The sequence below is a fragment of the Necator americanus genome, chromosome IV, assembly GCF_031761385.1.
Source record: "Necator americanus strain Aroian chromosome IV, whole genome shotgun sequence".
Classification (NCBI taxonomy): Eukaryota; Metazoa; Nematoda; class Chromadorea; order Rhabditida; family Ancylostomatidae; genus Necator; species Necator americanus.
The window spans coordinates 5126898-5187845 of NC_087374.1; the positions used below are offsets into that span (position 1 = coordinate 5126898).

General features: G+C 36.0%; 1 protein-coding gene across 2 annotated transcripts; it reads left to right on the forward strand.

The window, feature by feature from the left end:
- Positions 1-5099: 5099 nt before the first annotated feature.
- RB195_000418 (uncharacterized protein) lies at positions 5100-60083 on the forward strand (the record flags this gene model as incomplete). Of its 2 annotated transcripts, none has more annotated exons than XM_064196753.1 (49): positions 5100-5151; positions 5821-5909; positions 19205-19293; positions 19411-19485; positions 22610-22715; positions 24210-24349; positions 24429-24535; positions 25127-25262; positions 25354-25496; positions 25861-25961; positions 27464-27656; positions 28348-28425; positions 29869-29950; positions 30848-31002; positions 31312-31435; positions 32569-32670; positions 32783-32900; positions 33232-33324; positions 33430-33544; positions 33734-33832; positions 34988-35048; positions 35459-35602; positions 36446-36569; positions 36631-36690; positions 36771-36910; positions 37618-37744; positions 38341-38429; positions 38501-38647; positions 39184-39287; positions 39367-39464; positions 40101-40180; positions 40249-40424; positions 40633-40737; positions 41435-41553; positions 41789-41854; positions 42006-42097; positions 42155-42323; positions 44232-44361; positions 44463-44557; positions 46571-46670; positions 47809-47913; positions 48016-48152; positions 55996-56100; positions 56185-56260; positions 56370-56487; positions 57596-57712; positions 57840-57967; positions 58034-58166; positions 59840-60083. In XM_064196753.1, the coding sequence occupies 49 exons, from the start codon at positions 5100-5102 to the stop codon at positions 60081-60083; spliced, it is 5586 nt and encodes a 1861-aa protein (XP_064052634.1). The 2 variants fall into 2 exon arrangements, with proteins under 2 accessions (XP_064052634.1, XP_064052635.1); XM_064196754.1 differs by lacking the exon at positions 5100-5151 and adding an exon at positions 5313-5319.
- Positions 60084-60948: the final 865 nt, after the last annotated feature.

Here is a 60948-nt window from a genome sequence, read left to right on the forward strand (position 1 = left end):
GGGTGATTATGCAAATAAATGGACCTAAAGAAGTCATTGCGTCCTCACGCTCGTCCAGTTTTCCATCCACATTGAAGCAGCTGCGAGCGCTATCGCTCTGGGAGAAATATAAACATAATCTCGGGATCTGTTCGAGATAAATCTAAATCCAGTTCATGGTTCCGATCAAACTTATAACATTTTTGGTTTTCTATAAGTGGAAAGTAAAAATTACAAGTATACCTAGTACTGGTATGAGTGATGCCATTTTTAACGTTATTTGACTCTTGCTATTTGAAATCTTGTAACGATAATTTCTTGTCAGCTCCATTGTAGACAGTGGTAGCCTCAAATCCAGGTTCCTACCTGTTGATCTATCGTTCAGTGCAGCGTCCCAGGAAATTCCCAATTTTGGATTCCCGTCAGCAGTAGGTAACGCTCGAATGTACTTCTCAAAAAGACGAAAAAGGGAATTTGCGTAAATCCAAGATTCCGCAGAAATATACGTAAATTTACGAGAACAAAAAAATTCTGAGGGATCATTTAATCCGACGAAGCAACTCTATCTCATGTTACGTAGGATAATAGAAGGAAAGCATCGTAAGCGGTTTTGCAGCAAATCAGTTGTCAATTTTTTTTGATTGTGTGCTGTCGCCCTACTATTTCATCTCATTATAACACCAGTGAAATGAGCTGTTTTATCAGATAAATTCATGCCTCCGAGCACTTTTTGTGTTTTAAATTTCTGGATCTAAATACACAGGGCTCTTTTTCCTTTTCCCTGTTCTCTTCGTAGGATAGGTTCCAGAGTTTATCCACAATCGGAAGGATCCGAGTTTTCTTGAGATTTTCCCAAACGCTGACTTTAACAGTGCGGGTGACAGTGATTATTCCAAGCGTTTGCGTTCGAAAGTCAAATTTTCGGCAATTCTGAATTGATCTATCTAAAATCAATAACCGATCTCCTTCGCAAAACAAGAAGAAGAACTGCAAGAACTCGTAGTTTCCTCAGTGAACGTAGTCAACAATAAACAGAACAATAATTAAGGATACTCTCGATTGGCGCAAAATGGCTGCATTCCATCAATCCATTCTTTTTTTTTTGTAAGAGTTAAAAAAAGGAGGAAAAGAAGAAAGGAACCAGAAGTTTTTTTTTAGCTGAACAAGGAAAATCACAGATTGCTTCAGAATGTGCGAGCTATATATTGCAGTTAATAATTTGCTTTTGCAGCTGTTCTAAGCATCTGAGCATCGGGCTCGACATAGCGCTGGCATCAATCAGTGCTATGTAAACATAACGTACATACAATAACATTGAGGTGCACCTGTAGTGGAGTGGTGGTCGTAGTCGTAATTTTTAATTGATTTTCTTGAGCTGTAGCCAAAATTGGTATTGATCGTAGTCGTAATTGTTCTCTCGACGATTACGATTCACATCGTGAAATGCTCATCGTGGCTTGTCGAAAATGGTTTATAATGTGAAAATTCCCTGGAAAAGACTACAGACTGACGCAATTGAAAAAAAGGAGAACAGAGAACAGTGGACCAAAAAATTGAACAAATAAAATTTTTTAAATGACTATTCGAGATTTGTTTGAAATTATTTTTCACAGAAGGAGGAGGAAACTGAGACAGTTCTCTGTTTTTCTCCTTCGGACCACCGCGGTTACGCGGATGAACAGTGCGTATACTCAAATATATTCCATAATATACTAATATAATAATATCAATACTCAATTGATCTGATGTAATATATGAATGATGACTTGATCTATTTAAAATCAATAGCTGATCACTTTTGGGAACCATTGAAAAAATCGTAGTTTCCTTAATGTATCCTGTAATATAAATATGGTAATAATCCTTGAACTGCTAGAAAATACCACTAGAATGGCGAAAAAAGATGGTATTTTAGGAAGACGTTGGGAATAAGGAATAAAACAATTTTTTAAAAGAAAATATGGGAAAAGTTTCAAGAAACGATAGTAAAATTTTATACGCATTTAATGCTCCATCCTGTTCTAATCTGTTTACCGCTGAGCCCCAATCTTCTAGCTATGTATGACGGCAATAAATATCTTACATATGACCTCAATTTTAAAAATGAGGTTTTTTTCATGAAAGAGATTATTTTTTCTCTACAGTCACATCCAATTGCACAAGAATAAGCACTTTACTACAAGCGAAGTTGTTTATTTTCTCATACAAAACGATTAAAATCAAGAGAGGCCTCAGAACTACAACCTCAGAACCTAGGAACACTAATAAATAATGGAATATTATTACATCTCAATTTGAAAAGTACAAATTTCATTCCACGATTATTCTTAAAAAAAGATAGTATGAATAAAAAAAGAACCACTCATATTTTGATATCTTCGACTAAAATCTGTTCCTGGTCAAAAAAACAAATAAAAATCTGCTGCCCAATCACTTATTTTACTTGTATTTACATAGTGTTTTTTTTTAAATTTAAATCCATTGATAATTCATCTTCAAAGGATTCTTGGTGACTTTTCTTGGTTATTAAATACTTATAGTCCTCTACATAGTCTAGAATAGTTAAAAATAGCTAAGAGGAGCTCACAGCCTCTAGGACACCAGTAATGACGTTCAAATTCTTCCTAATTCCTAACTTCTTCAAAAGAATCCCACTTTACTCTAAACCTCCTCATTATCTTAGCGACCTATCTACCTAACATCTGAGGTAGCGGTCCCAAACGGACTCATTAACGCCAGATACTTTATCCCTCATCCTTTATGCACTGAACACCTATCATTATCACCTATTGACGTAGCACAAGGCTGGCGCGCTCCAATCGAACTCGTTTTAGAAAATAGTGCGCCGGAACGCTCGAAGCCGTGTCTTACGGGCAGTTTCTTGCGGCAGTTAGGAAGAAATGGACGGAATCAACCCCCTCTCCATAATCTACTATCCCGTATACGAATACTCAACCTGAAATCCGTACCATCTCAGGTTCGTGGGGTGATGCCTTTAAGACAGAATTATATAGTGCGAATGTCCGGCTAACGCCTTGACTAGCCTTCATTGATAAAAGAAAGGAAATAAAAGTAGTGGCATTTTTCTGTGATATTAAATTCTAATTTTTTTATCTAGCAATGCTTTCTTCGTTCAGAAGCATTCAGAGGTTCTGACGAAAGCGACAACGCCAGAATGTTAGCCGTAATAAAGACTGTTAACAATCTTGGCTATTGCTTGACATTCTCAGTCGATCGTTTCTTCGTTATTTTTTTTCTAGAAATTTAACCATTGATGAAATATTTCAAAGTTTTCTACATAAATGAGTCAGTGCCGCCTCTGGAGAGTGTTCAAACTTGATTTTACACCTCTACTCCTTCGATACGACAACAATTTGTAAACATTATTCGTAATATGTGTTTATCTCCTGTTTTTTTCTGCAAGAATTAGCAAAGGATGATGTGTTAGTATGAAATGACGTGAACGTCATCATCTGATAGTGATAAGGATAAGGTTCTACGTCAGACCCTTTGATCCTATGAACTTTTAGCTACCATTTAATGGCATCACCTCACGAATCTGACGTCCTTTTGACGCCGTGACACATGGAGAAATGAGCGGAACCACCCTCGTATTCATAATCTACGACCTCATATATACGACTTACATATCTACAACGGAAATTCATACCATATGTCAGATTCGTGGAGTGATTCCTCTTTAAGTAGCCGTGTTCCCAATTTCTGAAGAAAGAATATCCTGATGAGGGGCAAATATGCGAGGGAATAGACAAGCGAAAGAAAATATGGGGAGGAGAGAGGGTGGAATGCAAAATATGAGGTTGTCGCGACCAAGAAACGTAGCGGAACCTCCCAATTACTTTTTGATAAATCCACTTGCAGCCGTTGCGCGGTCCTACAGTATCAATAACAACGCTGATTCTGATTCTTGCGCAATCGCTGCAAATCCACAAAATTATACGGAACCCTGCTCACTAGCTTTCTAGGGTTAGCTCATCAATTCGACGCTTTGGGACCCATCTCAACTCATTTTGACGCCTTCGGCTTCGGTACAACAATTCGACGCTGAAGGACCCATGAAGCCCCATTTTGGCGGTTTCTGGCACCGACGCCACTATCTGTAGTCGTTGGTCCAGCCTCAATGCCTTCTGAAAATCTGATGTACATATATTTATTTACTTGATGTTTGATTTAATTTATTATTTGTTTATTCAATTTTTTTTGTTATTTGTTGTTGTTTGTTTTAAGAAGGAAGTAATGATAATTGAATTTCGTTGTCGTGAAGAATTGCTATTTTTTTTTTAAATAAAAAAGGCAATGATGTAGTACTGAAGTTTCCTGCTAATTTATTTTTTCCTTTTTTATCTTTTTTTCATGTATTTTTTCCCTCTATTTCAAGAAATCACTAGTCCATATTTCACTCATCCTTGTCCCCTAAACAGAAAAAAAGAAAAGAAGTTGGAAAAGCTATTCTTTTCAAAATTGAGAATGTTGCATGCTTTCTTTTTAGCGCTGGAGAAGATGGATGCACTTGTTGTGGATAGAATTAAAGGCACTACGCTTCTTAGAGCTCTAGCTTCGTAGAACGATAAGACTATGAGTGCAATTAGCTCTTAAACGTAACGTCTGCTTAATTTTTTTTTTTGGGAGAAAAATGTGCCGACTACGTGCGATCCTGATCTGGTTTGTGACATTTTAAAGATAGTGAAATTCTCTAAAAACTAACCTTAATTTATCTCTTATCGTTCTGAGCCGTAGCTCATTCAAGAAAAAATGTAGCTCACTTTTTGTTGGGGTAGGTTTAGTTTTGTCTCTTGTGGGTGTTCAAAGGTATTAATGGTAATTTAATAGTGCAAAGATAGCAGCTCATTTATGCTCAGATTTATTAATTTTATTTATTTATCGCTCAGACTCATTTATTTTATTTATTTATTACTCAGATTCATTTATTTTATTTTTTTTAGTAGTTTTAGTTTTAGTAGTACCATAAAAAGTGATCTTCTTATTTCTTATTTCAGTGTTCTCAGTGAACTCCCGTGATTTGCCGGTGTTCTTCTCAAGTCCAAAATCCAGTCATATTCCCCCGGGGGTTACGGGGAAGGTGTGTTACGCCGTGTCGGATGACCGAGCAAGGGGACAAGCGCCGTCGTGGATCGTCATCGTCGCCTTCGTGTGAGTACGAGGGCGGAGTCTCTTGCTTGGCTAGCTTAGCTAGCTCGGCACTTATCGATCTGGGGGACGAGAGAGCGCGCTTTCTCCCTCTCTCTCACTCTCTTTCCCTCCCAATTCCCCTCTGTTTCCTAACCCCTTGATCCTCAAATGCTGCCCTCAAGATGACAAGTAAGTTGTTACAGTTTATTCATCGATTCAGATCTAGTTTGTGTCTTTGTAGTAAAAAAATTATCGCTGACACATGGTAAGACAAAAAGGTTTCCTAAATTGTCTGGTCTATCCTTCGCGAGGTTAAAATTAAAGACCTTGACTGGAACGCTTCCACGAAGACAGAAATATCCGAAATATAGCGAAGATCTGAGGAGCTGTATATAACGTTTTCAAGCGACATATATCTGCTAGAAATCCACCTTTATCCTGAATGAAAGACCTGACCGATGAACCAATTCACTTGCCGCTCTCGCTTTTGTTACTCAAAATATTTGCACAATTCTGTGGGCCGAGTGCGCGCAGAAAGAGGAGTGGGATGGATTCTTGATGATGATGATGGTGGTGGTTGTGATGGTGATGGTGTGGATGGCTAGAGCAGACAAAGTTTACTTCAGCTATCATAAATTGAATCAACGTTTACTACATAATATATTATTATTGTTGTTGTTGTTGTTTCAGCTTTGCAAAGTATGTTGTCGTCCGCGGACGAGGAGGAAGCACCGCCAGCCGATCATGAACGTGTAGACCTCTGGCAACAAACTTTGCAGGTAGAATTTCGATCGGGAACATTTACGTTGATATGGGCAAGGTTTAATACCTAGCCAATATCGTTCCTTTTCTTGATTTTTCTTCTCTTTTTTTTTGTGGAAAAGAAAATTCTTCTTCATTCCTTCCTTCCTGCTATCATTTTGTTTGGATCCTCCTCTCTCTTCTGGCTGCTTCAACAGCAATTTTTCTTCTCGAAGTAACAGTAACAGCTGCGTTTCTGCTGCATTGCGAACATCATTGTAATGGACTGGAATTCCATTTGTTGGCGAGACGATGGAAAAAAAAAAACTTCGGATGATGAGTTCATAATATTGGTGTACTCAGGTGTACTTCGGATATAATATGTGGAGGAAAATGAATTCATTCCATTGTAATCTAAATTTTTAAATTTATTTCACATATTTCTTTTCTTTGTTACTCTTTCTTCTTTTTTTCTTTCTGATCATCCTCTTGGTATCTGAGAACTCAATGTGAATAATATTTTTGCCCAGTAAAACAGCCATTAACTACTCTGTTTTCCTTCAATTTTCCCTTACTTTCGGTAGATCATTCATAAGATCAATAATTCTACGAGGGGATCAAACAAATTGAACTGCGTGAGGTGTTTCTGGTTGAAAAACAGCTAGTCATTTACCGTAAAATTGCTAATTTGTGGATCCACTGGATATTTTTCCCTTCCTTCCTTCACAATTCACCTCATTTTGATCTCTATCATAATATTTGAGGATTAATCGATTCGTGAACGCGAGACCTATCGACTCGATGTTACTAGAATTTTTCGTAGCTGACCACTAAAAGAGTTTTTGAAAGAAAATTACCTCCGGCTACAGATTTGGAAGGGTGAGTCCGAGATAATTCTTCCCGAAAAAAGTGTATTTACCACCTGTTCTCTGGTATTTCCTTTAGTTTCAAAATTTTTCTGGAATCCATTTGCGTTGCAGTTCTTCTTTAGGTGAAAACTGTATGCGCAAGAATTTCGCTGCTCATTTTTTTCAATTTTTAATTTTGATAATTCTTTAGTGTTAGCGTTGTAATCTTTAAAGATAAAACAATACCGTATTTGTGCGGGATTAGCTCTGCATATCTATCGACCTCGCTAATTCGAAGATTTGTGTCATTTTCTATAGAATTTTCTAATAATGCGGAAGTATCCAGATCAGAATTGTGATCTAGTGATCTACCTTTGTTTTTGCTTCAAATGAGTAACTATGTACATCCTCAGGATAGGTTACAGTATACTAGAATGGACGTGATTTGTGCTTTTGTGTATAAAAATTTCTTTTTCTTTCCATTTCATTACTTCAACAAGAAGTTTTTGAAAAATTTCCATTATCTTTCTATTGGAAATGGATTTTCTAAATTCTAAGAAATACGATATAAATATAATATAAATATAATACAAATAGATTCCGTAAAATTCTATTATCTTTTCTTTTTCCCTTTATTTTAATCGTTTTCATATGTATTATCCATTATTTTTCATCGATAAGACATACATAGCTCGGATTTTTTTTAACACCTATACAGCAGCCAAGCCCCACCGCCGTCAAAGACATTTCCCAGCATCGGTAGCGTATTTTTCTGGACATCGTTACGTCGGCACACATTTTGATATGCATTTCAAATAGTATTTTTCGCCATTCATTTTAACATATCCGTTGATCAATAGCGCTTTGAATTGATTGTTGCCGCTTGTCGAAATTCGACTGATTGTTTTTGAATAGTAATGTGTTTTTTTATGAGTACCCACGTGAGTACCAGAAACAACATCGTCGTCCTTTCCCCCCACACCGCACCCCAGGCGAACTTCTTTTGTTGTTTAGAGTTCGATTGCACAGCACAGCCAGCACAGCAGCAGCAGCAGCAGCAGCAGTAGTAGTCCCAGTTTGAGAGGTTGCGCATTCGATCAATCCGAGACCGACTGAGTGAAGAGTCAGTGTGTCAGTGTAAAGACTGTTTTGCTGCTTCCACATCCTACATCAACAGCTGCCGTGATAAGGCCTAAGACTCGGTACGAGGAACCACAGGATGGGATTGTGGAAAGGTCCAGAAAATACGGAAAATACAGATAAAGATTTGCGAGTAGTGGGAAAAAAACTATGCTGAAGTCTCAGTGGTTTGTTTTACTTTATAGATCTGCATATCTGCATAGAAGCGAATGGATCTCGTTAATAACCACCTGGAAATAAACATCTACATCTTTTCGAGGATATTTGCTAGCTTAATTCATCGCGAAAATATAGGAATCTTCGAATAATTGGATTGAAATTCATTGATTAATTGAACAAAACTGTGGTGAATTTTTTTTAGCACTAAGAAGAGGGGGAAACGTCAAATCACTCGTCATTCGTCCAAAAATCCCGCTCTTTTCTCTGAAAGGCTTAACATTTTTAGCATATTTGCTAGTTTAATTCATCGCGAAAATATAGGAATCTTCGGATAATTTGATAATTAAACAAAACTGTGATGAATTTTGTTGCACTAAGAAGAGCGGAAATCTCAAAACACTCGTCATCCGTTCAAGAATTCTATTCCTGTCCCTGGAGAGCTTAACATTTTTAGCATATTAAAAAAAATAAAATTTTATTATTATTATTATCGCAAAAATAAAAATAAAAAATTAATTCCTTCATTATTATGATCGCAAAAATAAAGGAATCTTCGGAATCTTAAACAAAACTGTGGTGAATTTTTTTAGCAGTAAGAAGAGAGGGAGGGGGAACCTCAAATCACTCGTCATTCCTTCAAGAATCTCACTCTTGACTCTGAAGAGCTTAACATTTTTATGTCTCTTTGTTGCACTTTAAGTTGAGTGAGTGAGGCACTCTTATTCGCATTTTGATGCGCATGCATGATGTGAACAAAGGCTTAACGATTATATGTGGAACGAACGAAAATTTTTTCTCGCTACATTTTTGCATTTCTAAGCAATTTTCTTTCTATTACTGATTTTTTTTTGAAACAAAACATTCAATTCTTTCTGGAATTAATGAAGAGGATCTTGACTGTTACAATTTTTTCCCGATTTTCGTAGGTCCCATTAAATGACGTGCTTTTTTTCTCAGCAGACAGGCACTTTATACGGAAGCGAAAATTTTCGTGAAGACTTTTTCAACGCCGTTTTGCAAGGGGTTGAGAAAGCAAGTGGTAGAGAGATTGTGGACGTATCCAGGTGGATGGAGACGAAATTGGCTGGCGTCCAATAAGTGCTGAAATTTTCTTGCGAATTTTAGTCGAAATGTTTTCCAAGATTAGCGTCACAAAGTTATTTACACATGAACTGATACCGTTACTGTAATCGGCCAGCTGAAAATCAAAAACATTCGTCTATGAGTGGTGGTCCGAATGATCTTCAGAAAACCCTTAAATGTGAATATTCGATTTAAAAAAAAAAAAACTAGTACCGTAATCAACTATCCAGATAATTTTTCTGCGCATCAAAAGATTGGAAGGTAATCAATAAATCGATAGAATCAGTATATACGTATTATTTTGTTTGCATATTTTTATGCCAAAGGATCATAGTTTTCATAATTAGCATGCGCGCGGGTATGTCTGCATCCAAAGTATAATTGCTCCCAGGAAAAATCCCAAAAACCTCAGTTTTCAATTGTTTTTTTTTTGTTTAGAAATCCGTTCTGTCAAATGTAAAAAAAATGTCGAAAGTAAAAAAAATAAAATAAAATAAATGAATTAGTGTATCAATTATGTGCCAACACAATGTTCTGAACTCTCTTTCATAGTGTGGCGAATCCCTGATTAATGGGAGTAACTAATATATGTAGTGAATAACCCTTCAGGGTTGAAAAATTCAGGAAAATAAAATTTGAAGAATTCAGAGAATGTGATCAGATGTACCTGAACCACAAAGAAACAAGTCTTTCTCAACTAACAACGCCATGTCTATCCGAGCGTTACAATTTCTTTTAATTTTTCTGGTCGCTTCCAATGCTTTTATCCTACGATCAATCTCAGGACGAAAAAAAGATGTGTTCAGAATGTTCTCGCTTCTCAACTTGACGCCACATATGTTTCAATCTCTGTATAAATTTTTTATAATTTAATATGAAAATTCGAAAAAAAAACACTTAATAGAACAAGATTCTGAGCTGCAGGCGACAATATGAACGAAAAATATTATTTTGTTCTGAAAAAAATAATCTATTGTTGTTGTCACCATTTTATTTTCTGCTCCAAAAATAAAAAAGAAAAAAGTGAACGTACCAGAATAAAATGGCCAAGGAAATCATCCAAAACAGCGTAGTTGAAGGGATGTAGAAATTTTATTCTCGCATTTTAGTTGGAATGTCAACGAAGTCAATGAAGTTGTGGATCTTTTTTTGTTTTTGGGAGACAAAATCTAAAAGTTCAGGAGAATTTTGAGCCGAATTTTTATTCATTGAAGTTGCCCTTTCTTTGACGAAGGCGAAGAAAAGCCTGCTGTACAGCGGGTAACGGATTAAAATATGTGTAAAATTGTTTTTGTTCTTAACGTAAGTGATTTGTTTTAAGATGAGCCGACTGCGGCGTTTGAAAGACAAATCGTAATTTTTTAGTTCCTTTATTTATTGATCAAGCGGTACAAGATATAAAAATTCCCTTTTCTGAGCATTAATTATCGAGGAAAGTGATTTTTCATCCACCAAATCTGTTATGTACCTAAAAGAGAAGATGAGGAGGGAAATAGTAAAAAAATTGAGGTAAAAAACAAATATGGAAAATTAAATTAAATTAAAAATTGCAGTACATGAGTACCTAAATAAAAGTACAAATTTAATATTTTTAAAGTAGATGCAAATTGAAGCACTTTGTCTAATAGTTCTGGGGATTAGCAGCGCACTTGGAAAATTTTTGTATCCAATTTTTTCTTGTTTAAGAATCGACTTGTTTTATGTTTTTAGAGTTTGTTTGACACTTTAATAAAAGGAAATAAATCCTTAGAATATTATTTCTCGGATTTAGAACATCCGACTCTATGGTAGTCAACGAAAAAATCAACGTTGTCCGTTTTTTGGTGTCATGTTCTAATGTGTGTTGCGCACTTGCAAAGCTGTTTTCCTTAGGAAAAATTTTTTTTTGCAAAGTAATTCCCATTAATCAATAATCAATTAAAAAACAATTAATTAACATATACAGGTAACATAATCTCTTAAACCCTGTAGTTGTGGTTGATGAAACATAGGAAGAATTTAAACAAAAATCATTAAAAATTGAAATTCGAAATCTGCTCTAGTGAACCTAAATATTTTATTTGCAATCAACGTTCGCGATATCGCATGTGATGAGGGTAATATTGCTGGTGCGGGAAAATTTTTTGGGGAAAAAAATCGTAAAACGATATCATCTGCCCAACGGATGGAAATTGCGAATGGTGTGAAAATTTCTGTTGGCGCAAATCTTTTTTGTTTCGTTTATAGAGAGAAATGTGCAAAAAACCAACTATGCCATATTTTCGCTTTAAAAGTTTCTCATATCAGTGCGCAGGGTATCCAGAAGCCTCAAAAAGTAGGGTTTTATTGAACTCAGCACCGTTAAGAGGACGAAATTAGTAATTTAATAAATTTGCTGGTTTTTTGTTGTATTATAGTCGTGATCAGTGTATGCAGGAATCGGAGTAAGTAAATCTTTACTGGATTTGGCTATGAATATACAGTATACCGGTCTGAGCATCCGGTTAAAACCGAACGTTCAGACTTTCTGTCGTGTTCGCTTCGCTCGCCTTCACTTATCAATGAAAATTGATAGAAGTGGCATTTTTTGTAAAATTAGAATTGTTTTTCTCCAATAATGCCTTCTTTTAAAAAAAAAAATGAAATTAGGCGAAAGATTCCATACTTTTCGTTCTGGATGCGTCAGTTCTAATACATTTAGAGAACATCCAGACTTCAGCTTCAGAGACAAATGTGCAGATGAAAAAGTGGTGTGACCCTGTTGAGGAAATATTATAGTAGTAAAACAATAAGTAATTAGTATAATTCGATTAAAAATGCGTTGTTGTTCTGAGAGCGTGCCGAGGTAGAAAAAGGTCGGATAGAGGGTAATTGAGTGATTCCATGGTCGTGATGGTTCCAAAATTTCCTATTTGGGTTAAGTATCCACACCATGGCTTAATCATTAGTTCACATTAATTACCCTGAGGAAACACAGTGTAGCGCATACGGGAAGAGATTCCGTTGCGGCTACTGGATCGATTGGTCGATCGATCGATGGTTCGAAACCGCTCTAGTGTCAACCGAGCCCGTCATCCGTTGACGAATTGGTATCGGACTTGTCTTGAAGCAGAAAAACACCGACTTGACATATCGGCGAACCCCCGCAAGTTATTGTAAGGCTGCTCACACACGTTACTGAACCTCAATCGATTCTGAATTGAAGTGATGCTAAGTTGAAGCGAAGATGCTGGATTTTTTTCCTCCTATTATTTAAATTCAATTATCAAATTAATTAATTAATTATGATATTAAATTTTTGAGCCTCAAAAATCGCGAGTATAACTAGTAAGTTAAAATTTAAATTATAGTAATTGAGAAAAATCAAAATAGACTTGTGGAGCAACAAAAACTCTTTCGAGTAATTTATACATCTCGACCAATAATGCAGGAATAATTATAAAATAAAGAGATATAAAACAAAATAAAAAACTCCAGAACTTATTGACCCTACCTTATATAATGTAGTGAAAGATTTAGGACACTTTTTCATGAATTTGTATGAAAACGTTATACTTAAGCTAATAGCCGATATTGAGGCCACTTATTTATATTTATTAGATAGATATTTTAATTGATAGCTGATAGCTGAGCATTTTCTGGAAAATTTAGAGACGAACCCCCAAAAAATGTTTGCGAGTATGAATTGCCTCATCCCGTTGTCCTGTGATCCTCTTATTGTGTTGCACTCTAAGCGCAGATGCGCACTGCAGCTGCTTGCAGCAGCAGCAGCAGCGATTCCGTTGAAGTGGCACTTCACGATCCGAATTCCTAGAGAGAGTCACTGACGCGAATCCGTCACAAAGAAGCAGGCAGCTATCACAGCGTCGATAACACCTCTTTCAAAAAATAGTCACCGATTTTGAATTGAAGACGAACGCGTGGGCGTATATCCCTGACGAATGATTTTATTTTGTATAATATTTATTTATTCCTTTATTTTGGCTAACGTTTCGGCTTCGTCGCCTCCTTCAGCTTCGTAAATCCCTTAGGAATATCCTCAATATTTTTGAAAGCGGATTTTTTAAGAATGAAATCTAGGATGTGTTGTCTTTGAAGCTTCGATGTACATCGTGCGCTAAATTTTCCTTTCAGCGAAACCATGATTGTTATTATTTATTATTTATTTTGTATAGTATTTGTTTATTCCTTTATTTTGGCTAAGTTTTCGGCTTCGTCGCCTCCGTCAACTTCGTAAACAGCTGTGTATACCACACGGAAAAATTATTCTTCAGAATTTTTCTGCGCTCGCTTTTACAACTTCCATTTTGCTGAATGATATCTATGAAACTCCTTAAAATCCACAAAAAACTACCTCACAGTAGTTTTGGAGGGCTATGACTAGGAAATGGTGGCAATTCTCGAGTAGGAGCCGAGAGGACACTTTTTTCCCGTTCTGAATATCACTTGCAAGGGAAACAATGTGTGTAGGAGAGAAGTGACGTCACCTAAATCAACCTTGAAAATACTAATATAAAAATATCCGAAATAGATGTAATTAAAATCATGGAATTGTTTCTAATCGCAACAATTACGTAGCGTTTCTCATTCATTCGTAAATCACACTGAATATTGAAGTTACCGTTTTTTTTTGGGAAAGTTTAATGAAAGGTTTTGATTAAAAGATCCTTACTTTTATCTTATTATCTTCGTATATACAAAGTTAAGAAGAATGGTTAAATGCGGTTGAAAATATGATATTAATAAGTAAATAACAATAAATAAATAAATAATAAACTTAAAAAGTACTAAGTAGGAAAGAAAAAAAAAGAAATGAAAGATGTATTGATAAAAAATAAGGGCAAAGGTTTGGCTCTTGTGCCTGAAAAGAAACAACAAAGAATTAACGGAAAAAAAAATCTCTGTGTGAAATTATTTCAGCAGGATGAAGATGCTTCTCAATATGGACATACATCCTTGTTTTCGTTTTGTCATCGAAGACAAATTCAAAATCAAATAATAATAATAATAATGTAATAGAGTTCTTTTGATCAAAATCTTTCGTTAAAATTTCCCGAAAAAGAGTACTGTTACTTCAAAATAATATAAATAATCTTATTAAGAAATTATTGCTTCTAGAACACCTTTACAGCAATGCATATTGGATTTGAAATCACCCTGGCCGTGTCGTCTCGCCGTCAACTCTGTCGCAATGACTTTTTCGCAAGCTTACTTTTATTTCCTGTATGGCTGGTGCTTCTGCCAGTGCTGCCGCCGCGGCCATCGCCACCCTCGCACTCCCTCCTCCGCCCTCCCACATCACACAGCAGCACATTTGCAAGCGAGAACGAGACAACGCAATTGAATAGTGTTGAAAAGCATTGCTATATAGATCAATGCTTGCTTTGCAAGCACTTCTCCCGCTGACGCTGACGCTGCCGCTGACGCTGCTCCTCGCTAAGAACAGCAACGAAAAAAAGAAACAACAACAACAACAAACACATCAGCAGCAGCAAAAGTTGTATCATCTCTGCTGTACATAGCACTAGCGACAAGAACTCCGGCGCTAAAACCTCCGGGATTTGTACTCTCAGACGGATGTGGTTGTGGACAGGTGTTTAGGTCATCCGAATATATATATCATAAAAACTGGATAGAGGCTAAAGTTAGAGTAAAACGTTAGATCGTTTTACCTTTTCCAAAAACAAATATATGCAAGATCTATTGTAAATTTTGTATACTATAAATAGATAATAATTAATACTAATAATAATATCAACATTAAGATTAATTATATAATTAATAATAACTACAAATAGATAATAATTAGATAATAGATAATTCTGGTATACATACAGGTAATAATGGTAGGTAGAAAATTAGCAAGAAAGGAAGTTTTTCAGTTTTCTTCGCTATCACCCTATAATTCCTTTACATGAGGAGGAAGCTCATGCAAAAAAACACCGAAATAACCCCCAAGAAATTTCACATTTTACTTCCACAGCGCATTTTTTAAAACTCGATTTCACATACGAGCACTTCCTATCGGTGTATCAATAAGAAAATTCAAGCTTAATGATAATTTCCTCATTGCTTATTTACTACTTTACTTTATTCCTCATTCCTTATTTAGTCATTAATCCGTGGAGTATGTCAGGGCACTTGTAGTGTACAAACACGGGCGAAAACCTGCTTCTACTGATAATTACAAATGTAAAAATGTGAGTTCATTAGAACTGCAATTAATTAATTAAATAATTAAATTAAAAGGAGCTGTAATTAGTGGCCGATCGATGGCTCTTAGATCTTTGGGTGTTCATATAGTTCTAAATAAACAAAGCAGGTTCTTTGGCAAAAAAAAGTTAAAGGTTTGCGCGATGGCCGCCAAGTGCTCCGTATGTTCCAGGATAGTAATAAATGTTCCCTTCAAATATTGTGAACAACCCATCAAATTCACGAAACATCTGGCTAATTCAGTGAAATCCACGATGCTCAAAGTTGAATAATACAGCTAGAACATGGAACCATCCATTTACAATGGAATATTTGTTGCTTGATTTTCTGAAGAAAAAAAAAACAAATAAATATAATAAATAATAGTAAATGTAATAAATGAGGATAAATACAATGAATAATAATAAATAATAATCTGTAAAAATAAATATAATCAATGATAAATATAAAGATAATAATAAACAATGAACAAATAACAACACTTGACGTAGTGAACTTAAGCTTCCATATACACAGGAAAAAATAGAATACCAGCTACAGCTGTTAACGTGAGGAGTTTTTCCAGAGAATTTTGATAATAAAAAAGAATCAGATTTCTGACTAAGCTCAGATCCAAAAGGTCCTAAAGTTAGATAAAAATGAAAACTACATGGTGTCCAGTAAAAAAAAAGATGTTTTCGATTAATGATGTAGCGAAGCGTGTTAGTTGTTACGTTCACAGTTAAATTTAGTAGGTCTTGCACTGGTTTTTACCGTAATTATATGATTTTTATATAAATTAACTTATTATATAAAATATATTTATAGTTGTGATGGTTTTCCGTAATTATATGATTTTTGTATAACTTAGCTTAACTAGAATTTAATTAAACGGCTTAATTTATTATATTACATACATTTATAGTTTAATTTACTTAGATTTTATAATGATTATTTTACGTAATTTTTTTCAATATAACCCACGCGTTTAGAACAGTTTTTATCATCGTTTATTATTTCAGCTAACGACACTTGAGCCATAAGGATGAGGCTAAACTCTGTTAGCTATAATTAATTAATTAAACGTTTTGAAATTATTTGTATATAACTTTTTTCATATCTTCTTCTTATATATGCTATTCTCTCAAACACATATCTTGTTCTCATCTATTTTAATTAATCTAAATTTCTAAGAATAATTATCCACGAACAGCTACGGAAATGAACAATCAATTTCTGACCGACACGCATCCATCCACGATGAAGGTTGTTTTGGTCAGATCTAATTTTAGTACATATAATAAATGTGGCCTATAGGGGGGAGGGATGCTCTAGTTCTAATAAAGGTGATCACTAGCGTATAGAGGGAACAGAAGAGCTAATTTAATTCTAATTCTAAAATTCTAAAAATTTCGCATTAAAGCATGTTTGAAATAATGTTAGAGATAGTTTTTTCTTGGATTCCTATCTTCCTAGCGTTATTAGGGCTATCGTAGCGTAACGACGGTATGCGAATTTCCGTTAAAGGCATCACCTCACGAATCTGAGGTGGTGCAGATTTCATCATCAGTGATTTCAGTGGAGTATCCTTATAAGGGATAGTAGATTATGGAGAGGAGGGTGATTCCGTCCATTTCTTCCTAATTGCCGTAAAAAAACGGCCCGAAAGATGCGGCGCGTGCACAAGGCTGGCGCGCTCTAATCGAACTCCTTGTAGAAAATAGTACGCCAGAACGGCCGAAGCCTTATCTTCCGGGCCGTTTTCTACGGCAATTAGGAAGAAATGGACGGGATCATCCACCTCTCCATAGTCTCCCATCCCGTATACGAATACTTCACCTGAAATCCGTGCCACCTCAGATTCGTGGAGTAATGCCTTTAACTACATGTATTCGCTTTCTGCTTGGCTTGGAGGAACAATGTACTAAGAAAACTGGAAACTCCCATGGGATTGGGGAAAAGGGGCCAACTGATGGATCAACTCATTGTTCCTCAATCCTCCGAAACAATTCTGATACGAGTTTATCGACTCCTTAGAGACTATTCTCCCGCCGGACAATAGAATCGAAGAAAGAGTAAGGAGGCGGAACACAAAGCCGAAATAAAAATTCTTATGGGGACTAAGGATTTGGGCACATCTGATTATTATAGGCATTACATAATGACAGCAGTATACTAGTAGTATACGGTATAATATAGTGGTAATACAGTAGTAGTATAGTAGTACATAGTATACAGTATAACATTAATTACATACTGTCCGTTGTTGTTTATTGCTCCCACCCATCGTTCAATAGATTTTTTTCATGCCATTTTTTCTTCATGTCTTTTTTGTGAAGTTTTCTTTATGCCTTGCGTACCTTTTTTTCAAAGTTTTAAAATGCTTTTTGCTATTCTTTCTTTTTGTCGTGTTTTCTTTTTTTTTAAATGTTTTTTTTTCGAAGTTTTTCATACCTTATTCGGTGCCATCTTTGCACAGCTCAAATCTCATAAGCAGCTGCAATGGTCGTGAAGTTTCGATAGAATGGAAAAAGCAAAAGCTTTCGAAAAATCCAAGAAATGAGAAAATATGCAGAAGGGAAAATGCAAAATAAATCCTTTATCAGCTCGTTTTCTAATTTGATAAAAAACTAAGATTGAAAAAACCAAGAAAATTAAGGAGAAAAATTAAAATATTATCTTGTTAGCAAAAGCTCTCTTTCAAATAAAGAACAGAAGGCTTTTTTGAAGTATTTTTTTCTATTTTTCTGAACATTTTTGAACTCATAAGAGTGGTCATGAACTTTTTTTGACCTAACACTGCTGGTAATGTTCTAATTTTACTCATGAGAAAAAGAGGAGAAGTTTTACTTGAGGTGTATTTAGTTGGTTCACCAAAATCAGAATGGGAGATCTAATTCAAGAATAAGGCTTGAAATAATTAATAAAAATAATAATTATCTACCGCTTGAAATAATTTGAGCACATTATCCAAATACCTCCACTGTTGTAAGGTCTTTGATAAAGCCTTACAAGGAAATAGAAAGCTTCTTCTAAGTTTTACAACATTAGAATTTACCTAAGGATAATTTCTTGGACCTGCATGACTCCTCTCGATTTTCTCCTCGGGGTTTCACTGGGTCTGAACATTCCAACGAAATCACATCATTTCATCTTTAAATGTAAAGTTTCGAATACTTGCGGACGACTTCGTGGTCTATTTCAAAGTAAAATCACTACTGGCTAAAAAAAAACAATTAATTACCCGAAGTCCTTTAAAAAGTATCGCTTCTACTATCCAAAGAGAGAGCTGACATTTATTTTCATTCTTTTAAAAAACAACGGAATGAAGACTACATCTTGGGTAGAAAAACCTCGTGCAACAAAGGTGATAAAATAGCTAAAACAGCTATATAATTTGATTTTTTGCGTTGTTCACGAAGTATTTAAGTTCTGATTTTTTTAAAGTGAGTATACAGCACTACCGCTAGAGATCACTGAGCAACTGTACGTTTTTTGGAGAGTGAACGTCGCTCCATTACTTCGTTTTTATTGTTTTCGTGCGATATTTACTGGATTACATTCCGATGGTAGTGAGGCTTCTGACTTCTTGTTTTTTTTTTCCGTTCTACGACAAATAATAAAATAAAAATAGCTCGATATACATAGTTCAAATGGAAATTGATATTCTAAAGTGGACGGTGGTCATTTTTACCTTTAAATAACCGGCACTACTACTTCTCCGTACTGACAATGGTGACAAAAATCATTGCAGAATGATTTCTTTCCTTCTCGTCGCTAAAAAAAAATCTGTCCACTTTGTAATATTCGGTGCTATACTTCTTGACGTCTCTCCTGATTTTATCCAACATTTTCTTTAGGTTAGGTTTGGATTTTTAGAAGAAATGAAAATTTATGGAAACTATTTGTTAGCAGAGTAATTCTTGGTTCAGGCGGCGGTAGCAGCTTCCTCCGGACAAGATGCCACCAAGAAACGACCACAACAACGAAAACCACTTCGTCAAGCGAATGTTGTTGAAAGGTGAGCGCTACGACGCTATGACGACATGTCTCCACACTGTTTCTTTTGTTTTTGTTGTCTTTTATTTTTTTTTGTTTATTATTCTTTCTTTCTGTTACTACAATCCCCTTTTTTTAGATCCGAACGCTCCTTGTTGTGTCTTTCGCTGAACAATCCAATCAGGAAGATATGTATCGCTGTAGTGGAATGGAGGTGAGTGTTTTGCTTCTTGGAAAAAAAATGTGCTGATTTTTAAAGCGTGGAAAATCACTTCAAGCGGTAAAAACGAGAAACACGTTTTCTTGGACAAGAAAATGCTTCAGTGACGTCATCTTCTTTCTAATGTCCCAATGTCCCGCACGGTTACATACCTTTCCCTGAGTCACACAAAATTTATCATTACGTCCAGCTAAAATCATCTTTTATCATCTTTCTTTCCTTCATCATCTTTCATCTCAATCAGCTCTTTAAATCACAGTTTTTTTTTGCGTTTCTCATCGTTAATGCGTCTTATTTAATTTTATTTCTTGGAATTTAGCAGTTACTTTGCGTACTGTTCCTCCCGTACTTCCGGAGAGTATGACGGAAATGCCTTGGGGACCCACCTTATTTCAATATTTCGAATTGTATACAGGGATTTTTTCAAATGGATGTGCAAAATTAATCTAATTTTTCTGGATGAAGTAGTTGCATGTATGCAAATTGTTGGCGGTTCGCTTCTTTGGTTGTCCGGAAGGAAAACTTTAGATATTTTTAAGATCTGGAAATCAAACCTTGGTTGTGACTGATATGCAATTTTCTTCTGTAACGCGGTTTTTTTTTTCTAAAAAAAGAAACCGTGTTCCCTTTTATCGCAGCAACTTCTTCTACCTATCAAAAAAAAAGTTAGTGGTTCATCTTGATCACTTCTGGTTGTTCGTCGATTTGCTCGAGCAGGTGCCAGCGGATACCATAATTTGTCAGGATCTCGTGCGGGAGTTTTCCAGTGGTTTCTCCTTTCGATTGCGACGCAAAGAGCACCAAATTCTACTTTGAAGAAGTTTTTTTTGTTATTGATTACATTTCCAAATTGGATTGCACAGAAGCGTTTTTTTTTTTGATTCGCCGTCTATCGCAAATTTTCGTTCGTTCATTCGTTCAGTTTTCTCTCGCAAGGCATGAATTTTCTACCATAACATTTTCAAATGCATTTCATATGGTTTCATACTTTTTTTGTACACAATCTAATAATCTGACAAGCGTCTGGCGCATCCTTGCGGTGTAAACAACTTACGGTGCAGCGTCTGGACCGCTTTCAAATATTCGCTCAATAACGTCTGCTAATAACTGGGGGATCGATCGTCACAGCTGTATCAATTGCAATCGATGGGGCTTTTCTAATCGATCACTTAGGAAAGATCATTGATTTATCCTTATCGTCGAGAGCAGACATATGTTCTGGCTATGTATCTGTTAAAGATTTGGGTTGACTAGATCTTTTAATCTGGCTCCATCCCAAGGAAAAAATAAGATCTCCATAGTTTGTGAGGACATAGGCAGAAGCTGAGACTTGCAACAGTATAAAAAGTAACACGACAGATCAGAAACGATCAATAGAGGCCAAAAAAATGATAGATCAGAAACATTCAATATCAAAAGATCAATCAAAAGTGTTTGAACGTCGTTCATCTCACTCACTGAATCTCAAAAATTCCTCCTTTCAGAGTCAATCACTCTCAGCACCAACATTCATACCTGGTGGTTTTCTCATTTTTCACTTTTCCTTTTGATCTGGCGAATATTTTTTCGATTTTTTTTATTACATTAATAATATCCATTTACAATGTAATTCGCCTGTACAATAGCAACAAATGTAGCGGAGATCAAAGACGTTTGATCGTCCATCAATCAATCTCAAAAATCAATTTTTTCACTTAGTCTGCTATCCAGCTCCAGTCCTGTTCAAATCCTTTTTTCATTTCTTTCATTTATCTATTAAGTAAAATGAAATCTTCTCAAAGAAAGTACATATCCTGTCCGGCGCAAAAAATGGACAATGGAAGTCCTTCGTGAGGAGACAAAGGTATCCACGTCTTAAAGTAATGATTAAGTAAATATTTGAAAATTTATTCACGTATATTATACTATATATATGTTTGAATATTCAAGAACATTTTTCATTTACATTCATTCAGTCATTTTCTTCATAATGTATCATTACAGTTTTATTATATAGAAGGATTCTGAGCACGTTGAAATTCCTTCCAGCACTGCAACTACAAATTACTAATAATATACAAATAATAATAGTTAATAATAATAATAATAATAATAATAAATATTAATACTACAAATTCGCAGCCGCACAAATTTTAGCCGGTTCTTGTAAAGTGTCCTTGTGAAGTTTTCATCTGTATGTGTCTATTTGATCTCCGATGGATCCATGACTGGTTGCCGGATGAGCTGAGCTATTTTGCGAAAAAAAAATCTAGAAGAAAGCGCTGAGATCAAAACCTTCGAGCATTAGGTCTGGTTTCATTTGGGTGGGGAGCTTCTGGTAGGGTTTCTTCTGTGCAGAGCATAGTGTTTACGGTACATTCGTGCGTGATTCGACACCTTTATGATTTACTCTAAAACTCTAAAGCTCATTGCCCAGACATTCACGACCGTTGTTAGCAATTAAGCATATGAGATCATGGAAAAGTGGTAAAATCGGCTTGCTATCTTAGAGGATAAAGGATAAAACGTCAGGCGCGTTAATCAATCTGCTCGGGACCACGCCTACGTTTTCACTTCAATTCAGAATCGTTCGAAGTTTGCGAACGCATGGAACTAGCCTATACGATGACTTGGGTGGTCTAGCCGACGTAACAAGCCCGTGTTTTTATCCTCCCACATAATTCTGGTACCAATTTATCGACCCCGGTGGGATGAAATGCTTGGCGTGCCACTAGGGTGGATTCGAACCTCCGATCGATCGTGCGGAGATCACAGCGGAGCCTCTTACGGATTGCTCTACACCTTTCAATACCCTCGATTAGTGTTGTTTACCAGATCGACTATTTGTTCCTTGGTCTTTCCGACTGTTTTCGGTATCATTCAATAAAATGACGCATAGAATACGGTTTCCGCTTTAGCAGTGAATTCAGAGCGGTGATATTCATTTACAGTATCCATGAGATCACCGGAAAATCCTTGTACCGTCGACTTCTTCCCTCTTCTAACGTAATTGTTGTAAGGCTATTAGTGAAATGAGCAAAACACTGCCGATAAGAAGCATACTGTCTGCATAATACTGTAGATGATTTCTTTTTTTTTTAAGATGATTTTATTCCATTTTATTTTTGATTTGTTTCAGGCCATTCGAATATCTTATATTATTAATGATATGTGCCAATTGTATAGCATTAGCCGTTTACCAGCCGTACCCTGCTCAGGATTCGGATTCAAAGAATACTATTTTAGTGAGTTTTTCATTTTTTAATTCTTCAGTCCTTGTCGTTTATACTGGCTTATTTTAATAGTTGCTTTCTTGTTCTATTGATCATTTTTGATCTCATTTTCCGATTCAGAAAAAGATTTGTTAGAAATGATGTGCTTACAATTTGGAATTTCGATTAGTTTGCAGTGACATACGGTAATGGTAAGTACAGTAACCACAGTAAATGTCTTCACCGGAAAACGAGGAAAAAACACCCAATTTCGTGTTTTTTTTTGTTTTTTTCTCCGCAGCTTGACTTATTTTGCGTAATCTTTTCACCTACTGTGTTTTAATTTCTTGAAAACTTTTATAAAATCATTTGTTTTCTAAATTAACCACTTTTCAACCTGTTAGTGCAAAGTTAATTCACCGTTTTTGTTTTGTTATTGACGTTTCCGTTGAATTTCAATTATTTTTTCACATGAAAAAATAACCTTTTAATTGCTTATCGCACATTCTTTTCTTTTTTTTAAATACAACTTCTAACTGTCGTTCATCAAAGTTTCTTCAACATGTTTTTGCAACGAACATCCTTGCTACGCCTGTGTTATAGTCGTAATCGTCTTTGATTTCGTCGATCTATTGCATTTTTCGAGTTTTTTTTTATAATTAAATTTTTTGATTTGTTAGTTTTTCTTCTGTTTCCCTAGATTTCTCCGCAGAATTGATTTCTAACCTCATTTATGCTCTTGAAATGCTTCTCTTAATATTTGTCGATGGTTTTTAGAAGTATTTTTTTAAGAAAAAAAATCCTTTTTTTCTAATTGACCTCTCTCCAATTTTACTTTTATGAACAGAACGATAACAAATTGTTTTTTTTTTGGCACCAGCCTCACTTAATTCTAGGGAGTCGAAAAAAGGAAACTTGGGGAAAAAAACTGTAGTAGGAAATTTTTTTTCAAAATCTTTTGAACAAGAAGAAGTGTGTTTCTTTTTTTCTTTTTTTTTTCTGGTGCACTATTGACGTGTGCGAATAAATAGAAATAAATAAAATCTTGGTTGAAGATGATAAGATGTATAGATGGAGACATTTTCGGTCGACAAATAATATTATTGAAAACGTTTCAAATTAGCTCACGATATTTGTAAACTTTGGAGGGGAGCCAGAAGATTTTTCCGACCTCGTCTTTATTTCGGAACAGATGTGACTATTTTTTTCTTAAATTTGGAAAAAAAAATAAATAAATTGAACGAAATTAACATTTCTGAAACGTTTGAGAAAGTTTAAAGATGTAAAGAATCACATTGAAACTGGGACTTGTTCCACTTCACAGTGCCATGTAATAGAATATGTTGCACATTCCTGTGTAGATCAAATTTTTCTTCGTTGTTCTATCCTGCCATTTATTTTTTTTAATATTAATTATATTTGTAGTCTTATTATTAGAATTATTAGTAATAAGTATTTAGCATAACAACATCAGAATGAGAAAAAAAAACTGAATTTACTACTGCAACATTTCTTCTTTTTCTCCAGGAACAAATCGAATACTTGTTTATTGTTGTGTTTACGATCGAATGTATTTTGAAAGTGGTAGCGCTAGGCTTCATTTGTCATCCTGGTGCCTATCTTCGGAACATGTGGAATTTTCTCGATTTTATTATCGTCGTAATTGGGTACGATTACCGGTTTTTTTCTTTTTTTTTTGGGTGTTACTGTAAAAAAAAATTGAATTAAATTTCTACTTCTATTTAGCTTGGTGAGTACGATTCTATCGCGTATGAATATCCAGGCGTTCGATGTGAAAGCGTTACGAGCATTTCGAGTGCTTCGACCATTGCGACTGGTATCTGGCGTACCAAGTAAGTCTGCTCAGAGCTACTTAAGGGTTTTTATACTGTCCTCAAACAATTTCCAATTCCACTCTTCTCGAAACCTGCGGTTCAACCGATAGTTTTCGTCAAACTTGATTCTCTATTTAGTAATTGAAGCTTTTATCATAGAAAAAGCTGTAAAAGTATAGGAGTAGGAATTTAGTAAACCTCCATTTTGCCTCTATTCTGACTCTATGCTTGAGAACGGAGTGAGGAAGTGAGGAAGTGAGTGAGGTGGCGCCGCTAGCAAGAGTCCCACCACGATCCTAACCGCTTCGCTCCATCGTGCCGTAACTTCACTGTGCTTCGTGTCGTTTTGACCCCAACCATAGAGCCAGGACATTAAAACGAAGCGAAGAGGGATCAGTCAGTGTGGATTTGGTAGATACGATAGGTCTAGGAGATCACACAGATGGATTAGATACTAACTGGATAAAATATTTTTGAAAAAGTTCTAAAAATTCTTTGAATCTTCATATATTTCAGGATATTTACGGATCATATGTTTATTACAAATTAAACACTTAAAAATACCATGAAAATAAATAAAAAGATATAATTCTCTTATCCTCTATTTAGGTTTACAAGTCGTTCTGAACGCCATCCTTCGAGCGATGATACCTCTGCTGCACATTGCGTTGCTAGTACTATTTGTAATTTTGATCTACGCCATCATTGGACTGGAATTGTTCTGCGGAAAATTGCATTCCACATGGTACTCTCGTTTTTTCGTTTTTCCTCGTTCTTCTTTTTTCTTTTTACAATTTTTTTCGCATCAAATGAATTTATGAGAAAACCGTTTATAGTGTGGATCCTGCCACCGGACAACTAGCACAAAAAGATCCTACACCATGCGGTACGGTCGGATCAGCGTTCCATTGTGTCCCGTCGGATGCTTTGTCCGGGATGGGAGTACAATGGGAATGCTCGTCAAATACCTCCTGGCCTGGTACGTTTGCTTATTATCAGTAGTTCATTTTTCTGTATTTGTTTATTTTTATTTATTTATTTATTCATTTTTTTTGATATTTCGGTCTTCTAACTCATATTACTTTGCATTAACCTATACATATACCTTTGCATATACTAATAACTCTTTGTCGATGTCGTCGATGATCCAATAAATTATTGGATTTATCAAAATCACATTTTTAATGAAAGAAAGAGTTTCTTCATACGGTTACGAGCAATTAGAGCTCCGTTCCCTTTCGCTTCCAGAAAATGTTTCTATCTTTTGAAGCAACACCTATAATTTATTTCTTTCTTTTTGAATTAATAACATTTTTCAGTTATCAGAAAAGAAATTTTTCCAGGCCCAAATAATGGAATCACGAATTTCGATAATTTTGGCCTAGCTATGCTTACCGTGTTCCAATGCGTTTCACTAGAAGGATGGACAGACGTCATGTACTGGGTACGTCCAACTGGATCCTCAACGGGATCCTTGTCAAATTTATATGTTTTTATGGCGACAGGACGTCATCGTTTTTGTATATTCTTTTCCGATGACAAGGCGCAAAATGAGAAGCGCTAGAGAGAAATTTTTACATTGAAACACTTTGAAACTCATCAGTTCTGTGGATTCTTAGACATTGCCTTTCCTCCCTAACTTCTGGGGAGTTAATTTAGCGCTACTTCCCTTAGTAAGGCACCTGGATTGTTGCAAACGACTGCCTCCTCGTAGTAGAGTGTAAATCTCCTTGTAGAGTTTCTGTTGACTGGTCAGAGGAACAAGAAACCTCTGAGGTGTTTATACTTGAGAGAATAATTTCCAGTTTGAGAAAGATCGAGTTCTTCTCTCATAATACTCTAAGAAGCAAATTTTATTTATATTTGAGTTTTTTTTTTGCTTTTTTTTGCATTGAAGAAAGGTAAATAGCTTAGTTTTGTTAGGGAATACCTATGCGTCTTGCGATAGATCTGATATTTGGTGCCATTTTCGATGAAACTAAACAGAAATGAAATGAAATTAAATTATTCTCAATTGGAGCCCTTTGGTATCGTTCAAAAAAAATCTCGGATCTGCTTTCTTTTTTTTTAAAAAAAAGATGGTGACATTGTCCATGGAACAGAAAAACTAAAAAAAAACTAAAACTAAAAAAAAAACTAAACAGAAAGTAGCTAAATTGTTATCGATTAGAACCTTCTGGTATCATTCGAAAGAAAAATTTCCAGGTTCTGCCTTTTTCCAAGAAAGACAATAAACTATATTTTGTGTCGCTTTATGCGTTGATGTGTCAAATTCTACTCGACTAGCACTCAAACTTTCCTAATTTATTTGAAATTTAATTTTTTTCCTGTAGAATACGGTTAAAGTTGTATTCTGAAGAATCACTAGCATTTTACACTGTTCTGCCGCCCCAACACAATTTCACTCCACTTTTCGGCCGGGTAAAACAGTGTTTTTTTTTTAAAAAAAGGTTGTAATATTGATTGTAAATGATTTCTCGATCAATCAGCCTTAAATCGTCTTTTTTAAGTATTGAAACCTCAGATAAAGAAATTTCTTCCAATCTTTGTAAGTCATAGCTTCTATGTAGTTTACGGTCATATTTGATATAATCGATCCGGTTCTGGAAATAAAAGAAAAATAAAATTAAAATTAGTAAAAAAATAAAATGAAGATAAATAAAATCGTATAATGTTTGAAAAAATGTTTCAGGATGGCTCGAAATCGGAATAGCTAAAATTATTTGGCTATGATAAGGGTACACAACCAATGAATTAATGAGATTTCTTATTTGAATAAAGGAAGACCCGAAATTCCTACTACCGTATTTACCAGTCTGCGTTGCAAAAAACAGCAGTGAAGGCCAGAAAAGAATTTTTAGGATCTCGAACTAAATTTCGAAATGCAGGAACAAAAAAAAACGCTTATTATTCAAAATTGTGTAGTGAAATATGTTTAAAATTTAGGTTAACGATGCTGTTGGACGTGAATGGCCGTGGATCTACTTCGTAACTCTCGTCATACTTGGTTCATTTTTCGTGTTGAACCTCGTATTGGGTGTGTTATCCGGAGAATTTTCCAAAGAGCGAGAGAAAGCTCGAGCAAGAGGCCTCTTCCAGAAATTTCGAGAAAAACAGCAACTTGAGGAAGATTTGAAAGGTACTGTTTATTTATTTACTTATCTATTTATTCATTACGTTCAATGTTGTGACAAAAGGATGCCGCAAGGATGAATGATGAAACGAATACTGAAAAGTAAACATATGTAGTAACATAACAACATAGTAAAAAAAACATAAAATAGTATAAAAAACAGTAAATAAAAAATAATGAGTAAAAACAGTGAATAAAAAAATAAAAATAGTAAAAAAGCAGCAAAAAATGCAATGAGCAGTGATTAGTCCCATGGGCATATGATTCCGGCACAAAAATGATCCAGTACTTAAATACATAGGTCCCCGTTCACCCTTTCGCCCCGGGACTTTAACCTGAACTCGTCCGTTCTGGGTTAGGTTGGCCACCCAAACCCTGGTAACGATTTGTTCTAATGTAGGGTTCTGGAGCTGGGAAAAGGATCTCGCTCAGGGATTTCTCACTTTCTCACTTTCTACAGTAATAGAATGACTCTTTTCCTTCTTATTTTCGTTTTCTGGCACACTTGTGGGCGTTTTCAAATAAATAAACAAATATTATCAACTGCTTCGATCATAAGTAATTCCTTGTCTGCACACTTTTGTATGCAACACCTTCAATTCTATTTATTTACTTATTTATTTATTTTTATTTATTTTTTTTTTGCTTTATTGTTTTCATTATGTACACATATTTAATGTCTTTTTTTGTGTTTCAGGATACTTGGATTGGATCACACAAGCCGAAGACATCGATCCGGTGAATGATGAACAAGAAGAGGAACCTCAAGCTACAGGTATTTAGCTTTATTCTTTTTGAAAGATTTTTAGAGCTTTATTTATTATTATTATTTTATTTAGAGTTTGTCCTTCTCGAGACTATTTGGAGTACTATGCATTAAGCTTACTAAATCATTTTATTAAATTCTAATGACTTTCTAATTACATTACGTCAAATATAACTATTATACCGTATTAATACAATATAAAATGTAAGTGAAAAAATAAAATTAATACAATTATACCACGAAAAATTACAGTATATTAATTCAATTAGATTGAACGCTACATTTATTTTCAATTCCTTACAAAAGCTGATTGGGAACAAATAGCAGCGTAATCAATAAAGTCGCCTGTTATCGTTTCCTGTCACCTTCTCCCGATCCCGTTTATCCAGAAAAAATTGGATATGAATTTTTTCAAAGTGTATATATTATTTTCTTTCCGTAAGAAACTCCTCGTTGTAATCAATTCACTGTGATCACTTGCACATTTTCCTGTATATAGTTTAGCTTGATTTAAAGCGTAACCGATCTCGGAAATTTTTTTTTCACGAAAAAAGAGTTAAGAGAAAGAACAGGGCTGTTTTCAATCTTCACTTCTCATCTTCGGGTACAGCATGTAAGAATGCAAAACTTATGGAGGTATGGGGAATTGAACCCCAGCCCTCTCCCATGCTAAGGGAGCGCTCTACCACTGAGCTATACCCCCAGCGAAAGTTGGTACCCGTGCTCCTCTATTCCTTTCCAGTGCGGCAAATCCAGAAAATTAAAATGATTACATTTGTCTCGCAAGATTTTCCGGAACACATTTGAACAAGAAATTTCTTCTCGTAGGTCGCCATATTCCTTACCTCTCTAAGATCCTATATTTTTCTGTTTTTTCTTCCCAAGAGTTGATCAATGTTGAAGGTTGTTTTTAAAACATATTTTTTGAAATTCAAACATGTCTAGTAATGCTGGGCAAAAAAAAAGTCCTCTCTATGGTCTACTATTTATTCATGGACAGCTTGTCTGGACTCAGTAAATGCCATCCACAAAAAAAGGTGAACATAAGGGTAAAAGAGAATATCCGTTTGTGATTCCATTTGAATTGCTTCTATTGTTTTATAATTTATGATAAAACTCCTTTATATTTTTAAAAATATTTTTTGAAATTTTATGCTTTTTCTTCCTTTTTGGACCACTTATCCATCACACTTTTTTTACCAGTTTGATATGGGCACTTAGCGGCTTAGAGCTTCATTTATTGCTTGAAATGAAGTGAAAGTCGTGCAAATCCTCCTCCTATCTCACCTAAAAGATAAGATAACTTCAAACATTTGTCGACAAAAGTTTTCTGAATGAGAAAAAATTGGCATCGAGGAAAAAACGAAGATAGATTCCAATTTGCTCTATATTTTCTATCATATTAGTTCTAGGAATATGTATGAAACAAGATTTCAACTATCGTTCTTTTAGCAACAGGTGAAGAAGTCGATGACGAAGGAGAGGAACGAACAGAAGAAACGCGACCATCAAAATGGCGGAGCAGAATGAAACGGTAACCATTTTAGCCGCCGAAGTTTTTCTACTACTACCAACGTATCGTATATTAAACTGTAATTTTCGGTGCTTTTGCTGCTAAGACTTCTATTTTTTCCTTGCAAATTACGCCAAAATTCAACAAAATCTGCAAGCATTTTAACCGAAATGAGTAGAATTGAAGAAACAATGTGGTTCTGGATCTCCTTCTCCTCACAATGCTTCTGTCAAATATTATTTTCAGCAAATCTATAGAATTCGTCATGTAGTGGCATAGAAGAATCATAATTAGATCAGACTTTAGTCAAAACTAGGCGCGGATTCTATGTTGAACTAGGCGACTGCGACGCATCCGCTGTAACTCATTCACACGACTCTTCCTCTGTTTCACCTCATTTCTAATACTTGAATTACCTTATTAGAAGCGTAAAAAATCACGTTTCTTTGAATTCCACCATAATTTTTGCAGCTTATCGGTAAATTTACATGCAGTCAAGCGAAAGCCAATACATTTCTTTTTATTTTTCTTATCATTACATTTTATTTTAACACATTTTCTTTCACATTTTGTTTTAACATCTTAACACGACAATTTTTAAAAACATTTTTTCCTACGGTTAACGTTAGGAGACCGCAACGAAACGATAGTCGCAATGAAAGATGTTAGAAATCTTGGGTCCTGCTCGAGATATCTTGTCAAAAAAAACTATTATAAACTGTTTTTGTTAAATGGAACACAATTGAAGAGCTCAATCACTATCATCCCAATGAAATTACCAAGGAATCGCGAACGAGTATAAACTGTTTTTGTTAAATGTAAAACATTAAGGGCATGATTGTTGTCATCCTGATTCCCGAATTTTTTGAAGGATACGTAAATGAGATTTCTCGCAACTATCTTGCTTCTCCATTTCAGATTCGAGAAAACGAATCGTAGATGTCGTCGTGCTTGTCGTCGTCTTGTAAAAAGTCAAACTTTTTACTGGCTTGTCATTCTTCTTGTGTTGCTCAACACACTTGTGCTCACCTCCGAACATTATGGGCAAAGCGAATGGTTGGACGATTTCCAAAGTGAGAATTATGCTTAATTTTTAGGGTTTATTCTTAATGCTTTCCCTCAAGAGGATTTAGATTTTCATTATTCAGTCTTTTCTACTTTCTCTAATCTACTGTAACCTTTCCGTTTACCCTTAAGATTCCTTGATAGTGTTCTCATTGATTGATTTCCCCTCTAATCTGCTGTAACCTTCCAATTTTCCCTTAAAATCTGACTTTCTTCCCCAATTACATAAGTATTTGATCTAATAATTTATTCGTATTTCTTTTTTATTTTAGTTTTTTATTTTATTATGTATTTGTTTATTTATTCATGACTTTTAGCCATGGCGAACCTCTTCTTCGTGGTCCTCTTCTCGCTAGAAATGCTTCTAAAAATGTATTCGCTTGGTTTCACCACCTACACCACGTCACAGTTCAACAGATTCGACTGTTTCGTTGTCATCAGGTGTGTTTTCTACTGTTAGTAAAAGCTTTAAATGTTCAATTTAAATTTAAATGTATAATTGATGGTGAGAAGTATGAGTAGCCGTTCATCGTTTCGGGACATCAACGTTTCCGGAAATTGTTACTATGTACTACTGCAAATTCTGCAAACTTATTCTTATTTTAAAAAATGTTAGGCTAAAAGAGTACAGTAACTATTTCTCATCCACATTTAGCAAGAATTTTCTCGAAGATAATTCATTTTCAATGTTTCTAAATGGTGAGAAGTAGGAAATTATAAGTTTTTGGAAACGGAAAACATACATGTTCGTTCCGGAAGAATATTTTTTTATCACTAAGTACTCCGTCTCGAATTGTTTTGGAAATTATGTTGTGCGACTGAGAAAAAAAGAAACAAATAAAAAAAATCAAAAATAGATGATAAACCCACAAGTAATACCAGAAATTAGATAATAATAATAATAATAATAATAATAATAATAATAATAATAATAATAATAATGTTGGTAATAGATAAAATAATGATAAATAAACATAGACAACAATTATAGACAGAAAAAACATTCGAAACGTTCTAAGAATTTATTTGTAGCATCATAAATGATAATAGATATTAAATAGTAATAGTAATAATAATAGTAATAGCAATAATATAGAAAAAATACTGGTAAAATAATGATTAAAAATAAACATAAGTGTTAATTGCAGAGATAAAAAACATTCGAAACTTAAACTTAACTTAAATATTCGAAAATAAATAATAAACATAACAATAATAATAATAATAATAATAATAATAATAATAATAATAATAATAATCAATACCCACAGAATTGATTAAAGGTGTATTTGGTGCAAAATCACCAGATAGAGAAATTCTCCGCACCGGCGGAATATACAAATGATGAAATGAAAAAATTTATTTGTAGCGGCTAAGCTCAGAAAAAATATTGATTTTTTTTTTGCTGACCAAGAATATGTGCTACTTCATTCCGTGTTGCATTTGAAGTGAAGTGACAATGGACTGTTACAGTAAAATCTCTCCCTGTATAGATGTACCTGATCTTCGATATATCGATCGTTGTGCCCTGAAATTCACGTCCGCACCATCAAATTTACGACATTTTTTTTCAGTTCAATCATCGAATTCGTCTTGTTATATTTACGTCTTATGAAACCTCTTGGTGTGTCTGTGCTTCGATCCGCAAGACTTTTAAGAATTTTCAAAGTCACGAAGTGAGTTCTCGGCTTCTCTTCTGTTAAATACCTATGTGTTTTGGGTTACCGTACCTAATCCGGTAATGAATGGAGCTTCCTACGTGCGTACGTATACGTATACGTGTTTTAGGTACTGGACCTCACTCCGAAACCTCGTTTCCTCATTGTTGAACTCGCTTAGGTCAATTATTTCACTCTTGCTTCTACTTTTCCTTTTCATCGTCATCTTTGCCTTATTAGGAATGCAAGTAAGTTTTTTGCTCGTTCATGTACCCTATTTTTTTCGTCAATTTTTTTTCTACTTACATACACCTTTTGTTTGCAATTGCGGCTTTTTTGTTTGCCAAGTTGTTTACTTTTTTCGTTTCCCGAAGAATATTTTTTAGCACTAAATATTCCGTCTCTTCTCAATCGCATAATATAATCTTCCAAAGTATTCGAGACGGAATATTTAGTGCTAAAAAAATATTCTTCCGGAAAATAATACGTCTTCTCAATCGTTTTGACCTCTTCTAATATTTTACTGGTGTTTTAACCACGTTTTTCTTCAAAAAAAATCTAAAAATAAAAATATTCAAGTTATTTGGCGGAAGATTCAACTTTAATCCTCAACAACCGAAGCCACGAGCAAATTTCGACACGTTCATTCAATCCCTGCTCACAGTATTCCAGGTTTTCATTCTTTTCTCTGGTGTTTTTTTCATCGTCCATTTTTTCTTGTAATTTTATTTTCCATTACTACATAACTCTCTTTTTTCTGATAAAATTTGTTTTCAGATTTTGACCGGTGAAGATTGGAATACGGTAATGTACAACGGTATTGAATCACACGGTGGTGTGGGCACTCCAGGCGTGATTTCTTCCGCATATTATATTCTTCTGTTTATTTGTGGTAGGAGATCATTTCAATTTCTCTTTTTTTTTGTTTTTCCTGATTTATTGGCCCTTAGTTCATCTTTTTTCTCTTACATAAATGTATATTGTGATATTCTTTAGCCTTTTATTTTTTGTTTTTCTCTATATTTAGTGTTTTCGTGATTTTTTTTTTTGAAAAGAAACGTCGCTTATACGCGTCTTTAAGGTAACTACATTCTGCTCAACGTCTTCTTGGCTATTGCTGTCGATAACTTGGCCGATGCTGATAGTTTAACAAATGCGGAAAAAGAGGAAGAACAACAAGGTCGGTGGAAGGAAGTTCGGCCTCAACTTACTCGCACCAGGTGTTGCAGAAATAACTCTAACATTGAGGAAAAGAGGACAAAAATTCGACAGAAAAAAGACACATGGAATTTTTTTGCTTTTCAGAGGAATATGTGATGCATTTTATTGTTGTTGCTCTGAGAAATATCGATCGATTTTTCGCACCATTCGTAGAGTGTTTTAGCATCCGCTGTCAACACTGCCTGTAAATAACGGTGCATGATGAAGGGGATAGGCGCCCACACCTCCACATTTGACTCTTCCCCGATCTGGGCGCTATCATTCCCTACTTTAAAAAAATAAAAGGATAAAGTCACTGGCGTAATCAATCCACTTGGGATGCGCCAACGCGTTTTACTGGAATTCGTAATCGTTGAGATTTTGGAACCCATGGCTAACCTATACAATGACTTTCGGGGGCCAGCCGATGATCAAGTCAGTGTTTTTATCCTCCCAGACAAGTCTGGTACCAATTCATTGACCCTGAGGCTTGGTTGGCACTAGGACGGTTTTGAACCATCGACTGTATGACCACAGTGGACTTCTAACCGACTGCGCCATACATCCGCCCATCAATCCCTATATAAGAAAAATATATAGAATGTCATTGTTGAAGCCGTTCACGGAATTTGTCCATGATTTTTATTTTCCGTGAATGGTTCTGGTCATCGCAGACAGCATGACGGCGATATACTGCGCTGCCGTTGTACCTTAAGATACAATTAAGAGCGACACGTCCATAAGGTCGACCTAATTATCAGCGGGACCGAAGCCGGTGGACCGAAATTTTTGATATTTTCATGCCAAGTAATTTTTAGTTTCCTCATAGGAAGTAAATCACCGGGTAGATCATGCGCTGCTGAATCGGGATATGTTCTTTTTAAGAAATGGACACGATGTTAAAGGGATTTATGACCAGGTGGCGAAAAAATGGAGAGGAAAACAACAAATTTTGCGGAATTTCGCCACATACCACCGCTAATATTGTACTAGAATAATATTGTAAGAGTTATTTCTGCAACATACGATGTCTATAAGACCTTTAGGGTTCCTGTCTGGATAGTTTCTAGACGATCGATATAGTTCAGTATCCTACGTGTTCAAAAATGCATGTTTTCATAAGAGAACTTTTAAGAGTTGGACGGTGAGGAAGAATACGAGGAGGAAGGTGAAGGTTATGGTGAAGCCGATGACAGGTACGATTTGATTTTTCGATTTGTAGGGAGAGCTTTTTTTTGAGATTTTACTATTCCGTGCCCTCTTACGATTTATAGTTGGTCACATTTTTTTGGGACCAGCTACGGGAATCGCTACAAATTGCGTTGAACATTTATTCCACGTTTCTGTAGATGCTCCCTAAAATATTTCTACAATACAAATAATTTTATAAAAAAATATAACAAGAAATATAAATGTGAATGTGAATCTATGAATAATTTATTTATGCATAAACCTGAACCTGCCTGCCTCCTACTCTGGGTACGCCTTTGAGCGTAATAAATGAATGAATGAATGAATAAATAAATGAATAAATAAGTAAATAAATAAACTCTTTGCTATACTAATTTTATTGTTCTCGACTTCACCGCTACAGGAATTAGTTCAGGATGGACATGGAGGAACAAGAAACCGGCGAAGATTTGGTGACGGCTCGTCCTCGCCGCATGAGCGAACTGCCGCAGACAACACCGCATAAGCCGATACCGAAGGCATCGTCGCTGTTCATCCTCAGCCACACGAATCCTTTCCGGTTTGGAATTTTCAACAATATGTTGTTTTATATTCTTTAATGTATTTATTTTCATTTTTACTTCTATATTCCCTTATTATATTCTTTTTGTTATTTTATATTATTATTACTTATTATATCCTTACTATTATTTTCGTATAAATATTTTTATCATCTTTTATATTCTTATTCTTATCTTATACATTATTATTATATCGTATTATTATTTTCGTACAAATAGTTTCCTTCAGATTCTTTTATATTTTTATTATATTCCTATTAGTATTCAATACAATATTATTATATCCTTACTGTAATTTTCATGCAAATATTTTCTTTTGTATTTTTTCATATTTTTGTTATATTCTTATCATTATTATATATATATATTACATCCTTACTATTATTTTTATATGAATATTTTCTTCTATATTCTTTTATATTCTTATTATATTTTTAATATAATTTTATATTTTTTTTGCTTTATTTTAACTTTATTGCTTTTATTTATTTTTTATTTTTTAAAATTTTTTTGTGCCCTCACTATTATTTTTAGATAAATATTTTTCTCTCATTCCTTTATATTCTTGTTATATTTTTATTATTATTTTATATATATTAATGTGTTTTCACTATTATTTTTGTGTAAATATTTTCTTTTACATTACTTTATACTCTTATTAAAAATTAAGTTTAAAACTTAAATTTCTATATTCTTACTATTATTTTATATGTTGTTTTATTATTGCTACTTATTATTATTTTATATATTATTTTATCATTGCTATTATTTTTATATAAAAATTTTTCTTTATATTCCTATCTAGGACTGTTCCTATCCACTACATCAACATCCTGATTCAGGGTATTCTGTAATAAGATCGTGAACCATTCGTACTTCACCAACAGTGTCCTCGTGTGTATCCTTGTTTCTTCCGCTATGTTAGCCGCAGAAGATCCACTAGAGGCGAACTCAAGCAGAAATACTGTATGAATCCGTACTGTAATTAAAACGATCATTTTTCTACAGTATGTCGCTCCTTTTTTAGGTCCTCAACTATTTCGACTACTTCTTTACTACCGTATTCACGATAGAAATCACGTTGAAGGTACATACATATTTCTTCTGTTTACTTTTTTTTCTATTCGATTCATGGATTCACTTTGATGTCTCTTTTTCTTTCTTAAGGTGGTGGTATTTGGACTAGTGTTTCATAAGGGATCGTTCTGTCGTAACGCCTTCAATCTTCTGGATATTCTTGTCGTTGCTGTCTCTCTTGTGTCGTTTGTATTGAAATCGGATGCCATCTCCGTCGTCAAAATTCTTCGGTGAGACCTACTGATACACACAGTTCGGCGGGAACTTCTTTTTTTTTGAAAATGCGAAATCCGAAAAAATCTATGACCCTAGAAAATGTGGACTATGAGAGGAGTGAGTATTCCACATTGAATTATAATTTGCTTTGACTCGAAGAGGGCAAACACTGCTAAAATTGAGAAAGAATTATCTACAAAAACACAAGGAGCGAAAAACGTATTTTAGAAAATCTATGCCTCAAAGAAGAAAAAAAGAAAAAGTGAAAGAAAGAGAAAACCTGAAGAAGTGGAAAAGTCTGGAAATTAAAAGTTTAATTCCTACATCGTACTGTTATTGAAATAAAAAATGAATTAGGTTTGGTCTCGGCTAAAAATTTACTTCTATCCACGCAACTTTTCCGGACGAACTCTTTCCGGAACTCCTTACTAGCATATTTCTTTAGTCCTATTAAGGTGGATGAATTAAAAATACTACAGAGCGGAAAAAAGATAAAGGCTAAATCTGGCAAGGTGGATCGTTTCCTCTCTACTTCGACGATTTACTTTAGATTAGCCTCCCCTGTGGTTCCTTAGTAGGGAAGGGAGTAGGAGTAGGTTGCATAGTGTTGTAGGAATACTTTATCAATCGCCTTTATATTTTCTTAGTGGATCTAGTATCTTGCCAACTGGGGAATTTTCGTTCGACCGCAACGAATCACTGACGACCGCTTCGCTTTCAGTGTGCTTCGTGTGCTTCGTCCTCTTCGCGCCATCAATCGAGCCAAAGGTCTCAAGCACGTCGTGCAATGTGTGATTGTCGCCGTGAAAACCATCGGAAATATTATGCTTGTCACCTTTATGCTACAGGTATGGCTATCTGGAACCTTTTTTTGTTTTGTGAGCATTTGTAAGCATTCAAAAGAACTCGGCCACTCCGAAGTGACGCGTATTATTATTTATTTTACTTGAAGGCGCCACGAAATTGATCTGGTACGGAAGCGCCAGGAAAGCGTAGAGTTAGGGTCGTAGATTACGCCAACGAGCATGGCACCGGTCAATTCTTCCTTGCCGTCCTAAAAAACGATGTGGGAACCGTTTTATTTCCTACGAGATACGTTAGAACTCTGTGCCCATGTACACGCTCTAATCCCCTCAGCAGCATATTCATCGGTTTTACTCAAATCGGCTAGTGAGGAGACCTTTTTCACTCTTGACCGCTCGCTCGTGGACAGGGGGCGTGCACAAGGGGTGGGGTGTTTTAACGTACCTCGTAGGAAAAAACGCCGTTCCCACGCCGCTTTTCAGGACGATTAAGAAGAATTGAGAGTGGCCGCGCTCGCACTCGTTAACTATACTCTGAACTCTATATTTTCCACAGGTTTCTCAACTACATCAATTTCCTGACACGTGATCTTTAACAAGAGACTTGTGCGAGGAAATTTATCATTCTGTTCTTTTTTCAGTTTATGTTCGCAATTATTGGCGTGCAACTTTTCAAAGGAACATTCTTTTCATGTAATGATCTTTCGAAAATGACGGAAGCTGAATGCAGGTGAGTGGTGGTGTTTAATTGAGGGAATCTTCCTTTTTTTTTCTCCGGGAACTTATTCTTTTCCCATATAGAGGCGAATATATCCACTATGAGGACGGTGATCCTACGAAGCCTGTATCGAAGAAGCGCGTTTGGTCAAATAACGATTTCAATTTCGACAATGTTGGTGACGCAATGGTTTCCCTGTTCGTCGTCTCCACATTTGAAGGATGGCCTGAGTGAGTACACAGTAACTTAAAATCTGGTCAAATCACTGGTATGTAAAAAATAAATAAATAAATAAAAAGAAGACTGGAACGGAAAGGTGCTCTACATTGTGAGACCATCGCGAAAAAAGGTCTCCTTGGGCCTCGATTTTCACCTGGGGGCTATTAAAGAACAGGATAAAAGAAGGGGAAAAATTAGGGCGTTATTGTTTACAACTAAGGAAGAAACAATTTGTCATTCTACTTTTTAATTTATTATTTTTATTCTAGATTTTTTTCATTCATTAGGGATTTTCTAGACTCCACGTGGGAATGTTAGGAGTGTCGCTGTTTTAAAAAACCTTTCTGAAGACCAATTCTGTTTTTTTTCTTCAATCTGCTGCAAATCCATCTATCAATCATTTATATCTACTACTGTGATTCTTTAGCAGCTATACAACGGCGTTTTTTTTGCAAACCAACATAAAAAGTTATCATTTTTTCCCGTTCCTTTACTTTTTTTCTCGTTTCTCTTCTCATCTCATCATTTAAATGTTTCTCTATTTCAGCTTGCTGTATGTGGCAATCAATTCCAACGAAGAAGATAAAGGTCCGGTGCATAACAGTCGTCAAGCTGTCGCTCTGTTCTTCATAGCTTTCATTATTGTCATAGGTATCGATCGCATCGATTGATCTTATTTATAGTTCAGAAAAAAAAACGCCAAAAATTCCCTAAAAAAATAAATTTTCAGCGTTTTTCATGATGAATATCTTCGTCGGTTTCGTTATCGTCACGTTTCAGAATGAAGGAGAACGAGAGTACGAGAACTGTGAATTGGACAAGAACCAGGTTTTGTTATTCCCGAAGATTCTTCTCATTTCATTCTTCACATTCTCTTACTCATGTTTATGAAATATTAGTTAATTTAACGAAAAACCTCACATTTTGCAAATTTACTGTGTTTTCTTTTAATTTTTCTCGAACTCAGGAACTCAGCTGTTTTTGGAGGAAAATGATGGTTATTGTTCTTTTGGACTGAAAGCCTATTTTTGCAGTGTTTGTCTTATTTTTCTGCTCCTTACATGTCATCCTTATTGAGCACTTATTGATTTATTGAGCAGACTACGGTAACCACAGTAGTTCGCCAGAACAAAAAGAAATAAAATACTTAAATTCAAAAAATTCAAATAAAACTAAATTTAAAAAATTTAAAGAATGCGGATGAGGACCCGCCGGGGTGGGATTACGGTGATTCTGCCCCAGAAAACAAAAAAAAAACACACAAATCCGGATCCCCTGGCGAAGAATTACCGTCGTGGCTACTGTAGAGGATTAAGAAGCCTTGCAGATTGCAGGAGTACAGTAGATTCAGTACAGTAAATTCCCCCCGGGGGACGAGAAACGTGAACCGCTCGTTCTCTTCGTTTTTTCTTTCCCACTCGCCGTTTCCTTCATGTACACTGTACCACTGAATGTGTTTTCCAGAGAAAATGCATCGAATTTGCACTCAAAGCGAAACCACATCGTCGTTATATACCTAGGAATCGTTTTCAATATCGTGTATGGTAAGTGGATTGTCGCTTCCATCCACCGAAAAACTGATATCGATTGGAATTGATTTCACCCGTTTTAGGTGGTTTGTGACGTCACGTGCTTTCGAATATGTGATATTCCTGATTATCGTGCTGAACACGGTCTCGTTGGCGTGTAAACACTATCCGTCCGGTCATCGATTCGAATACGTACTGGACATATTGAATTTGGTGTTCACCGGAGTGTTCGCCTTCGAAGCTTTTTTTAAGATCATAGGTATGATCCTAAAAATTTTATTTTATTTTTAGGGATTTACCTATGATAACTATTATTTTTATTTTAATTCTATTTAATTGTGTATTTTTCATTTTTTTTTGTATTTTTTGTGTCTCTCGTATTTCTTTCCTTTCATTTTATTTTTTATTTCTTTTTCTTTCTTTTCATATACGTAGCTGCTCCCAGACATATCTTTCTCATGTTTCAGCACTAAATCCAAAGAATTATTTCGGCGATCGATGGAATGCGTTCGATTTTGTCATTGTCTTAGGTTCATTCCTCGACATCACCTACGGAAAGCTGAGCCCTGGCGGTAGGTGGAACGTGGAAGTTTTTCAGAGCCATTAAAATAATGTCTTAACGTAAAAAAATAGGATAAAGTCTAACGACGTTGATTAAAGCCATAAAAACGGCCCGGAAGATGCGGCTTCGAGCGTTTCGGGGCGTTTTCTACAACGAGTTCGATTGGAGCGCGCCAGCCTTGTGCACGCGCCGCATCTTCCTGACCGTTTTTTTTACGGCAATTAGGAGGAAATGGACGGAATCACCTTTTTTCCCACAATCTACGACCCTGTATAGGCATAATCCACCTGAAACCCCTACCACCCAGATTCGAGGGGTAATGCCTTTAATCTCTTATGGAAATGTCCTTCGGCCAGTGTCGCTCCCAAAACATCAAAATTTTGTCGTGGACGCGTCGCGTTTTTTTAGTTGAACAAATTCCCTGTCAATGAATCACAGTAGAGGCAAAACGACATGAAGCACGTACGCAATTGCGTACGCAGCTTCTCTCGAGGCGGTGCGGTGGAGCGCAGCGATCAGGAGCGTAGTGGACCATCTTGCTGGCACCATTCATCGCTGCAGTTTACGGGGGTCCCACCTCGGTCCCAACTACTGCCTCCACCGCGCCGTTTCGAGCGCGTACGCAAATCCACCGTAACTACAATCGTAATTCTTGTCGTTTTGGCACAACTAGAGGTTACAAAAATGACCGTGTTTCCCTTTTTCAGGCTCAAATCTTATCTCGATCAATTTCTTCCGCCTTTTCCGTGTTATGCGGCTGGTCAAACTGTTATCACGTGGAGAAGGTATCCGAACGCTTCTGTGGACGTTTATGAAATCGTTCCAGGTATTTCAGTCGCGAGAGTTGTTTTGCTTCTACGGTTTTTTTTTCATCTCCCTTCATTTTTTCTATGGTTCATCACATTTGAATTTTAAAGTTAAAGTTAAGAGTTAAGTTTAGAGTTAAGTTTAATTGATGCAGGTGCTGCGGTATCCGAATAATTAATTATTCATTTAATTTTTTGGAAGAAAAGTTCCTTATCTTTTTGTTTATGCAATTTTTTGTAGGAGAGTTTTTTTAGGCACTGCCGTATGTCGCATTGTTGATTGTGCTGCTCTTCTTTATCTATGCGGTTATTGGGATGCAGGTACTGATCCGAAAAATTAATTACCCATTTGATTTTTTGGAAAAATTCCTTATCTTTCCTGCTAATGCGTTTTTTTTTGCAGAAGATTCATTTTCCATGCTAAGAATTTCCTAGAAATTTCCTTTCTGCTGATACAAATTCCCTTTTAAAGGTATTCGGCAAGGTAGCATTGGACGACGCCACACAAATACATCGTAACAACAATTTCCATTCATTCTTTGCTGCTGTGCTTGTCCTTTTTAGGTGAGGTGAAGTTAAGGAGGAAATGGTTCCTTTTCTGTCTCAAAAGTAAAGTTACAGATCTGCTACCGGTGAAGCTTGGCAAGAAGTGATGTTGTCGTGTTCGGATCGAGAAGATGTCCGCTGTGATCCGTTGTCGGATGACTATAAACGAGATAAGGAAGCTCGTTGTGGAGTCAATTTTGCGTATCCATACTTCATCTCCTTCTTCATGCTGTGTTCTTTCCTGGTACGCGTTTATCGTGTACGGTATACGGTATCTTTTGGAAAAGACGGAAGCGTACGGTAGTTAGTGGATCGTATAACTACCGTGTGGATCAACGCTGGTCCTTTAACCCAGTTATTGAAGGTAACGTACCAGGAGATTGACGTGGTACGGAAACCGCAGCGAAAACGTAGAGTTGGGGGCTTTAGATTACTGAAAAAGAGCGCGGTAGCAAAGTAGGTCGAGGAAAACCAATGAATAGGCGGCTCAGGGGTGTTCTAACGTACCTCGTAGGAATCAAACCAGTTCCCACGCCCTGCTTTTCAAGACGACTAGCGGGAATTGAGTGGAGATACGCTCGTTTCTGTAATCTACATGTAATCCTGAACTATACGTCCTAATTCTGTAGCTTTGATGTACCACGTCAATTTCGTGATACGCTACCTTTGAGCAGGGTAAATAAATCAATAAGTAAATAAGTAAATAAATAAATATCAGCCACACCGGAAAGCTGAGCTTTTATAAGCTCTTATAAGCTCTCTTTATAAATAGGAAGGAGAGGAGAAATAGGGAAAATAAATAGGAAAATGAAAAAGAGAATAGAAAAAATATAGGATGTAGGAATGTGTACCGATCTAGCGTCATGAAGAACTCTTGATACGGGGGCCAGTCCAATTATAGTTTCTAGTAACCACAACCATGATCGCTGGCATGCATCCAAAAATTTCCTAGTATAGGGCGAATTTTGTCATACATTGAAGTGTTTTGGCCTAATAAGCTTGGCGAAAAAGGAAAAAATTGAATCAATCTAATCGTTAGTTTTAAATTAATTAATTCTAAAAATTACGACTAATCCTTAAAGTTCTCAACTATATTTTGTGCTATCCTTGGGTCCTCCTGCTCCGCTGTTTTTTACGGTATGTCATCTCAACGAGTTTTTTTTTTTCTCAGCGCTACAGTGCATCATTTGTTTAGGATTTTTCCAGTTTTCGGGATTAGATGCTCATTTAATGATGGAAAATTTCAAAATTCTCCTGCAGAGCCTAAGTTCTCTCTCTCTCAAAAAAAGCGTGAACAATTAGTCAGCACGTGCAATTAGTTTTGTGCAATATTCAATTAAGTTGCTATGACCACATACATACCTTGTTTTTGTAAACAACTATTCTCGAAGAGTGTGAATAAGCTTAAAGCTTTGATCCATACTTGTGTTTATTTACATATTTTCCAAATTAATCAAACAAAATCCAAACATCAATTAATTCAACAAATCCTGATCCGTACATACGTTCAGGAAAGTACATATTTGTTACGTTACGTTCGTACAGTACGTGTTTGTTTTCGGAACTGAGGATGTAATTTTTCCTCAGAGTACTAACTTCGTGAAACTCGCACAGCTACTTTTTACTACATCAGTGCAGAGAGTGCAGAAATTCTTGTCTTGTACTGATTTTTTCGAAGAAATGAATTTCGTAATTAAAATGTGAAATTAATGTTAAATTAATAATTAAAATAATTAATCAAATGAATTTCGTAATTTTGTAATTGTAAATTAATTACTATTATCACTATTTATTGTTATTTTTTACTATTATTATTTACTATTATTATTAATTCATTATTTATCTAATTTAATTTAATTTATTACCATTAATTATTTAATTTTAAATGATTTTTTTTTGTAATTTTGAGAAATCTGAGTGAATATAAGTCCCATTCTCGTTTGAGACAAAAACTTTTTTCCGAAAAAAAGTAGGCAACTGTTTTCGATCACGATGAGTCTAATGAGTCTATTTCGGTCCAACAGAATGGCCGGGAAACGTGAAATCGTCAAATACAGGGTGGATACATACTTTTTAAACGTACTGTATGGGCGATTTTCTTGCGTATTTGATCTACGATAAAATCCATTCCAATTAATTATGTGTATCTCAGGTCATCAACTTATTCGTGGCTGTTATTATGGATAACTTTGATTACTTAACCAGAGATTGGTCAATATTGGGTCCACATCATTTGGAAGAATTCGTACGTCTCTGGTCCGAATACGATCCTGATGCGAAAGGTGCGTGGAATACCTCGACACCACCAATTGAAATCATTTTTTTCATTTTTTATTTTTTTTCCTTTTTTCCCATCAGTTTTTCCCCATTCGTGAAAATTTAGGACGAATTAAACATCTCGATGTTGTAACACTACTTCGAAAGATCTCACCACCTCTTGGTTTTGGAAAATTGTGTCCGCATAGGTTGGCGTGTAAGGTAAGGTTTTGTGCCGGTACAGTACATTTAGAATAGTAAAAAAAAATAGATAGTAATAAAATAGTAGATGTTGTGGGTGGAAGGTAAACCTACAGTTTTACTGTCATTTTATGCTTACTCTCTCTATCTCGTTATTTCTGCTTCCGTTCCAACACTCCTTTTTTCTTTTCTTCTAACGTTTTAATTTACGGACATCATTTTACAGAATTTTAAACAAATAAATAATAAATAAAAGGCAGAAAACTAAATTACATTTTAAACAATTAAATAATAAATAACTTTGAATAAGTGAAGCTTGTAAAATTTGTTACATTATTTTTTTCATTTGTTTTTTGCTTTTCAACTTTTTACTCCTTTTTTCACATACTCTGCATTATTTACTCTCCTCTCATCGGAACAATTGTCATACGTTGTTTAATCTGCTTCATGTAAATGTAGAATGACTTTCCTTCAGGAAATTAGATGAATAAAAACAGATTTTAGTAACCTATGGAGTCTGAGTTAATAGAAATCAGTGGAAATTTTTTGATTCTGATTTTTGTATTGTCATTTTTTCCCTTTTTCCAAAAATTTTCTTTCCTAGTAGTAATTTTTATTCTAGCGATCTCGCGTTTTTTTTTCTCACGAGGAAAGTCTCTGGATAGACGAGAGAGTTGCGATCTTCTTTTCACCAACATTGTGCGCACATTTTATAGTAATCTTTTTTTTTGTTACAATCTCTGCACGTTGTTGTTGACTGAAAATAATGATGTACCTGTTTTCTCGAGAGAAAAAAGTTAAGGGAAGCCTCTCGTGTACAAGACTTCTCCTTCTAAATCATTTGCAAAACCTTGAAAATTTCTGAAACTTTGAAGAAATTCCCAGAAATTTCTTTTTCTTTTTTGAGATGTTGAGTCAGAGTTAGCGTCAGGTACAACAGCGACGACTTATTCCCAAATGTTTTCGTTTTCTTTTCATCGAGGAGACTTTTTGTTGTTTCTGCTGGTGAATAGAGAAATGGTTGTTAAATGTCCACAAAAAGTGTCCATATTTTTATTCCCAGCCAGTCATATGCAGTTGTTCCGAGTTCGGAGGTAACCTCGGCCACGAACTTTTTACAGTAAAGATGAGGATTAATCCGGGAATAAGGTAGGAAGAGGACTTCAGAACTGAAGTGAATGTGCTTCGATTGTTTTTGTTTACACAGCGCTGCAGTATGTTTGTCAAAAGAAAAAAAAACTGTGCTTAAATTAATGCTTGTTTTATTTTCAGACAAACATCTATGAGCAACTGGTTTCGAGAAAAATAGTTTTTTTTTAAATCGTTTTATTCTTTTTTTTTGGTTCACTTTAACCATTTTATTTTACATTGTAAGTTTTCCAACATTTCCTCTTTACCCTACTCCTTGAGACACTTATCGAATGTTTGAAAATGTTTATTTTTTGTATTTTTCCATAAAATTTGATTACGCAGAATCTAAGGTTGAAGAAAGACTCAACTTCACTTCTTAGCTGTTCCTACCCTTCAATAGATTTCAATTCGTTCTCATTTTTCTTCTCTTTTTTTGGTCTTTTTTCCTATTTAGTCTTTTAGCTTACTTTTAGCTTATTTTCCGATTCACTTTCCCTATTTTTCTCTATTTGAGTCCAAGATTATTGTTATTCTTTGTTATTCGGATACTGACTTTGAAAATTGTTCTCTTAAAAAAAATTACGGTTACCAACTGTCCTAAAACGCCACTTTTTTACTCAATATATATTCAGAATTATAGAGCTTCTTCAAATATGAAACGTTTACTGGTATTGATGAGCAAATAATCGATTCTTGCCAAGTTATTCGCTTCGAATTTTTCTTTTTCTCATAATGACAAGCCGTAAAAACGTCCAGTTGGCCCCAGAAGCAGCTACTACAATCTCGTCATATCAGAATCCTCGTTTGTACATTGAGAGTACACAAAGAACGAGCACTGTTGATTATTTTAGGACTAAATGTCGTGTTTACCAGGAATTATGCTTATTTATTTATTTATTTCAGCGTCTCGTCTCAATGAACATGCCGCTCAACTCAGATGGTACTGTTTGCTTCAACGCAACTCTATTCGCACTTGTTCGAACTAACCTGAAGATCTACACTGGTAGGTGACCAAAGTTTTACTTCAGTATCTATTTAATAATAAGAAAAATCCTACAAAACTTTATATAAACAAAATTTAATATAATGCTATGTTTTATTGCACCTTTACTCACTTATTTTACGTGCGAACTTTTGCTATAAGTAGGCAGCAGCAACTAAGGCGCAATAGCTTAGAAAATCTGCCCCCGGGCATAGCGCAGTAGGTTAGAGGTTCCGCTGTCTGCACGTTCGATCGGAGGTTCGAAAACGCCCCAGTGCCAACCAAATCTTTCAACCTTCCGGGATCGATAAGTTGGTGCCAGACTTGTCTGCGAGAATAAAGACACCGACTTCATAGATCGGCCGGTCCCGGAAGTCATTGTAAGGCTGGACATACGTTCATAAATCTTAAACGATTCTGGACTGAAGTCGTTAGGCATAGCTCCTTCATCCTTCGTATCTCTCATCCGTGAATGATCAGGTCCGATGACAGAACTATCGTATTTATCACTTAAGTATCTCGGCGATAATCTGCAAAAAACCACCAGGGAATAAAATTTCAGCATTTTTTCTCATTCGTAGACTTCAAGGCACGTCAAAAAAAAAAACCAAAACCAATGGAATATCGAAATCCTTGAAGAGTTTACCCTCAATTTTAGAGCTAGTGAAAACTAATTTTGGAAAATTATTCCTGTAGATAGTGTGGCTTCAAGACAGTTTTAAAAAAGCAAAAAACATCAAACGCTTTTCAGAAATTTGCAGGGACAAATGGATTCAGTTGTTTGAGAACCGCTCTTAAATGCTTTCAATTTTATTTCCGAGGATTTTTTTAAATGTTTTTTCAGCATCCTCATCATCAGAATATGGTTTTTGATGCTTTTGGCAGGTTTTCGAACAATCCCAGCAATTTTTCTATAAGAATAATTATGCTGTGCTTTCGCATGAGCGAATTCTGCACACTTTCATTCATTTCCTTCTTTGAAATTCGTCAAAGTCCCCCTCCCCTCTCCCTCCCCCCCCAAAAAAAAACTCGAAATGTGACGCGTAAATTTATGTGTTTGCTGAATTGGTTGATGACGACGCCGTCGTCGTTCATAAAATGAAAGCATTATAAATTAGATTCGAAAAAATACATGCATAAAATATGGATTTATTTTAAGAGGGAAACATTGACGAGGCAAACGAACAACTTCGATCCGCAATCAAACGAATATGGAAGCGAACACCGGCGAAGATGCTCGACGAAGTGGTTCCACCGGCAGGAAGTGGGTCCATGCTTATCGCCGGCGCTCTGACCTACTCATTTCTTCCCCCACCCCCTCTTTCCCTTCCACTCAGGGATAACTTTTAATTTTTCCTATTTCTAGAAGAGGACGATGTGACAGTTGGGAAGTTCTACGCGACCTTCTTAATCCAGGATTACTTCCGTCGTTTCAAAAAAAGAAAAGAACTCGAAGCTAAAGGTATTATGCCAACGCATACGCCTCAAGCAATGGCATTGCAGGTAAGCGCCCGGCCGCCTCAAGCGCTTCCTCTTTTCTGATTTCATTTCCTCACACAACGGTCGTCCTCACGTTTTTTCTTTTCTTTTCTTGGCTCCTCTGCCATGGGCGAAACTCACTGAATCGTTGATATCGGCGAATGTGTTGCCCTTCTAGTAACGTATTCTTTTGTCCCGTGTTCGGAGTCCCATTTCTTTACTCTTCGGGACAAATCCAGAGATGCACCGAAACATAGAGTCTATTTCCTTGTAATCTAGCGCAACTGTCCTTCTTCAGTGCTATTAAGGAATTCCAATTAAAGGGGGAAAAATTCAATTTCTTGGTTATTGGATTTTTCTTCGTCCGCATTTTTTTATACGTATCAATTCACGAGCATTTTTCCTCGTTCTCCTGCTTAGCTCCTCTTTTATTTCGTCGGCAATTCCTCCTGCCCAGTTCTTGGACAGGTCTTTTGCAAAAATTCTCTCAGGAAACTCCTTGTCCCACAGTGAATTTTTTCAATTTTTGGAGACTGTATACTGTATCAGTTAGAATTTTACTCGCCGAATTGGGACCCACTTTCTCAATGCCGTTTTAAATTCAGTACAGATCTTGGGATTAATCCTTATTTGGGTTACTCTTTTGAAATGGACAAATATTTCGAGGGGATCTGTTTCGTTTCTCAATTATTCTTTCAAGATGTCTCGTTTCTCAATTATTCTAGTGGTTCTGTTTCTATGTATGCCATTCAATTTATCAGACGTTCGGCTACTTACTTATGGATGGAATTGGACGAAAAATTGCTGTGTCTGGCCGCACAGGCGATTTTGTGCCAGTTTTTTTTTCGCCAGTTCAGAAATTCTCATCTTTCCATTCTTATTCTTCCTATTCCCTCTCTTTCACAGATTCCAGGCTGAATCCTTTTTGCGGGGTGTTTGCGCTAAACAACTCTTTAAAAAAAAAAGTTTCTGCCCCATATGACACCATTCGTTTCGCCCAGAGAAGTATAGCTTTTTGTGAACCTCCTTTGTTTCGAGAAGTTCTTTAAAGTTCGCATCTATAATTTTTTTTTTGAGTTTTTGCAGTTAATTACATTTTTGTGAACCTTCCTTGTTTTGAGAAGTTCTTCAAACTTCGCATCTTCAATTTTTTCTCCCGTGAACTAATGAAATGTAAATTTATGATGAACGACGTGCATAAAAATCAGAAAAAATAGAAAATTAAAAGTGAAGAAAAATTCGAATGGGAACGCTAAAAACTCGTGCTGGTAGCTGCTTGATCTCTACGGTTGACTTTAATCGGTTCACTTCGACCCTTCATTCTGTGCAGCCAAGTTACGCAGGATAGATCCTCGAAAAAATTGAGCACGCATTAAAAGGCGCTCGCGGCCCGCTGATGTTACTCTTTGACTTTCCTTCCGTAAGTTCTTCAGCTCATCAAGGTTCTTCAAATTTTGCGTCTTTAATTTTCTGAAGATTTTTTGAAACTTTCAATCCTCAATCTTCTAAAGATTCCTCAATTTTTTTTTGAAAGTTTTTAAAATTATGAAATGTAAACTTGTGATCCTTAAATTTCTAAAGATTCTTTGATTTTTTTGAAATTTTTTAAAATAATGGAATGTAAACTTGTGATGAACCTTGTGCATGAAACGTTTACATTTCTATGCATCGATAGTACACAATTTATGATAGACAGAGGTAGATATATACATATTTCCACATAGAAATTGTGAATTACCGTTTTTTCATGCTCATGACCATTAATAATTCATTCCAATTCAGTGAAATAAGGCTGAAAAGTATAAATACCTCACCTCTACATTACTGACTTATATATTCTACTGGGCACTGTACTTTATTATAAAAGTTTGAAAATTTTATTTCATTCAGAAGATTTATATCCATTTCCCGGCATTTTAATTTTATTCTCCGATAAAATGCGCGCTGCTTCTTCAGGAAATATTTTCCAAACTGGCACCATTAACTGAAAATGATCCTCAGGAAATTTTCGTAACTTCTGGTGCCTCTATACTATTATATATACTTTATTTAAAATTAATGTAACATTGAAATTAAACGCTGCATTTATGAGGTCACTTTAATAAATAATATGCTTGATGTTTCTGGAGTCACGCAAAGCTAAAACAAACAGAATTCGCGTGGGAAAAAAACGGAAGGAAGTTCATAGAATATGCAGAAAAATATGCACGAAAAAAAGCACCATGGAGACTAAATTGCAATGCATTTGAAAATTTCTATTTCGCCCATATACCTTACGTTATCTTGGTCTGAGGAGAGTCTAGGTGATTGTTGCTAGCAACGCTCATTTATTCATTTTTTTGGTTAACTAAAGGTGAAATAAAGAGGAATTTGTGGGGGAAAAAATTGAGTATTTATGACTTTATTTTTGCCATATTGTCATATCGTACACGGGACTAATTCTTGCCCCATATATTCTTTTTGCTATATTCTCTGTATTTATTTCTATTCATCCTTGACAAATCATTTTGATACGTTCATTGAGCGTAATAAGTAAATAAATAAATATTGTAAGCTTTCCTTCTTGAGAAATATAAAAATTCGGGCAAACATCATGAGGAGACTTTATCAGTGCCAATCAATCAATGAGCTTTCCTATCGATTTTTAGCAGTAATGAAAATTTTCCGTAAGCCGGATTGAATGATTGTGCTAGTACTTTTTTTAACTTGCACTCGTTCCAGAAATATTTTAGAAGAATCCAAAAAAAAGGATTGGATTCGATGCTAAGGGATACACGTACGTAGTGTAGCGGACTTTTTAGTACGGGAACTCTTCAACTTCCAAAAATTCGTAGCGAAGAAGAAGTGAAATCCTCTGCTGAGGCACTCACATTTGACCTCGGGTGCTTTCGAACGTTACCGATCACTAGGAGACTGATTTTGCTGAATTAAGTGGTGTTTTAAGTCGTTCCAATATCTCTAAAATCAGCAAATGCAGCTGTTTTGCCGTTCTCATAAATCCTTGTTTTGAAAATCGTTGCTCCCTGTTTAAGTCCTTTTTTTGGGATTTAGTTCAGCAGCAAAGCGATTTTTTAGGATCCATGTGACGAAATTCACCACAGCTGATGCCGATTTTTCAATCACCAGCTTTAATCTCGGTTTTAATTCGCTTCTTTCAATGTAATTTCCGTCTGCTTGCAGTTTTCAAGAAACCAAAAAAAAAACGTCTTTAAAAAAGTGTTTCATGTCTAATGAGAAAAGTTTGCAACTTCGCCACTATCCTCGAAAATGGCGGTGAGAGGAGTTGACATTCGATCATCCAGGAAACGTTCATTACTCGTAACATTTTACCGTAACCACATTGTTGTGAATGAAATGTAAATGTGTGTTTCGCGGTTGTAGTCGCGGAACAGTATGAGTTTCCAAGAAACCTGAAAACAAAAATTATAGGAGAAAAATAAGTGAGTTGAAGTAGATGTTTTATGCTATTTACTGTTGTTTATTTTTACCCTTTAAAATTATCAACATTTCCATCGTCACCGTGGGTGGAAATCCCAGACGGCAATATTTTGATGATCCGAAGAAAAACGTCGCATAAAAATCAGTACATGGTTCGACTTCTCTCCTTGAAGACAGAGTTCGGGGGAAATTTTCAAAGTTGAATCATTCCACGTCAAATTTCTCCTCCTGGATTCACCACAGCTGGTTCACTGTCAATGATATCGATTGCATAATTCGATCACAAAGTAGAAAATAACACAACATATTGTGTGCATGCACTAGGATCACGCATTATTCATTTGAGAAACGATAAGGAGGTAGACGGCGGAGGTTTTAGAGTGAAAACGCGCGAATCCGGAAATTCAGCTCACTAAAAGCACGTCAGGACCGCATAATATCCACAAAAACTCAACAAAATGAGAACATGCACATGCTAGACGAATCATTTTTTTTTTGCTAATTTGTTGGCAACTTGTTTTGAAGCGCGCATTCGCAGAAATTTCTCACATTTTGTGATGTCGCTCAAATGGGATTTTATTGGACGTGTTTACGCGGATGTCGACGTCGGACTAATGGCTCTGAGTGAGTCCTTCTTCTATTTCCCTAGATTTCTGAGAAAGTTTCGGTTTTGCTTCGTAACACCTGTAAACTGCACTCCGTTTTCTATCTACCGACTGAGAAATTCTCAAAAATTTCCTTGAACGCTTCCGTTTGGCCTATTGGCGTAATCATCATCAGCATAAGTAGGAATCTCAAAAAAAAAAAATTCAAGGTGTTTTGGAGTCATTAGGCTACCAACCTAGGAGGAAAAAGATCAATAAATCGAAGAAATCGATACTTGCTCACGAGGTCATCATGGCTTTCGTAATAAGGATATTTAGAAAACATAACTGGTACGTCTCTACAGCGTATAGAACATAAACAAATGAAAATAATAGCAAAATTACAATTGGATTATCATTATTACAATATTGTAATTGAATAATAAAGGGACCAATACGACAACGTGAAAAGTTGTCTAACACTTGCATCCCGATTTCTGCGATCCATTAGATTTTCGTACAACACACACATGCTCACATAGTCGTTGCTATAGTGTGCGGTGCTCATCCGGGTGAATTTCAAGAAATTTTTGAGAGTTGTCATGTTTGTAAAAAAAAACCCTCATTTTTAGAGAGATATGAATTTCCTATCGTCAAAGGCTATACGGGATCGTAAATTGCAGAAACGGGTAGGATCCCGCTTATTTCTTTGTAATCGCCGTAAAAAAACGCTGTGGAAAATACGGTTTCAGCGTTCCGGGCGCTATTTTCCACAAGGAGTTCGATTGGAACGCGCAAGCCCTGTGGACGTGCTGCATTTTCCGGGCCGTTTTTTACGGCAATTAGGAAGAAACGGCCGGTAACACCCTCCTCTCCATAATCTACCATCCCGCATAGGAATACTCCACCTGAAATCCGTACCACCTCAGATTCGTGGAGTGATGCCTTTAATTCAAAATGAAAATTCTTTTAAGTGCTGACCAAAGACTACAAGAGGACCTTTTTTCGCTCCTCTTGCAGAAAATGGTGGCCCTTCACACGTTCATTACAGCACGAGATTTTGTTTGTCTTTAAATTAGCGCTGCAATTTCGTCCCGTTCAACCAACATTAACCTCCAGTGCTCTTTCGTTTTCATTTTGACTTTCATTCTCCGAATTGCAAATTCATTTTCACAATAACGTAATGAAATGAATGATGAGAAAAATAGGGAAGAAAATGAATGGTGAGAAAAAAAACACGTAATAAATAACATAATGAATGTGCCACGAATCAAAAAAAAACTCACTTATTGTTTTTTTATGAAGCCAACGCACCCGTAAAACTTAAACTTAACTTAGCTTGGTTACCTTTATCGGTGACTCAAATAACCTCTTTATCTCATCCTTTTGTTTGTAGAATCGTGAATTGTCCTGTTGGGATTTTATGATTTCTGCTATATTCTTCTTTTCAGCAATTTTTATGAAAAAGAACTAAACTAGAACTGTAGAATTATTTGCAGAACGTGAATAATGACGAGTATTTGTTCGAATTCTTATCTTTCTCGTTTTTCTCGGGAATTTTCCTGAATGCTTCTGTTTCTCCTGCTGCCGTAGTCGTGATTAGTATAAATACGAATCTCAAAAGATAAAATGGTTAAAAAGAAACATCGGGGAAAATATTAGAGGGGAAAAATGAAGAATTCGTACAAATATCGCCTATAAATCGTGTTCTACAAATAATCCAACAAAAATGTTTTTGTTCTTCACCTAAAAAAAATTCCCGAATGCACATCACGTGCGTATTTCTCCTCAACATTCTCCTCCCATAGGCGCTCACTTATGTTTTGAGAATTCACGACGGCTATTATGAGAAAAATGATTGGAGTACTTGATGCGACGATGTGTTCCACTCAAAAATCTGCCAGAATCTGGCATAGGAGGATTTCATCGCTTTCACTCTTCATTTCACGAAAGGAAGGAGCGTTATCGCTAAAAACTCGGTCCCCTCAGCATGTTTCCCTTGGTAAACATATTATTTTACCTGCAATAAGCGCAGAAAAAGATTATGACAAATAGCCCGCGAATTTTCTGGAATTTTCTAGATTTTCCTATCCTTTATTCTTCTTTGAGTCAGCCTTAGAACCATCTTTTCACAGAAACTTGTATTGAGTCGGCGCATAATATTTTTAATAACCTGTACAGTAGGTTGTTAAATAATTTTTCTTGGCTAACGTTTAGGCAAAATCGCCTTCTTTAAAGCGTGAAATGGCCGAGATTCAATTCATAATCTAAACGACCCTATAAATAAAAGAGACAAACTCTAAGCTTAATTTTTCAACCAAAAACGTATCGAGTGCTCACCTGGATCGGAGACGCATTGCATAAGGATTTTTTTTTTGCAGCTTTCTTCTTTTTCTTATTTTTTTTTTAGAAATTGGTGATTTATTAGGATTATTTTATTTACACCAATATGATTTCCCAGTAGCATTTCCACTAACTGAAAAAAGGAAATTATTTTCGTACAGAAAAACTTGGGAAGAAAACGCCAATTTTTTGAGAAAAAAGTCTCGAAAAAGCTGAAATAATTGTGCACCGATCCAATATTTACTTATTTGTAAATTAGTAGTTTATTAGGTGATTTATTAGCTGGAGTACCAGAAAGCTAGTTCTTAGTTAGCTTATAATTACAGTTGTTTAGCTACTTAATCAGCTATTTAGCTAATGTAGGGTGTAGGTCGCCATTTTTGCCGTAGCGCTATATGAATGCAACGAAAACAAGGATGTACAGCATGTGATGCATTATAAATGTCGTCTAACAAGCTACTAGTGACTCTTTTTTCCAAACAAATATCTTCTTGGCTTGGATACACCTCGTGGATTCCGATTGTTCACAGTTTTTTTTCCTATGATAGTCTTTATTTTTAATCTTCATATTCACTTTTTGACAAAATACGATGATGATTTGATCCTCATCCTAAATTCGAGCATTTAGTTTCCCCTTAGTTTATCTGTCCATTACTGGAATGCAGCGGTTAGGATGAACATTGAACTAGAATTGGGAGACGTTCCAATGTTCCATGGAAAAGAAAAATTGCAAAAAAATCGTTCCGTTGTAAAAATAAAAGTAAAAATTGACGCGTAGATACTCAAAATGTTGCCAGCACCTTCAAAATAGTAAAAGTAGCTGTTCCTTCCTATTCTTTCTGCTGCTGAGCTCTTCTTTCAAATGTCCCGCGCAGAACGAGAGCTCACTTCGATTCGATAGAACAAGGCTCACTTTAAAAGCACCTTAGAATCCGATAAAATTCTCGACACATCTGCCAAATTAGAATTTCCACGCAGGTGAATATGGTGCCAATATCACATCCAGAAACCAGAATAGATCAGATCAAGAATATCAAACTGGGTCACCTCAGGCGAAAACCCAACTCTTCACTTCTCCATACGAATGTTGAAAAGTCATTTTCCGTGGTTTTATCTGATCACTGATGTGGGTGTGAAGAGTTGTATCGTATGTTGGATTGATCACCAAGGTGCTCTTGTTCGATCATCTCATTTGTGGATTTTGAATAGAATGAGATAAAGGCTATTTTTCGTTTTTGCTGTCATATTTGCAAAGCATTGTCGTTCCGAACCTATCTACTAAATATTCACCACAAAAGATTTCCTGAGCACTGTCTTTATGCTCATTTCTAGAAAGGGTGAATAGCCAGGGAATATTCGATAGGTTTGCTTGAGAATAAAATAATATGTGTAGTTGTTAGAAATTTCTGTTCACTTTTAATTGTAAGACGACCAATTCTGTTGTGGATGCTCACATAGTTCGATGATAGACTTTATCGTATATATTAATATAAATACATTAGGCTGGACTTCGAACTCTGCACGAAATTGGACCAGAACTTAAGCGAGCCATATCCGGAAACCTTGAGACAGATTTCAATTTCGAAGATCCAGAACCGCAGCACAGAGTGAGTACTTATTTCAACGTAGAGTAGCTACATTTTTACATTCATGACTCTCAGCCACCTCTTTCAGTTTCTTTTGTTTTTTAGCGAACACATTCCTTGTTCAACAATATTGTGAATCGTATCGCTGGTGCTCGTTCGCCTTCCGATCACGGAGACCGAGGTTAGCTGGTTACTGGTTTGATAGGCGTACTGCACGAACAGTATCCCGGATAAATACTGTTTTTTCCGTGGTTTCCACACTTTTATTCGTGCAAGACAATCCACTTCAGAGTCACGCCACTTCTCGCCTAGCAATTCGCTAAGTGCCATTGAAGCGAGTCCGATGCTCACGTCTGCACCACGTCCAGTACCTGCTCCGATGCAACCGGCTAACGGTGGTGCTAGGAGGTGTGTTACTTCATCATTTTCTCCCGTCTCCTTTAACAAATATCACAGAATATTCCTGAGTAATTTCTTTTTTGTCTTTCGTGGACAATTACTCTTTAAAGGTAAAGGTAATTTTTATAACTTAATGATTTTTATCTTTTTTACAAGTGACAAATCAAAGAATTGTTCAAGAAAATGTTTAGGAATAACTATTTAGGAATTTTAGAGAATCTGAAATTTTGAATCACAATGAGAAGCTAGAAAAATTAGATTCTACCCCCTGAAGTAGTTTCTCTCTTCATCAATCAAGCTTTATTTATTTATCTATTTATTTACACACTCAGTTTCGAGCTTATTTGGATAGAAATCCAACTTTATTTATCGCACTACATCCGAGTTGCTTCCTTGAGTGCAAACGCCGCATGTTCAATGTGTCTGCAGTTGCGGAAGCGTTTGCTGACATCATCTCTTTTTCCAGCATAGCAAAGTACTATTCAAAAGACTTTCACTTACTACGTAACCAATTTCACTTATGTTCCGTCGACAAACACAGGCGAAAAGTAAAGATTGCGCTAATGACTTCAGAATGTATCTCAGAAAGGACTTCTTTTCGATATCTCGTGGATTTTATAAGTAAATTAGAGTGCCACTGACATTAGTCCTGGTATTTGAAGGGTTCCCTGACAAAGGAAATCATAAAAGAAACTGCTATGAAGTTCCTTCAAAAGGCTATGTAAATGGCAGAGTCTGAAACGTTGCCGAATCCGCTTAGACTCTGTCATTACACAGCTTATGAAAAAACTCGATATCAATGTTTTATAAGTATTCGATGATTTTTTTTTTGAATGGGAAATTTTGGAACTTCAAATATCGGGACTGATTTCACTGAAATGAGGCAGCCTTATGTTGGGCTATCTCCCCGATGCTCACATCTGGTCAGTCTCTGACACTAGAGTGAGGGTGAACTGCCTAGAAGTCAATAAATCTTGCCGACGTTTGATTCTTTGTGTGAATGTGAACAGACAGTAGAATACCTTTCATGACGTAAGTAATGCTATCTAATAGCTCAACGTTTGAATAGTACAAGTTTCAACTTTGTGTAGCTCGACGCTTCTACGTTCTTTCTTAGGTTACCTTCCTTACCTAATTACGTCAATCATGTCCGGGATGAGACTTTAAGTGCAAGAATTAATGAACAACCGATTGGACTGGACGGAAACAGTCGTCTGCTCATGGCTAATAGGAGGTACATTACATCAATCTTCATTTTCAGCATCTTTGTTTTATCCATTACTCAATATTGATACACTGACAATGGGCAAATTCCACTAGTCTTATAAAATAGCAGACATCTTATCATGGACATCATTCAGCAATCCGGCGGATCCTGAAGACGAGGAACAATGGATCGGACGGCGTACACGGCATGGAGACCGTCGCGCCCTTCCACCACTCCGCGAGCCTCTAATTATGGCTCGAAGCCAGGCGCTAGCTCTTGCTGGTGATTGTATCACCTTTACCTATTAAATCACTCTGGTATTTTAATCAAACCGCTTCTCTTAATTAGGAATGCCATCAGAGGCTTATGAGGGAACGTACCGGCCAGTTCCTGAAGGGAAGTCACTGAATCTGCCTTTCAACCGAGATGATGAAACTCGACCGGCGGATAGGTTGGTTGGACAAGCGCTAGGTCTTGGAAGGTTAGTTTCTAATTTTGAGTATTCAGTTTAAATTCGTTCATCTACAAAGGGGTCATTGCTACAATTTGAACTCTATGACTTATGAACTCGCTTTAATCTCCTTCTGTTGGTCATTTATTGCTTACTGGCTTGACGTTGACCTTGATCGTTACGCCTGTTGTTCTTCGAATTGATGGAGTAGCAATTCCTCCATTTGTTTTGATCGCGGACGAGAATCCCCTAAAAGTTTCATCTTACCCTAAAGGAATGGAGAGCGTCAAACTTTTCTTAGAAGGACCGTGCGTACAAGTTGACTACTGATTCGCAGCCTTCCCCTAGCTCTCAATTGACGATCGTCGCTGAAATGCGTCACTTGTTTTACCCTATTTTACTTTCCTTGACAAATACGGTGGAATCTCTAGTCTTCGAGAACTAGGATCTAGGATAGAACTTCGGACACCCTCTCTCAATTGTTTGAAGCAGGATACTTCTATCATTACTCTTTCGATTGAGTATCAATGACGGTGACTGCATTTTCGTCCTGCTTGCAAAAAAGCTCAGGTTATCGAAGCATAGGTCACGATGGTTATGCGGTCCTTATGCAGTTTGCTTCCTCCATTCTAGCTGGGATCAAGCCGTTTTTCCTTTTCATTGCTCGACCCAGATGTAAGTAGCTATAGTAGATGTGCGTGCGGTATATCCGTTCCTTTAAGGGTGAGCAGAGCATAAGAGACCCATCCGTCTTTCATGAACGTTGTCTTTCGTAGATTAAGCTGAAAACCGATTTTTCGTCTCGATACTCGTCGAACTCGACCAGCATCCGTTCGCCAAATTGATGGTTGATGTTATCGAAACGATTTCATCAGGGTGGTGTGAATGCTGGACTTGAACTTTTACTCCTATCTTATCCCGTTCCAATCCTCGCATTGCGTTCTCCAGAGTGGCATTGAATATTTTGGTTGAAGTTGTGTCACCCTGACGAACCCTTCCCTTTACGTCTACTGTGACATTATTGTGGAATAAGGAAATTTTGGTCGTGAAGTTGCTACATAACTCTCGAAGTACCTCTATGTATGGAGTAGCGACGCCTTGCTTGTCTAAGACGTCGATGACCGCATCCGTCTCAACTATATCGAAGGCTTTCTTCAAGTCTATGATAGTGAAACGCAGTGGCAATGTGTACTCTCGTGATACTCTTTCTAGTTGAGATCTGTAGAGCAGTCATCTTTGTTTTGCAATAGGCAAAGTCTCGACGGGGACAGCGAGTACTCTTTCCTCACAATATATTGTCAACCAACGCTACTGCTCTTCTCTCGCTGAGGTCTTCTTCAGTTGCCTCTCTGGGAAGCTTTGCTACCTTGAAAGTTTGGCATTGCCCTCGGCTCATGCAGGTCTCCGCTAGCATTTTAGCTCGACTTTATGAATACACCTGTAGTACACGTGGTAGTTTTAAAACTCTCAACTTAACTGCAATCGTTAAGATGTTCACGATTCCAGTCAAGTTGCTTTTACTCCTTTTCGTGTGAAGTAAAATCTTGTTCGAAGAAGACGGTTTGCCTTACTGACGATCTTACTGAGATACGTTACAATTGCTATTGAAGTGGAAAAACTAACGATTTGCAGTATTCCCCATTGGCACTTCTATTCTGTAACAAATCTGAAGAAATTAGTTTTGAATCGTTTTTTTTTTGCAGGTACATGGACCGCCGCGTAGTCGGCGCTGCACGACGCGAGATCGGAGAAGCATTTGCACTCGATGATCGTGAGATGGATATGGCTGCTGATTCACTCGCACCTCAGTTTATGCAACATGTAGGTATGAATGAAATGCGTGATTACAACGAGTATTCGCGTTCGGGTTTACTCCGGCCGGCTGCACAACCATCGCAGGAAAGCGCAGGATCACAGGAGGACTTACTTCTTGTCACCACCCTCTAGTCAATTTTGAGGTGTCTTTTCTATACAATCTCTGTAGGTTTTCAGAATGCTTCTAACTCTAGTGACAAATGTCTGTGACGAATAATGCTCATAATGCTGCTTATAAAATGCAATGTGAAGCTTAGCCTTTTCCATTGTCCATTTATTCATTTGCTGTCAACGTTGGTTCTGTAACTGCGATCATAGAAGACCTCATTAAGAGTGAATGCGCGTAGTCACAGTATTCAACGTAGACTGCAAATGTGTGTTGTTTTCATTCTAGTCCGGCCCTTTTGACAAGGGACTTATCGAATACAGGTCAAAATGGTCACCCACTAGGTAACACTACTCGAGTATCCCTACTTCATTATCCTGCTCATCTTTCCACTCCCCCTTTCGTTGTGGTATCCTCTGTTTGTTGGTTATCTGAATGTGCATTGTCTTTTTTTTTTACTATGAATTTTAAATTTCGTTCATTTAATTGTTTCAATGGTGATTTCTTAACTAAGTGACCTTGAAGAGATTCACTTGGATATAATCCAAGTTCTATGGCTCTATTTGTAAGAATAGTATAATTTGTTTCTACACTTGAATTTCAACAGTGCTCTGGTGCTTCATTTGTTTAAAGCAGTTAAAAATGTTGATAAATCGTTTTTCTTGAAATTACAAGTGTTCGGAGTTCAAGTGCATGTTTTTTTTTTGGAAAATAACAACAACGTGTACATAGAGTGGAAGCAAAGGAGAAAAAAGAACATTTTCACCAGATATATTTTCAAATTCATTATTTTCTAACTACACTCAGCAAATAGTAAGGCATGCAAAATATTATAAGGTATAAAAAGAAACTATTTATTTGTGATAGTGTGCCTGCGATGTTTTTAGATGG